The 66,113-nt window shown below is 43.6% G+C and overlaps 3 protein-coding genes and 1 pseudogene across 10 annotated transcripts; 2 read left to right on the top strand and 2 right to left on the bottom strand.

Annotated features, from left to right (window-relative positions):
• The first annotated feature begins 7,176 nt into the window (after window positions 1-7,176).
• LOC114692306 (complex I intermediate-associated protein 30, mitochondrial-like) lies at window positions 7,177-17,778 on the top strand. 6 transcript variants are annotated; one of them, XM_037205115.1, is made up of 6 exons: window positions 7,221-7,426; window positions 9,368-9,625; window positions 10,517-11,166; window positions 14,749-14,934; window positions 16,864-16,938; window positions 17,548-17,757. In XM_037205115.1, exons 3-6 carry the CDS (start codon window positions 10,591-10,593, stop codon window positions 17,695-17,697), a joined length of 987 nt encoding a protein of 328 aa, XP_037061010.1. In that variant the 5' UTR covers window positions 7,221-7,426; window positions 9,368-9,625; window positions 10,517-10,590; the 3' UTR covers window positions 17,698-17,757. The 6 variants fall into 6 exon arrangements, with proteins under 6 accessions (XP_037061012.1, XP_028723812.1, XP_037061010.1 ...); XM_037205116.1 differs by having other exon boundaries at window positions 7,246-7,262; XM_028867980.2 differs by lacking the exon at window positions 7,221-7,426 and adding an exon at window positions 9,181-9,270 and having other exon boundaries at window positions 9,441-9,625.
• LOC114692307 (60S ribosomal protein L17-like) lies at window positions 8,633-9,195 on the bottom strand. The gene has a single exon (XM_037205118.1). It carries the CDS (start codon window positions 9,193-9,195, stop codon window positions 8,641-8,643), a length of 555 nt encoding a protein of 184 aa, XP_037061013.1. The 3' UTR covers window positions 8,633-8,640.
• A 3,403-nt stretch (window positions 17,779-21,181) lies between the features above and the next one.
• LOC114692304 lies at window positions 21,182-48,992 on the bottom strand (annotated as a pseudogene).
• A 198-nt stretch (window positions 48,993-49,190) lies between these two features.
• Window positions 49,191-58,877, top strand: LOC114692303 (protein Mis18-beta-like). Of its 3 annotated transcripts, XR_005091387.1 has the most exons (7): window positions 49,191-49,537; window positions 49,736-49,802; window positions 51,767-51,889; window positions 53,477-53,558; window positions 53,987-54,091; window positions 56,723-56,849; window positions 57,139-58,877. XR_005091387.1 is itself a non-coding variant. In XM_028867977.2 (6 exons), exons 1-5 carry the CDS (start codon window positions 49,234-49,236, stop codon window positions 54,080-54,082), a joined length of 672 nt encoding a protein of 223 aa, XP_028723810.1. In that variant the 5' UTR covers window positions 49,191-49,233; the 3' UTR covers window positions 54,083-54,091; window positions 57,139-58,877. The 3 variants fall into 3 exon arrangements, 2 of the variants coding, with proteins under 2 accessions (XP_028723810.1, XP_028723811.1); XM_028867977.2 differs by lacking the exon at window positions 56,723-56,849; XM_028867978.2 differs by lacking the exons at window positions 56,723-56,849; window positions 57,139-58,877 and having other exon boundaries at window positions 53,935-54,011.
• Window positions 58,878-66,113: the final 7,236 nt, after the last annotated feature.

Below are 66,113 nucleotides of genomic sequence, written 5' to 3'. Positions count from 1 at the left end.
ATGGTGCCCTCTTCTGGCGGGCAGGCTGAACACTCACTGTATACATGATAAATAAATAAAATCCTTTTAAAAAAAAAGGGACTGTAGTGATTGCTCAGTGGTTTAAGAGCACTTGCTGATCTTGCAGAAGACCCAAGTTGGCTCACAACCATCTATAATTCCAGTTCCAGGGGATCCAACGCTGTCTTCTGCCTTCTGAGGACACATGGTACATAGACATGCATGTAGGCAAAACATACATAAGCATAAAATAAAAAAACAAATATTTCAAAAGAATATATCTATGTGTTAAACATAGTGGTGTATGCTTATGTTCTCATTACTCTGGAGGCTAAGGCAGGAGGGTTACAGTAAATTTGAGGCCAATCTGGGCTATATAGTGAGTTTTAGGTTATCATGAAATAAACGGTTTTTAAAAAAACCAACACAGGCTGGGCGGTGGTGGTTCATGCCTTTAATCCCAGCACTCGGGAGGCAGAGCCAGGCGGATCTCTGTGATTTTGAGGCCAGCCTGGTCTACAGCGTAAGATCCAGTTCAGGCATTAAAACCACACAATGAAACCCTGTCTCGAAAGGTGGTGGCGCACGCCTTTAATCCCAACATTCAGGAGGCAAAGGCAGTCAGAGCTCTGTGAGCTCCAGGCTAGCCTGGTCTACAGAGCAAATTCCAGGATAACCAAGGCTATATAGAGAAATCTTGTCTTCAAAACAAAACAAAAAACACAGGCTGGGCATGGTGGCACACACCTTTAATCCTAGCACTCAGGCGGCAGAGGAGGGTGGAGTTCTGTAAATTCTAGGTGAGCCTAGTCTACAGAGTGAGTTCCAGGGCAGCCAGCCAGGGCTATGCAGAGAAACCCTGTCTCAAACTTTCTCTCTCTCTCACTATATATATATATATATATATATATATATATATATATATATATATATATATATATTCCATATACACACATATGTATATATGTATATGCTCTGTATACATACATATGTATATATATTAAAAACAGCACAACAAATACAGATAGAAGGAGAGATTGAGAGACAGAAAGAAAATGCGTCTGTGTCCTGATATTTTTTTCCTTCCTTTGTGTGCAGTACCAGAAACTGAACCTCTGGATCTTATGCATGTTAAGTAAGCACTGTACCACTAAGCCATATATACCCTGCCCTCTTTTTACTTTTCAGTTTGAAGGCTGAGCATGGTGATACATGCCTGTAATCCTAGAGGTGAGATGGTCGCTGCGAGTTCAAAACCAGGCTCATCTACCTAACAAGTGTTATGCCAGCTAGAGCCAGTGAGCCCTTGTCATAAGAGAACCAAAGAAAAATCTGCATTTTGTGACAGGGTCTCTCTAAGTTGTTCATGTGGTCTGAACCTTTCTCTTTAGCCCAGGGAAGCCTTGCTTTTAGATTCTCCTGCCTCCCAAGCCTCTGGAATTATAGGAATCTGCCATCATGCCCAGCAGTGTCCTGATATTTGTTTTTTTTTTTTAATTAAAAATTTACTTAAATTTATTTTATGTGCATGGGTGTGAGGGTGTCAGATCCTCTGAAACTGGAGCTACAAACAATTGTGAGCTGCCATGTGGGTGCTGGGATTAAACCTGGGGCCTTTCACAGGCTAGGCAAGTGCACTACCACTGAGTTACATGCCAGCACTCTTTTTTTTTTTTTTTTTTTTTTGGTTTTTCAAGACAGGGTTTCTCTGTGTAGCTTTGCGCCTTTCTTGGAACTCACTTGGTAGCCCAGGCTGGCCTCGAACTCACAGAGATCCACCTGGCTGACTGCTGGGATTAAAGGCGTGCGCCACCACCGCCCGGTCTCTTTTTTTTGTTTTTGTTTTTTGTTTTGTTTTTGTTTTTTTGGTTTTTCGAGACAGGGTTTCTCTGTGTAGCTTTGCGCCTTTTCCTGGAACTCACTTGGTAGCCCAGGCTGGCCTCGAACTCACAGAGATCCGCCTGCCTCTGCCTCCCAAGTACTGGGATTAAAGGCGTGCGCCACCACCGCCCGGCATCCGGTCTCTTTTTTTTAAGGTTTATTTATTATGCATACAGTGTTCCGCTTACATGTACACCTACGTGCCAGAAGAGGGCACCAGATCTCACTACAGATGGTTGTGAGCCACCATGTGGTTGCTGGGAATTGAACTCAGGACCTCTGGAAGATCAATCAGTGCTCTTAACCTCTGAGCCATCTCTCCAGCGCCCACCCCCAACCCCCAGCACTCTTTTTTTAGTTTGAGAGATTTTGCTAGGACTGCTCAGCTGAACTTCAGCTCACTTTGTAGGCAGACCTTTAACATGTGATCCTTCTGCTTTAGGCTTCCCAATGGCTGTTCCCAAGCAACTTCTTATTTTTGTTTGTTTGTTTTTAAAGATTTATTTATTTATTGTGTATATGGTGTTCTGCCTGCATGACAGAAGAGGGCACCAGATCTCATTACAGATGGTTGTGAGCCACCATGTGGTTGCTGGGAATTGAACTTGGGACCTCTGGAAGAGCGGCCAGTGCTTAACTGCTGAGCCGTTCCTCTAGTCCCCTATTTTTTTTTTTTAAGACAGGAAGGATCTTATGTAACCCAGAGTGGCTTCAAGCTCCATACATCGCTGAGACTGGTTTTGAGCCACTGACTTTCCCACTGCCATGTCCCAACTGGTACATTTACAGGTGTGCACGACAAGGTCAGATTTACACAGTGGAAAAGATTGAACTCATGATCTCATACATTCTAGGCAAATATTCACCAAATGAGTGGCATCTCAAACACTGATTCTAGTACCAAGCATGTTTTTGTTTGTTTGTTTGTTTTGGGGATTTTTTTTGGGGGGGGGTTGCTTTCTCAGTAGCTAGGGTTATAGGTCGATGCCACCAGGCCCAGTTCCTATAGCATTTATTGTTTTATTTTATATGACCTGGCCTGGAACTCACAGTGAATTCCACACTGGCCTTGAACTCAGTGGCCTCCCATCTCACCTTCCAAGTGTTGAGACAGCAAGAGTGCCCCATGAGAGGTAGGGAAGTCAAGCCATGGCTTCATGCATGCTAGGCGAGCAGCGGTCAGCGGAGCTACATGCCCAGCCCCAGAGTCTTTATCATTATTAACAGCACAAGCTGGCATTTTAGAGGGAGGGCAGCAGGTTCCTTGCTATGAGGAATCATTTTTTAGTATGAATTTTCAAGGGAAGGCTTGTGGGTTATGTTAGTGGTGACAGGAACAGAGACACAGCTCCACAGTGTCACACTGCTACACTCTGAGAAGTTCTCTTAATCGTTTAGGGACCTCAAACCAGGTTAAACCAGATCTTTGGCTTCAGAGTGGAAACGAGATTGCGACTCTATCCCAGTGGAGTTTTATTAAAAATATTTAAATATAGATTTTTTTTAAAGATTTATTTATTTTTTATTATGTATACAGTGTTCTGTCTGTGTGCCAAATCTCATTACAGATGGTTGTGAGCCACCATGTGGTTGCTGGGAATTGAACTCAGGACCTCTGGAAGAGCAGCCAGTGCTCTTAACCGCTGAGCCATCTCTCCAGCCCCTAAATATAGATTTTTAAGTTCAAGGGTTAAGAGAAGGAAAGGTACTCAGGAAAAAATAAGACATATCCAAAGTTCACTTAAGAGGCAGAGGCAGGTGGATCTCTGGGAGTTCAAGGTCAGTCAGGGCTGTATATTAAGACACTGTTAAAATAAAAGATATATCCCTGCTTGGGTACCAGTCTTCCATTGGAAAATCTCAATTAAATGTCTTAGGGTTGGACGTGTGTAGTGTTTTAATGGCTTTCAAGTTCTAACTCAAAGGACTACTATGAAATTCCCCTCCCCCCTTTTTTTGGTAGATGAAGTTAAAGGGTGGCTGTGGAGGTGCCTTGAATGGGCTTATAATTTGATGAGGTAAAACCAGAACACTGGAGTTACACAAGACATTTAGGACATTTGTTTTATTGTAAATGGGGTTTCTACTGAGATTCCTAGACAATGCTGGGAAAGGAGGTAGGCTTAAGCAATTTTGTTAATTATGTTAGAACTCCTGATTCTCAGCTGGGGAGAAACTTCAACCAGAATCAGGTGAAGAACTTCTTTCCCTTGCCATGTCTTCAAATTTCCCATCTCTATCCAGTCTTGAGGTAAAAAAAAACGTGTGCATGGTTATCTAATGTTTCAATAAACGGCTGTTTCTTGAGTGTGGGCTGTGTATACCTTATCTCATTCACTTATGTTTGTGAAGTTTACAGATGTGTGGATCTAAAGAAGACATACATGATCAATGTTTCTTTGTTGATCAAAGTGACTTATGTCTGGATTTTGTTGTGGTCAGCATTTCTGGCTCCAGGTATGACCTTTTCTTGGGACTGGGAAATCCTTAAGAAGTGCGTTTCTAGCTAACTTTAGGGTGTCATCTATAAAGACTTCAGTGGTCAGCTAACTCTCATGCAGCAGAGCAGGCAAGAGGAAGGAGAAACGTTTGAGAATTGGGTCTCAATGGGGATAAGCATACCTCAGTACCCAATGCTATCAAGACTGCCCAGGGAGTCAAGATACTTGACAGTTCCATCCTCAGAACCCACACCATGATACCCTAACCAATCAATGCTAAAAATTTAACATACAATATTGTTAGTGTTTTTGTATCAGACTTGTGGATCACAACCTGTGCCCCAAGACAGGTCTAGCCACCTGTCTTTAACAAGCCATGTTCCCTTCTAGAGCTGGGAGGACCCTTTCACACGGGTCACAGCAGAGAAAAAGCAAGCCCAAGACAGAACACTTATTACCTATGTCTCCTTGAGGCCTCCCACTGAAAGAATGGCAGAGCTGTGTCCTCCATCTCTGCAGTCCCTAACTGAGTTAAGGTCAGGTTCCCAGTGCCATCGAGAGCTGTCTCCTCCACTGCCATGGTCACTGTTTTTTTTTTTTTTTTTTTTTTTAAATTTATTTATTATGCATACAGTGTTCTGCCTGCATCCCTGCAGGCCAGAAGAGGGTACCAGACTTCATTACAGATGGTTGTAAACCATCATGTGGTCGCTGGGAATTGAACTCAGGACCTCTGGAAGAACAACCAGTGCTCTTAACCTCTGAGCCATCTCTCCAGCCCCGGTCACTGTTTTTCTATTGATCAATAATACCCCAATATTGTTGACCAAAACACCCCAAAACAAAGCCAGTCAACCATAACTGCACCAAGTAATTAAAAAGAACACCAAGTTGCTCAAAGGAGTCCAAAGGTGAACAGGAAGGCAAAGCCTGAGGTGCACGGATGAGAGAGAGAGATACTTACCAAACGTCCTGCTTTCTCAAAAATCCAAAAACAAAGTCCAAACTTGATTTTCTGCTTCCCAAGTAGAGGTAAAAAGCTGCTAAGGGACTGGAGGGATGGGTCAGTGGTTAAGAGCATTTTCAGGATTTGGTTCTCGGCTACTCTTGTGGTGGTCTACAATCTTAAGTAACTACAGTTCCATTGGATCTGATACCTTCAGGCTTATGAGGGTACCAAACACATATGTTGCACTTACATTTGTGCAAGAACCAGCCTAGCAAAAATAAAAATACTCTAAAGAGACATTTTGTGTCTCTCAGTCTATCACAGTATTTACACAATGTATCTCAAAGAAATGGGAGTTTCTCCAGGAGCCTCATGTAGGAAGAAAAAAAAAAAACAGCAAAATGGGGAACTTGTCTCTGGGAAACAGATTTAACCGTTTTTATAGGAAAAATGAGGCGAAGAGACAGATTTGATTTAAACAGGCTACGATTGTTTTATTGGGACAGCGAGAGGCCTCAGTCTTTCCGTGGAATGAAGGTTGAGCGTACTTACAGGGACTGTGGCACACATACACACATACCTGGGTAGCTACCAGGAAGTTACTGTATTTTTTGAGGTTTGACCAGGAGCAGACTGGTTGCTTTCCATATCTAGACATATTGTTTCAGCAGGTGCAGCTGAACGGTTAGGCTGGAGCTAAGCCATTCTCTATGGCTAGGAGCTATTATCAGGCATATAGCCTGACTAAATTCCTCATGCTGAGGATATTACCTCTAGAATTTGTCAGACCACCTTACAGGATGAGACCTGAGCCCATACAATGATGAGTGAGCAGGACCACACTTGCACTGGGCTGCTTAGATATGCATTTCCTTCATCCTCTATTCAAACATTGATTCCACTTCAGGACCCCGAGGACTGACTTGGGTGGTTTGCTGCATCTCTGTTCCTTTCCCCAATGTGCTTGGATTGAATAAATCTCACCTTCCGCTTGCCACTTTCATTTAGTTAGCTTTTTTTGTTTTTGTTTGTTTTTGAGACAGGGTCTCTGTATAACCCTGTCTGTCCTGGAACTCGCTCTGTAAACCGAACTGGCTTCGAATCCGGACATCTGCCTGCCTCTACCACTGAATGCTGGGATTAAAGGCGTGAGCCACTAACGGCCGGCTTCCTTTTCTTTTCTTTTCTTTTTCTTTTTTTCTTTTTTTTTTTTTTTTTGGTTTTTCGAGACAGGGTTTCTCTGTGTAGCTTTGTGTCTCTCCTGGAACTCACTTGGTAGCCCAGGCTGGCCTCGAACTCACAGAGATCCACCTGGCTCTGCCTCCCGAGTGCTGGGATTAAAGGCGTGCGCCACCACCGCCCGGCTTTCCTTTTCATTTTTAATTTGGCTCTTTTAATTGCCTTATTGAGGACGGGTAGCTGGAGCTGACTTGGGACACAGGTTGTGACCCCAAACTGGACAACACTTTAAGAGAAGTGTACACAAGGTATCCAGCAACTCGGCTGTGTGGACTACACGGAGCGATTGAAGAAAGCCGGGATGGATTGCTATCTAGCTCGGTGGATCTCCAAAGGCAGTTCCAGCAGAAGAGGCTTTCTGGATTCACACAGGACAGTTCTCAAGGGACTGCAGGGAAGAGGAGGCACGAGGGGCCCAGACATCTAGAAGTGAAGAGGCGTTAGCAGTGCCTATACCCTATCTGAAAGGCAGAGGATTGGTGTTTGCACGTGAGGGCGGGATGCAAGGAGAGCGGAAAAACTCGCTCACAAATGACAGGAAATTTCAGAAACCGAACACTCCGGGGACTTTGTGGACCAAAAGCCTCAGGTCGTCCACCTTTAGGATCCTCCCCGGGGCTATCTGAAACCCTTGTGTTTAAACACCTACTTTGGCGCGGGACCGGAAAAGTACACGGACCTCCACCGGAAGCGTGGAGAACCCGGTGGGGAAAATCGACGGACTGAGCGGAAGCCCGTGTGGGTCTGAGAAGGTGAGCTGCCCCTTCTCACAGCTGGGAACGCCGGGCACTGGGAAGCCCTAAGGAAGCTGGCAGGAGAGGGTGAGGGGCTTCCTCTCTCCCAGAGCACCCCGCTCCCGGAGGCTGGGGCGTGGTCGACTCCGCGCAGGCCGAGAGCTCAACGCCCGGTCTTCAGAGTGAGTTTTGTCTCTAGCGTGTGACCTCGAAACATCACCTTTCCTTTTGTCTTTGTGATTGGAATAATACTAGTGGTACCTGTCGGAGGATTTCTGTGAGAACTCAATGAAAACACACGCGGAATAGTTTCTGGCACACTGTAAGCCCTAGATTTGCTATACGTAGGTGTGGATACCGTAGTCAAAACTCATCGTTAGCTTCGGGCTGCTGTCGTCCGATTGCTGGGTTTGACTGTATTTATTGCAAGAAATTATTAAACAAAACACGAAGTTGTAGTGTTATTAGAAAAGTAGTAAGACATCTGAATGTTTGGAAAACAGTTCAATAATGGTTACTCATAATCCCACCATTTTACCTGTTTACTGCCCTTTTCTCTCTCAAACCTTTTTGTCTTAAAATAGTTTTTCTTTCTTTCAAAGAGGGTCACATAATGTCCAGCGTGTCCTTGAAGCTTCTGTGTATCAAGATGTCCTTAAATTCTTGATCCTCGTGTCTCTATTTCCCAAGTGCTGGGTTTTGTAGTCTGCACCCAAATCTGACCAGAACTTTAATATTTAAAAGGTGTTCTTGAGTTAACAAGGCTTTACCTGGGAGACAGAGGCAGAAGGATCAGGAGTTCGAGACCAGCCTGGGTCACATGCGACTCTTACCAAAAAGAAAAGGAAATACAGAATCTCTTTGGCTGGGCATGGTAACAAATGCCCGTAGTCCTAACACTTGGGAGGTTGGGGAAGGAGGATTAGAAATCCAACGCCTTTATTTACTTTATTATAAGCTAATATTTTGCCAGGTTGTGATGTTGCACGCCTTTAATCCCAGCACTCAGGAGGCAGAGGCAGGCAGATCTCTGTGAGTTCGAGGCCAGCCTGGTCTACAGAGTGAGTTCCAGGACAACCAGGGCTACACAGGAAAACTCTGTCTCAGAAAATCCAGTAAATAAAATAAGTATTATGTATGGTGTGTGTGTGTGTGCACGCGCGCGCGTGCGTGCATAATGGATGTATATGGGCACGCATATGTGTGGAGGACAGAAGAGTTTTGTGGTGTTAGTTCTCTCCTCCCCCTTTTATATTGGTTCTGGGAATTGAACTCAGGTTGCCAGGTTTGTTCAGCAACATCTTTATCCACAGAGCCATCTTACTAGCCCTTGTCTCAGATGATTTTTTTTTTTTTTTTTTTTTTTACTTTTATCAGCATTTATTTTATGTGGAATTTATTCCCGTGCCATAAGTTTTTGTTTCTTCAGTTTCTTCTGGGATATCTTTTTCTTTTGTGCAACCTCCTGTTCTGACTTTGGAACAATTTGTTCCTTTTCAGTGAGGATCATCTCGATGTGGCAGGGGAAGCTCATGTATGGGTTAATCCAGCCATGAGCTCTGTAAGTCCATAGGCGCATCTTAGGTGCTTTGTTCACCTGGATGTGTTCAATGACTAGAGAATCCACATCTAAACCCTTCAGCTCAGCATTACTCTCTGCATTCTTAAGCATGTGCAGCAAAAATTCAGCGCTCTTTTTAGGCCACCGGCCCTGTGTCCAGCCCCACTGTTTGGCCTGGGTGCACCTACCGACTCCACCATTATACCGCCGGAAAGGCACACATTGCTTCTTTAAAGTGACATCTTTCAGGTATTTGGTGGCTTTTCGGATATGCATACCCTTGATGGCCTGGGCAGTTTCTTGGGTGTTCTTAAAGTGAACCTGAAGATTTGAACCTCTCGATTTGCATGATTTCGTAGGGTTTTCTGGGTCCATCGAGTAGCAAACCATCTTCACGGGTCACCTGAGGCCACGTACAGGAAGAGTCAGATGATTCTTATGTGGATTAAATATGTCAGAGAATCTGTAAGTATTAACAGTGAGGTTTAACTGTGATGGTGTTACTTAGGTCTGTCATCTTTCCTTTCCTTTTCTTTCTTGCTCTTGTGATTCTTCAAAACAGGGTCTTATATAGCCTAGACTGGACTTGAACTTGTTATGAGCCAAAGATGACTTCCCGATCCTATTGCCTCTAGCTGCCAAATGCTAGGATCACAACCCGTCACCATCCTGCTTAGGTCTACCTTTGAAGTGCTCAAATAGTAATACCAGTGTGGGCCTTGGCCTACAAATTTGTCAGACAGAAGATCTTGGGAATCTCATGTACTGAATCAGAGAGCCTCTGTGACTGCCATTCCATCTCTCAGAAGAAGCTCTCAGGGTAGGTACGGACTTAATGCCTGAAGAAAGAGGAATTGGTTCAGTAGTGCAAAGCCTCTGCTCCAATAGTCACAGCTAATGAGTAAATAGAACCAGGTATCGCTGCTGCCTCTCTGGCTCTCTGCAATGCTCACCTTAGGCCCTCTTTTTATTGATAAAGTACTAATGTCCACATCATTTGGGCCAGGCTCTGGACTGAATTACTTGAGTTTACTTTTTTGAACCTATTGTGTCTTTAAAACTCCAGAACAAAGAAAATTTAATAAAAAAAATAAATAAATAAAATAAAACCCTGCCAGTGGCGGTAACACACACCTTTACTCCCAGCACTGAGGAGGCAGAGGCAGGAGGATCTCTGTGAGTTTGAGGCCAGCTTGGTCCAGGACAGGCACCAAAAACTACATGGAGAAACCCTGACTCGAAAAACCAAAAAATAAAAAATAAAACCCCAAGAAAAAGCTGCTTTGAAGTTGACACCTCTTGAGGCAGCTTGTGGCACGTACTTGAATTATTTGGGGGTTGATGGCCAGCTCTGTGAAGCTGAGGTTTTGCTTTAGTCATGTTGGTAGTTTGGTTTATTTAGTGATAGGGTCTCATGTAGCCCAGCTGTCCTTGAACTCACTAGGTAGCTGAGGATGACTTTAAACTCCTGATCATCCTGCCTTCGTCTCCCAAGTGCTAGGGTTACAAGTATGGTGTCACCATTCTTGGCCATATTGGCACTTTTATTTTTATGATGCATAAGATAGTACTCTGCTTCTAAAAGCCACTGCTGAGTAATTGGGGGGCGGGGGAGGCCTATGAATTATACAGTACATGGTCTCTGTTGAGTTTGAACTTCTGATTCATTCATTTGTTGCTCTCCTGATAACCAATGTTTTTTCTGCTATAGGTGGAATTGGGCTGATTACTGAAGCTTATTTTTTCAATCCACGGAAATTTTTACATTTTGACTTTTTTCTTACAATGGCTTCCTTTCACAAATTACTGACTGGCACTTACATTCATAGAAACTTCCTGAAGCCAAGGGTTGCCTTGCATCCGTTTATAGGTGTTCACTTTGTACACTGTTCTTCCAGTCCTCTTCAGAAACAAGTGGCTCCTGCTGACAGAGTCTCCCAGAAAAAGAAAACTGAAGAGGGTTTACAAGAGGGTCACGACAAAGAGGTTGCCTTGGATATAACTTCTCCTGACAAGAAACCCGAAGTTAGTTTTGATAAAGCAATTAGAGATGAAGTAATAGAACATTTAAAGCTTTTGAAGGATGAAATTAAGGCTCATTGGATAGGTCCAGGAGGCCGCCCAATACAAGAGGTCATAATGGAGCAAGCCAGGGTTGTCTGGCAGTTTCGTGGAAAAGAAGATTTGGAGAAGTGGATAGTGACTTCTGATAAGACAATTGGAGGCAAAAGTGAAATATTCTTGAAAATGGCCAAGAACAACCAAAGTGCCCTGCTCTATGGGACGCTGAGCTCTGAGGCACCTCAAGATGGAAAAAGTACCCAAAGTGGGTACTGTGCAATAGTATCCAGGATTCCAAGGGTAGGTGAGGCCTGGAACCAGTTTTCTAGTGACTTTGGTTGTAGCATGAACTATAACAGACAGCTTGCTTTTCTGTAAATGAACACATCAGTTTTGTTATATATAGGCATCTTGCCTCTAGGGATAAATAACTACTTGGCCTGAGTGTAAAATGGGGCAGCCTTGTTTCTGGGCATTGTTTTGGGTCTGAGAAGAATGGGGTGTGTCTGAGGAATCCTGAGATAATAGACTTTGAAAGGTATCTAGGGAGATCTCTAGCTTGGATTAAGTAGGATCACCCTGTGGCCTTTTTGGGTTTTGAGACAGGGTCTCATGCAGTTTAGGCTGGCCTTGCACTAATTATGTAGCTGAGGATGACCTAGAACTCCTAACACTCCTGCCTTGACCTAAATGCTGATACTTAAGTGATGTGCCACCATGTCTGGTACTTGTATTAATATTTGACATTGCTGTGCTGGGGGCTGGGGAGATGGCTCAGTCAGTACAGTGCCTGCCAGGCAAGCTTGAGGACCTGGGTTTGATCCCCAGTGCACACATAAGAAGCTGGGTGGGGCATCATGCTCCTCCAGGTCACAACGGACTACATGTGTTTGTTTAATGGCCGTGTATACATATCTGTTGTTATTTCACTGTGTCTGTGTTATACTAAATGTGGATACATTCTGTTGTCCCTGACTCTAGTACCATGTGGTTCACTATAGCCTTTCATCTCTTGTCTGTAACTTGCCTCTCTAACAGAAATCTTCATCCTCTCGACATCCACTTACTTATTAATCCAACCCCAGTAAATATATAATGCAGTGTAGAATTTCCGGAGTTGTGTTGCCCAAATTAGTCTTGAATTCCTGGGCTTAAGTGATCCTCCAGCTTCCAGCTCCTAAGCAGATGGGATTACGGGTGTGCACACAACGCTTCGTGTCTGTTCTGCAGTGGGGATCGGACCTAGGGCTTCGGTATTCTATGCAAGTGTCAGAACTTTAGCTACGCCCCAGCCCCAGTTTCAGAATTCTTAACCAAAAGCCATTTCAGAAATCGCATGTTAGATTGAAGTGTTTAAGCTGGGCCTGATAATTTAGGCCTGCAATCCCAGCAGTGTGGGAGGTAAAGGCAGGAGTTTTGCCAATTCAGGGCTAGCCTAGGCTACTGAGTAAGTTCAGAACCAGCCTAGGCAAATTAGTGAGACCCTATCTCAAAATAAAAACCTTGGGTGTAGTAGTGCGTTCTTGTGATCACTGCATTTGGGAGGAGCCTGGAGGATTGGAGTTCATGGTAATTCTGAGTTATAGTGAGTTCTGGGCTATATGAGGCCCCATCTCAGAAACTACCAAGTCCAAGGAGGCCTAGAGTAGTAGAGTGCTTGCCTAGCATGTGCAAGGCCCTATAACCAATAGCTACTCCATATTACAAGACAACAAAAAAGAACGTTGTTCATTTTTAAATTTTCTTTTCTTTCTTTCTTTTTTTTTTTTTTTAAAGGACAGGGTTTCTCTGCGTGTAACAGTTCTGACTGTCCTGGAACTCACTTGGTAGTCCAGGCTGGCCTCGAACTCACAGAGATCCGCCTGCCTCTGCCTCCCGAGTGCTGGGATTAAAGGCGTGCGCCCCCCCCCACCACCACCACCACTGCCTGGCTCAGTTTCTTAAAGTTTCTGTCTCAAGTTCTGCCCTGAGTCCCTGTCAGCCTCTGGCTGTCTCCGTGTGAATTCACCGGCTGTCTCAGGGCTGTCTCCGTGTGAATTCACCGGCTGTCTCAGGGCTGCCTAAAGGGGCTGCACTTCAACTTCAGCTGCAGTCTGGTGGTTCGCGTGGACATTATGCATTAGGGGGAAAAGCAGATGTAGGAGCGGCATTAGACTCTCTGTGAAGTAGTGGAAAAAGGAAGCTCCTTGTTCTTTCAGATGTAACCAGGGATGCACAAAGTCGTTTGTTTTTCCAGTCTTCCCTCAAAAAAATGCATGGAATAGTTATGGTCAGTCAGAGCAGAAAGTAATTCTGTAGCCAAACACCCCGCACTGTGAAGTAATGAAACTAGTAGATAACTTTTTGTTTGTTTTTAAGGTAGAATCCCCTAAGTAGCTCAGGCTTCCGGTAAACTCACATCATATTTCCTGCCTCTGCACCCTAAGCACTGGGGTCACTGATGTGAGCCACCACGCCTCGTCTAACGTGTCAGTATGTTTTTCCCGTGCTGGTGCTAAGTACTTTATGTACGTCCTCCACTCATCCCTCAAAACGGTCCTGAGACAGGAGATCATCCCAGTGTTACTGTGAGGAACTGAGGCTTTGGGAGCTGGTGATTCTGCAGGGATGCAGCTAGTCAGAGGGCGTGAGCATTAGTTCATGGCTGAGCATTGACATCTTGAATGCCAGTTGTCCTTGAGAGTGCTATAAATAAATAAATGCCTAGGGAAATGCACCCTAAGTTCCTTTCCTTTTCTCTCTTTTTATTATTTATTTGTTTAGAGACGGAGTCTTACTCTGGAGCGCCAGCAGGTCTGATGGCTGTAGCCTAGGCTGACTTCAGTCTGCCAGGAATCTTTGTGCCTCAGCATCCTTGGTGTAGGGATGACAGGCCTGTGCCTCCACACCTAGACCTTAACTTCCATTTTTGAAGAAAGTGACAGCCTAGGCAGTTAAACACAGATTTGGGGCTTAAGCAGTGCTTGTACTGATTAGCTGAGTTCTCTGTTATCTCTGACATCTTGATATCTGTATTTTAGGACTGTGGGGAGGATTAAAGGAAATTATGCATGTAAATTGCTTGAATGGATGCTAGCGATTATTTAATGTGTGTGTGTGTGTGAGAGAGAGGGGGGAGGGGAGGGGATGAGAGGAGTGTGTAAGCATGTAGAGGCCAGAGGGTAATGTTGGAATGTCTTGCTGTATCACTGGCTGCCTAGTTTTTGGAGACAAGGTCTCCCTCTGAACCTGGAGCTCACCGTTTTGACTAGACTGGCTGGCCAGTGAGCCCCTGGGGTCTGCCCCTCTCTGTGAGTGCTGCAGCTACAGGTGGATGCTACCACTTAGTTTTGTATTGTGGGTGCTGGAGATCCGAACTCAGGTCCTTATGCTTTTACAGCAAGCACTGAGCCATCTTCCCAGCCTCTTGATTTTTAAAACTTGATGGAGTAAGACAGTTGTTATAAAATGGGCTTCTCAGAAGCCGTTGTTTCTTAGAACCAGGGAAGAAAGGTACATTAATTTCCATTTGGCAAACACAAATGAATGTCTGTCATATGGAAACATTGTCCTAGGTTAATCATGCCTTGAACATTACCTTAGAAACATACGTCAGTGTTTTGTACTAAAATTCTGGTTTATTTGCCTTCTTGTGGTAGAAAATGTACATAGACCGCCCTGTTGGGTTGGCAAGGTGGCTCAGTGGGTAAGACACTTGCTGCTAAGCCTGAAGACCCAAGTTCAGTCCCTGAACCCACATGGAGAAGGAAAGACTGACGGACAGAAGTTGTCCTCTGACGTCCATATGCGTCCCCCCTCCACCCGCCACCGTCCGGTAATAAACAACACACTGCTGACTTGCTGAGGGTTCCTACTATACTAACTGAACTTTCTGTACCTTAGGGGGCTTTTGTGAGGAAGCTGTCTTATGATTGGTCCCAGTTCAACACTCTGTATCTCCGAGTCCGTGGGGATGGCCGGCCTTGGATGGTGAATATCAGGCAAGACACAGAATTTATCCAGAGAAAAAATCAGATGTACAGTTACTTCATGTTCACCCGTGGGGGGCCCTACTGGCAGGAAGTCAAGGTAAAATTTCAGTTCTTCACTGTTGAAAGTATGGTTACATTGTAGTTTCCTTTTTCATACTAATCATTCTTTTCTCATTTATTTTTATTTTATGAGCATTGGTGTTTTGTCTGCATGTATATTTGTGTGAGGGTGTTGGATCCTCTGGAACTGGAGTTACAGACAGGTTTGAGCTGCCATGTGGGTGCTGGGAATTGAACCCGGGTCCTCTGGAAGAACAGCCAGTGCTCTTTAACCACTGAGCCATCTCTCCAGCCCCTACTAATCATTCTTATATAAAATAGAGGCAGAATGAGTAGAAGTGAGAGGACCTTGGGAAAGATTTAAAGGACACATGTTTTGTTTTTTTCATTAATAAGATTGAGCCAGGCTGGGTGGTGGTGCACGCCTTTAATCCCAGCACTCAGAAGGCAGAGGCAGGCGGATCTACAGAGTGAGTTCCAGGACAGTCAGAACAGTTATAGAGAAACCCTGTCTCAACCCCACTCCCACCAGAAAAGAGTCAGGCAAGGTGGCACATGCCTTTAATCCTAGCATTTTGAAGGCAGAGGCAGATGATTTCTGTGAGTTTGAGGCCAGCCTTGGCCTACATAGTGAGTTCCAGGACAGCCAGGACTGCATAGAGACTCTAACTAAAACAAACAAACAAACAAACAAACAAACAAACAATAAATAAGTAAATAAATAAAATAAGTTTATGGATGTATGTGTCTTAGTTTGGGTTACTATTGTTGTGATGCAATACCATGACCAAAAGCAAGTCGGGGAGGAAAGTTTAATTCACTCACACTTCCATACAAGAGTTTATCATCAAAAGCAGTGAGGGCAGGAACTCAAGCAGGGCTGGTACCTACCTGGAGGCAGGAGCTGACATGGAGGCCATGGAGGAGTGCTGCTTACTGCCTTGCTCCTCATGGCCTGCTCAGCCAGCTTTCTTACAGACCCCAGGACCACCAGCCCAGGGATGTCCCCATCCACAGTGGGCTGGGTCCTCCCCCATCAATCACTAATGAAGAAAATGCTCCACAGGCTTACCTACAGCCCAGTCTTGTGGAGGCATCTTCTCAATTGAGGTTCCCTCCTCTCGGATGACTATAGGTTGTATCAAGTTGGCATAAAACCAGGCGGCACAGTTTGTTAGCTTCCTAGCCAGTCTACTTGTGTGTGGATGAGGAGTGTTTTGGAGGTGCTCTATCTACCGCTGACTTACATCCCTGTCTCAGACAAAAAAATAAGTCTTCAGATTTGGCTTTTTCCTGTGATGCAGATAACTAGCATCCTCCACCCTCACCCCATACAAGGATTGCAGCAAGCGCTTCTCACTCGCTGGGAGAACACTTCACAGCGTAGCTAACACTTGGGTTTTCTGTTTTGAAGTAAGCGCTAAGTTACCTGTGCTGGCCTTGAATTCACAGGCCTGCTGTGTGTGTGTGTGTGTGTGTTCACGTGCGTGCGTGCAAGCGCACGCGCGCGCCTGTGCGCCCACACTTATTGCCTCTTTAGTCTAAGGTAAAGTAGTGAAATGCTTCCTAAGACCCCAGGCTCAATCCACATCACTGCAAAAACAAAACCCTCAGAAAACTGCAGCGTTAATACAAGGAGCTAACCATTTCATATACATGTCTTTGTTGTTTTCGAGACAGGGTCTCTCTGTATAACAGCCCTGGCTGTCCTGGATCTCACAGAGATCCACCTGTCTCTGCCTTTCGAGTGCTGGGATTAAAGGCGTGCACCTCATATACCTGTCTTTTTATAAACTTACTAATTTACCTACTTATTGAAATAGGGTCTTGTGATGTTGCTCATGCTAGTCTGAATTGAGGTGATCCTTCTGCCTTAGTCTCCTGAGTAGCTAGGACTATAGATTCTAGCGTATATGCCTCAAATGGTCTTGTTCCAGCTCTGACATAACTTGTCTCATTTTTTCAGATTCCTTTCTCCAAATTTTTCTTCTCAAATCAAGGAAGGATACGAGATGGCCAGAGCCCACTTGTAGTTGACAAGGTAATGCTTTCCACTCAGAAAGATACCTTCTTTAGTGAGATACAGTTGTTGTAGAACCGGCTCAGTTTGTTTTCCAAGGATGGCAGAGGAAAGATTAAAATTCTACCCAGGCTCCTCTGTTGGGACAGATGCTGACTTAGCCCTCCATCCTGGGGGACCACCTCTATCAGCATGCTTCATTTTATTTTAGCTGTGTAGTAAGATCTCAGAAGAACTTTAAGGAGACTCCATTAAGAGGCCATGCTGTACTGTCTTAAGTGGACTACTCAAAGGGGGAGAAGAAAGGAAGTAAAATGTGGGGTAGAGAGAAGCATTCGCTCAAGTGTGCTAGGACACTCCTGTAAATCCCAGCCCTTGAGAGTGAAGGCAGGAGGATCAGGAGTTCAAGGCCAGCCTGGGCTACATGCAACCCTATGTAGAAAAAAATGAAAGCAGTCTTGAATTTGTACTTCTTAAATTTAGTCCAGCAAGTGAAGAGTATAATATGCTGAGGCTGATGAGGTGAAGACTCCATTACAGTGATTCCCATGAGTCTTTTGAAGACTTCAGAAAGAACATCGCTGTATCAGTGTAGGAGAGTCTAATCCCTTTCTCTTATTTTACATTTAGATCTCTTCTATAGGACTCACTCTGGCAGATAAGGTGGATGGACCATTCTTCCTGGAAATAGATTTTATTGGTGTGTTTACTGATCCAGCCCATACAGAAGAACTTGCTTATGAGAGTTCTCCAGCTGTTAACCCAGATCTTTTCAGATAGAGAACTGGGGCAGATTTGAGTAACACTGAGTACTAGTCACAAATACAAAATAAAGCCTTTCTGTCTACCACTTCCCCCCAACCTTTTTCTGCTGTACTATGTGTAGGGTAAAAAGGGCCAGTGAAAGAACACCCTGGCCCTGAGACCAGAGTCAAGGAAACAAACCCTGCCCCTAACCCACTCAGGAATTGAAATCCAACCAATCCCAGAACATGAAAACCAACCAACCAACCAACCCCTGAGCATGAAACCAATCCCAGAGGACAAAAACCAACCAACCAACCCCTGAGCATGAAACCAATCCCAGAGGACAAAAACCAACCAACCAACCAACCAACCAACCAATCCCTGAGCATGAAACCAATCCCAGAGGACAAAAACCAACCAACCAACCAACCAACCAACCAACCAACCAAGCACCCACCCCTGAGCATGAAACCAATCCCAGAGCACAAAAACCAACCAATCTCTGTGTTTGTCCCAAACTCATGAATTGAAATCCTACCAATCCATACCCTGAAAATCTCTACCTTGGAAAGCTCTGCCCCTAAGAAATCCTATATAAGCCCTGTACCTGGTCAGTTTGGGGCTGCCCTTTCTCTACCCTGGCAGAGGCAGCCACTCTTCTGGATCCCTCCCTCCCAATAAACCTCCAGTGAGGTTTGTAGTAATGACTTTCTTTCCCTGGAGCAGAGCAGAGCTGTAACAAACCTCACCAGGGAAACCCTCCCCTGCTGGAGCAGAACTGTTAGGCTTGCCTTAGAGAAACCTTTCCTGGAGCAAGGACTGTTAACACTGCTGGGGATCCAATCCCATGCTGGAATAGAGCTGTAGGTATTCCTGGGCTCCTGACTGCCAGGATACCTTTCCCTTAGAAGCTGTAACACTTACACTGGGAACTGAAATTGAACCCAGGGCCTCATGTATTCTAGGCAAACATGAGCTACGTTCCCATCCCCACATGAGCACTTTTTTCTCTTGTTTTTCGAGACAGGGTTTCTCCGTTGCTCTGGCTATCTTGGAACTCACTCTGTAGACCAGGCTGGCCTCAAACTCACAGGGATCCACCTGCCTCTGCCTCCCGAGTGCTGGGATTAAAGGCATGCACCACCACCCGACAGGCTGATGGCAATGCATGTTGGTACATGTTTTGGGGGATGGGATGAGGTGAGGTTAAATGCTGTCTCTAAGAGAGAGCAGGTAAGGGGGAACCCAGCATGAAACCAGGGCTGGGGTGTAGCTAACAAAGGCACAGTGTAAGGAATGCATTTGCCAGGAAAGTTCCTGTAGGAGCATGTCCTACTTAAGGAAGCAGTTTCAAATAAGGCACCTCTAGGGTAACTGTGGTTGATCTTATCCACTCTGCCCTTGTTTCTAAACTGAGCTTTGAGGAAAGGAGTCTGCTGAATAAATATGCCATGGACATCTCTGGAAAATGGGATAGCCGTGTAGAGAGCTTGCCTTCCAAAGACATGAACTTAGTTTTTACTTTCGGGGCTTCTTATATAACTGTTGCTCATAGGCGATAGACGGGTTGCTCATGGGTCCCATTCATTTAAAATGTCACAGTGTGGGCTACAGCGATGGCTCAGTCGGTGAGACCCCTGGCTGCTCTGACAGAACCCAGGTCCTGTTCCCAGCGCCCACACGCACTGGAACTGGCGTTCTAGGAGCGCTGAAGCTCTCTTCTGGCCTCCACAGGCACCAGTCAGTTCAGCTCAAATCAAGCACTTTCTAAGGAGCCCTGGTCACCGGGTTTTGTCACAGCAATCAACAAGTAAAATAAGACACCAGTTTATTTTTTTGTAAGATTTAATTTTTAGGCCAGGTGATGGTGGCACATGCTTTTAATCCCAGCACTCGGGAGGCAGAGGCAGGTGGATCTCTGTGAGTTTGAAGCCAGCCTGGTCTACAGAGCGAGTTTCAGGATAGCTAGGGCTGTTAATACAGAGAAACTGTCTTGAAAGACCAAAAAGATTGAATTTTTAAAATTATGTGTATGTGTGTGGGTATATGCACATGAGTCCTGGTGTTCATGAAGGCTAGAAAAGGGTATGAGATCCCCTTTAGGTAGAGTTATAGGCAGTTATAAGCTGGCTGACTTGGGTGCTAAACACTGAACTTGAGTCCTTTGCAAGAGTTGTTAGTACATGCCCTTAACAACTAGGCCATCCCTCCAACCTTAAGGGTCGTGTCTTCCCCACCCCACCCCCTCCCCTGCACACTTCTGGTACTGGAAATCAAACCCAGGACCCTATGCATACTAGGCAAGAGCCCTGCCACCAAGCCATCCCACCTAGTACTATAGTTTATTTTTGAAACGGGCTCCTGTAGCTAAGGCAGGCAGTGAGCTTCTGCTCCTTCTGCCTCTACTTCCTGAGTACTAGATTATAGGTTTATGCCACCACACTCAGCTCAGCTTTATGAATTTCTAGTACATATAAATAGAACTGTTGAGCCGGGCGTTGGTGGCGCACGCCTTTAATCCCAGCACTCGGGAGGCAGAGCCAGGTGGATCTCTGTGAGTTCGAGGCCAGCCTGGGCTACCAAGTGAGCTCCAGGAAAGGCGCAAAGCTACACAGAGAAACCCTGTCTCGAAAAACCAAAAAAAATAAATAAATAAATAGAACTGTTGGCTATTTACCTTGTTATCTTACTATTTCTAGTAACAAGTGCAAGGCCTTAGATTTAAAACCCAATAAGAAAGGGAAAGAGAAAAACACTTCTTTACAGCCAGGGATGGTGGTATACACCTAACTCAGCATATACTTGGGAGGTAGAGACAAGAGGATCAGGAGTTCAAGGTCATCCTCAGATACAAAATGAGTCTGAGCTACTCGAGACCCTGTTTCAAGAAAAAAGGTTGTTGTGGAAGAGAAGTGGGTGGGGAGGATGTGTAAGTACTTACTGACCTTCAGTGGCCACCTCAGTCCTGGGCAACTTACATTTAAAAAGAACGAACCTATCCCAGTGAAAACATTTTTATTTATGAAAACCATAAGCATCACACACAACTCAGCATCTCTGTGTGGCAGAGCAAAGAACTACAGCCATGTCTAGCTGCTTCCTCTCCCTTACAGCTGGTAAGGGTTAAGTCTGACAGCCATGGCAACTCGTACAGCAGAGACTCTGTTTGTCTTCGATGGTAACAGGTCAAATCCAGGGTCCAGTGTGTGGTAGACAAGTGCTGTACAACGGAGGCACACCCTCTGCCCTGTGGCTTTTATTTAACAAGTAGAGACAAAGAATTCTGTTTTAAAAATATGAGTGACAGTTGGCAATTACATGAAATGATCTGAACAAGGCTCCTATAAGCTAAAACATGTTTTTACCTTGATAAAATATTGATTCATAGCCAAATCAATAAGATTATTAGATTTTCCAGACTAGTGAACAAAAAGGTGGCCTCTCCAGCCTCCCTTTTCCTGTGAACTTGATCTCACTCAGAGTCTCATGCTAAGCTTCTGCTATGGCTTGCTGCCATGTGGAAGTGCTCTTGTCCAGGAAAGGATGCAGGTCGTCCCTGTTAGAACTAGCAGGACCTTGACATGGAAAACCTGTCAAGAGCCCCAAGGACAGGACTTTAAAAAGCAGAGTTTTACAGGACATTAGGTGAAAACCACTTTAGTTGTGAACTTTAGGATGAGAATGTATTTTCAGAGGTATAGCACATGAAGAGCAGACACTCCACAAATTAGGACTGACAGTTATGGTAGAAAAAGCTTTGGACTAACGTAGAGGAGAGTACAAAAACACCAAGAGAAGGAAAACAAATCAGAAGGAAAGGACTGGACAGCATCACTGGGCTTTGGTCGTAACCAGGTTTCTTCGAGCTTCCAAGACCTTCGCCTTCCTCTCCTTTCGTTCTTGCTCATGTTTCTTCCGTTGTTCTTCCCTAAGAGGACAGACAGACTCCATGTTAGCCTTACAGACACTGAAGAACGTGCTGCTGACCTAGCATCTAGTTAAATGGCACCTGGCACACTCGTGGAACAGACGTCTGCCAGGACCTGGGCTCTACCCACCAGCTGCAACGTTTGTCAGCACCGTGTGCAAAGGCTGCAGGTTGCTAGGTAACAGCATTCTAAAGTCACACATGGAGCAAGAACCAGAGGACACCTCGGTGAATGAATTCATTGCCTGTACTTCAAAAGTTAGTTGTAAATGAGAAGTCTTATTCCTAGAAGTCAAACATAAGAGTTTGGCCACAGTACTAGAACTAGGGTCCACTGACTAGAGACAAGAAAAAACCTCCAGGCTCATGAAGTTATTTTACACGTAGTAAAAGGTCTTGGTGGAAAAGGATGTAGGCAAGAGGTGGATGATAGGCAACCTGTATGGAGACAGTCCAGGTGGTAATCTGATCCAGCCAAGACCAAGTGCAGCCCAGCCACAGAAGGGAGCCTCGCAGGCCCATGCTTGGCTTGGATCTGTGTGGGACTTCACTCCTTACATGCCTAGTTTGCTTGGGAGTGGAGAATTGATACCTGGCCATACTTGAGCACTGGTGTCTGCAGAGATAGTTACATGTGCTGTTGGGAAGACAGGTCCCACAGAAACATGAAGCAGTATTCAGGGTGCTTTGCAAACCCAGTTTGGAATCCATTTTGTAGAGCTGAAAATACTTGACAAAATTTACATTTTTAAATAGGCTATCATTGGCGCATGCTTTTAGTCCAGCACTTGGGAGGCAGAGGCAGATAGATCTCTTGAGTTTGAGGCCAGCCTAGTCTACATAGTTTCAGGACAGCCAGAGCTATACAGAGAACCCTGTCTCAAAAAAAAAAAAAAAAAAAAAAAAAAAAAAAATGTTATCATGTATTCCAGGGCCCTAGCTTACTTTTTTTTTTGTTTGTTTGTTTGTTTTTTGAGACAGGGTTTCTCTGTGTAGTTTTGGTGCCTGTCCTGGATCTTGCTCTGTAGACTGGCCTCGAACTTACAGAGACCCGCCTGACTCTGCCTCCTGAGTGCTGGGATTAAAGGCGTGTACCACCACCACCCAGCAGCCCCCTGCTCACTTTTAGGTTATGGGTACCACCCTTGAAAGTGATTAATGCCAAGCCTGAGGAATGAGCTAGCTCTTTAGGAGGAAGCTGTTAACAAGACAGCAGAACACCCTCCCTCTGCCTAGTCCACACATTCTCCTGACTCTCAAGTGTACTTATACCATTTGCCATCTTGTGACATAGCATGATTCCACCAGCACTCTGGACTTCCAGAACTGTAGATCAAAATAAACTGTTGTCTGTAGAAAGTCTAATTGCAAGCATTTGGTTAAATCAACATAGAATAGAATGGAATATTCCACTTCTGTCACTACTATGATTCTGTCCCTGACATGCTTTGGTACACTGTCTTCTGAAATTAGAAATTTGGAATATGAGATAATGATGTACTCACCTGGTGTGGAGATGAGGCTGTTTGTAGGTTTTCCTGTGCAGGCTAACTCTGCTGACACACTCATTCAGAGAACTATTCTCTTTAGATTGACCCCAAGGTTTCAGCTTTCCTAGGTTAGGAAAAGGACAGTGCTAAGATTCTTTTATTCACAACTCTATTGTCTCTGTCTTTTTGGTTAACTGCCTATCAACATTTTAATGTATCTTGATTTTACATTCCAGACGTGAATCATATTATTCCTCAAAAAATAAAAGTGTGTTTTAATAAAAACCTTTTATTATTACTGTGTTTGTATGAGTGTGAGTACAAAGGTCAGAGGGCAACTTTGGAGAGCTGGTTCTCTCCTTCTCCACCAAGAGTTCTGCAGACAGAACCTAAGATGGTCAGGTCTATGCAGCACGCACTCTGCCCACGCAGCGGCTCAGCGGCCTGGGTCATATAGCCGCCATTTACATGTATTCCTGTGTACATGCCCTGGCGTGTGGGGGTCAACAGACAACGGCTGCCTCTCTCCTTCCGCCGTGTGGTCCTAGGAACTGCAAACTCAGGCCGTCAGTTTGGTGGCTTCACCTGCTGAGCCGCCATGCTGGCCCTGCTGTCTTCTGTTTTAACTCTGACGCAGTCATGAGGGAAAAGCCCTAATACGGGGGACTACAGCGATGCTCAGTGGTTAAGAGTGCTTACTGCTCTTACACAGGACCCAAGTTCCGTTCTCAGCCCCCATGTCACATGGCATACAGTCCCTGTAACTCCAGTTCCAGGGTATTGGATACCTTCTGCCTCCCTAGACAACTACACTCACATGCACACAGACAGACAGTACAATAATACTTAAAAAATCTAAACAAATACTAATAATTAAATCTGTTGTTAATCTAATTACACATCACACTGAATAAAACAATTACAACCAAATAATTTATCTTAAAATTGTATAAGTATTATGTTTAATAGAATTTTTTAAAAATCATTTCATATTTTTAAGGTTTTAAAGATGTTTCTAATTATTTGTATATGTGTGTGTGAGTGTATGCCACCTGTGTGGTTACTGTGCACTTTATAGCTAGGCATGGCGGCTCACACTAGTTATTCCACACCTTAGGAGGCTGAAAGAAAAGAAAGGCCGTGAGTCCAAGGGCACAAAGGGATAAAGAGAGAGTTCCAGATTGGCTTGTGCTACACAGTGAGACTCAGAATAAAATACTCTCTCTGCTTCCAGCCAGCGCAGTGTGACAGGCTGGCCTGCTCCTGCTGGTGGCTTCCTGCCATGGACTGTCCGCCGGGAACTGCTGTGACACACATGTGATGGATGGTCAGCCTCATGCTCTGCCACATGGCCTTTGCCACCAGATGAACTGGACCCACCCCCAAATGTAAGGCACAACTAACCCTGTCTTTTAGAACAAAACACCACAACAAAGATCAAACAACAACAACCGCATATCCAAAATAAAGTCGATCTGATATACACTTTAAAATTGCTAAGAAGCCGGGCGGTGGGAGCAGCACTCGGGAGGCAGAGGCAGGCGGATCTCTGTGAGTTCGAGGCCAGCCTGGTCTACAGAGCAAGTTCCAGGAAAGACGCCAAAGCTACACAGAGAAACCCTGTCTTGAAAAACCAAAAAAAGAAAGAAAAAAAAAATTGAAGCCCTGTCTCAAAACAAAGGAGCAGAAACTCAAGCGGCTATTTATATACCTGTCTGTAACAGGCAGAGATAAAAAGCTACACAGGCTATCTTCAGGCTGACACCAATCTGTTACAAGTCATACTCCTGGTTAACAAATGTGTAAGCAGGTCAGTTGGTTTTTGCTCAATGGAAAATCTTTTAAGTCAGGGATTCATGTGGAAGGAGGGCCAGAAATTTCTAGGACTTCTTCCAAGTCACAGAGCATTTTTTTCTCTTGTTTTGTAGTGTTCAGGGATCAAATTCAGTCTCATGCCTGCCAGGAAGCACTTTATTGCTATATATATATTATAATATCTCGCACACGCACACACACACACACACACACACACACACACACACACACACACACACACAACCTCCAGCCTTTTGATATCTTTTGATGCAGAACTGTTGAAAGTCTTCTACCAGCCTTGTCCTTCCAGACAGTTCCACATACCTTTGTGTGGCTTGTAGGTGAGGGGACGAGACAAGCTTGCCTGGAGATCAAACACCGGCTTCTTACTGGAGCCTGGAGTCTGTGCTGCTTCAGCTGACCACTGGAACGGGGGAAGAACTGAAAAAGCACAACACCAAAGAACTTCATTTCTTCTTTTGTTTTTGTTTTTGGTCTTTTTGGGACAGAGTTTTTCTGTGGAACAGTCTTGGCTGTCCTGGAACTCGCTCTGTAGACCAGGCTGTCCTCAACCACCTGCCTCTGCATGTCCCCTCCCTCCAGGGCTGGGATTAAAGGTGTGCACCACCATGCCCAGCTAGAACTTAATTATTTAAACAAAAAAAATTACACAGCTTAAAACTTTATTTCTTAGACTCGTTTTATGTGTAGGAGTATTCTGCCTGCATGTCTGTGTACCACACATGCCTGTGCCCAGGGACTTTTAAGAGGGATATTGGATCACTTGGAACTGGAGTCACAGTGTGAGCTGTCACATGGGTGCTGGGAATTGAATACAGGTCCTCTGAAGAGCAGCAAGTACTCCTAACTGCTGAGCCATCTCTCCAGCTCCCCAGATAACAGGTTCTTATCAAAGTATCATTTTACCATTTAAAAATATCTACATTAGGGATGAAATGTTTTTGTTCCCATCTTTCATTCCCATGATGAAATGGAATCTTGAGAAGAATCATTCCCCATGAATGGGATTAGTGCATTATAAAGAATCCCTACAGTGTATCCTAGTTCAGGGTGGTGATTGAATAAGGATTCGATATAGACTCCTGTATTTGAAAGCTTCACCGGGGGTGGAACTCCTTGATAGGCCGAGAAGGGTTAGGAAGTGGGGCTTTATTGGAGGAAGTGCGTCACTGAGAGTGGCCTTTGATATCAAAAGCCCGGGCCAGGCCCTGCCTCTGCCTCTGCCTGCTGCTCAGACTGTCGAGTTCTCTGCTCTTTCCCAATCACCATGCCCGGGTGCGGCCATGCTCCCTGCCGAGATGAAACTGTAAGCAAGTCCCCAGTTAAATGCTTTCTTTATAAGTTGCCTTGGTCATGGCGTCTCTTCCCAGCAACAGAACAGGGACTAAGACACTTAGTTTGCCATTTCAGGGTGTGACTGGACACCAGCAGCGTGGTAGTTGAAGGGCCTTTACTAGGTCCCAATCCCGAGCTAGCCTCCAGAGCGAAGACATTTCTTTTGTTATGAGCCACTCAGCCCTTGGTAGTTTATTATAACATGCTGAATTAATCCGTACGGGTCATGTGATGTAGAGGTTGGGCTCAAAGGCAGGAAAGAAGGGGTGTGAACATAACTACTAAGGTCTGTTCCCCAGTTAGCAGCCCCTAAATATTCTGAATGGTTCAACATCTTCTAGGATCATCTGGGAGTAGTGGGGGCTGGGAAATGGCTCACCAGATGAGGTGCTTCTGATGAAGCCTAACCGCCTGAATTTGATCCTGGAAACCCACATGGTGGTAAGGGAAACTGAGGCCCACAAGTTGACCTCTGACCTCCAGATGTGTGCTCTGGCACACATGCATGTGCATACACATACATACTTGATCTTTTTTTTTTTTTTTTTTTTTTTTTAATAAAAAAGAGAAAAGCTGATAGCCATCATGGGGAGTGACAGGGCGTGACTCTAACTGTAGCACTTGAAAGGTGAAGGCAGGAAGGCGGGAGTTCAAGCCAGCCTCAGCTACACAAGACCCTGTCTCAGAAAGCAAATGAAAAAATGAATAGAGGGTTAGAGTGGTTTGGAGCATGCACTGTTTTTCCAGGACCTGAGTTCAATTCCCAGCACCCACATCAGGTGGTTCACAACTACCTGTAACTCCAGCTCCAGGGAAAGCTGATAACTTTTAGTCTCTATGGGCACCTGTACTCATGTGCTCATACCTACCCACAGTTATATACACATAATCAAAAGAAGTTAATCTTAAAAAAAATTAATTAATTAAGCCAGCTCATTTAGAACCCCAGCACTCAGAAAGCTGAGGCAGGAGGACTGTTGTGAGGTGCTGTACACTAGTCTCAATCCTGTGTTGAGAACAAATTTGTATACTTCCACAGCTTATGATGTGTTCTGGAGGAACCTATATGTCTTTGGGGGATAAACTGAAATATATCCATATTATTGAATACCATAAAAATAACTAAACATGTTTGAATCTTGAAATATTCTGTTGAGTGAAAAAGTCACAGGAAAAAAAGTCAGAGTTAAATTTTATTCATGTAAAATCAAATCTGGTAATGGGGGTAGGGCACAAAATAGCATCTCATTTTACTGAGCCCCTGAGTTCCTTAGCAGAGAGCACTCAGGACGAGTCGGGCCTCATGTCTTTATCTCTGAGCAATGGTAAACCCTCTTGTTATTGTGAGGTAGGTGCTGTTCAGGCCTGAGCTCTTTGTAAAATGACACAGACGTAGCTACTAACCAAGTTTTTCTGATCACCCCTGCCCAGGCTAGTTCTTCCTGTTTAGAGCGCCAAGCAGAATGTCTATTGGGCCAGATGAGAGGTCATTTAAGGGGAGAATTCTGTGAACTTACTCTTCTCATCTCTGCACTCTGTGAGTGTGTGTGTGTGTGTGTGTGTGTGTGTGTGAGAGAGAGAGAGAGAGAGAGAGAGAGAGAGAGAGAGAGAGAGAGATTGACAGGCAGACAGACAGACAGACAGAGACAGACAGACACAAAGAGAGCAAGCACACATTTTGAGGTCAGGTACCACCCATTGTCTCTCACAATGGCCTGGTTCTCACCAATTGGTGAACTTCAGAGAGCCATTATCTAAGTCTCCCTGGCACTGGATTATAATAGGCAAGTCAACACATGCAGCTTTCTGTTGTTAGACAAAGGGTCTAGGAACTGAACTCAGGTCCCTTGTTTAGAAGACAAGTGCTTTTATTCACTAAGCCTCTCGCTAGCCCTGGGCCCTTGAATTTGATTTTCCTTCTCCCTATTCAGTTAGGTCATGACCCGTGAGAGGCCCTGAGTCTCACACCAATGACCTCTCCTCCAGTCTGAAACAATGGATGGCTCTGGCCCAGGAGCCCGCTACCAGCCTGACGTTTTCAAGGGATTCGAAGGAGAGTCTTGGTGTGTGCAGCAGGCATGTGAGTTTATAGCTTACATCTCTGGTGTTTCCTTCACCAGTGTAAATGGAAAACGTGCTATGACTTTTTGTACTTGATTATATACATGTGAAGAGACTTTAGAGAAAGAGACGCGCTTAGTTCAGAAGTTCAGGTTTAAAGTTAAAACCTCTTTTTTTTTTTTTACCTGCAGTAGTAGAAGTCCTCTCAGTGGTCTTTAACTTGGGTGTCCTGAACACAGCCTGGTCTTTTTGAAGCACTCCCAGGTAGGGTCACACGTGGAGACTTTCTGGCCGGAGTCTTGGTCAGTGAGTACTTATGTTCATTATCTTTAGTAGCAGCTGAAAACCTAAAGCAACAATGGAAAGATGTGGGTACCTGTACCAAGGGTCACCAAGGTTAAGATGTAAGTGAAACCACTGGACCATCACCAGGTGGCACAGGAGCCTCAGCAAATACTTGCTACGTGAATCAACCTCTCTCACACAAAAGACATGTTTTTGACAACCTCCATTATTTGTAAAATAAGTTTTGAGGGCTGGAAAGATAGCTTACGAGTTCAGAGCATTCGATGCACATATGGAGGACCCAGGTTCAGTTCCCAGCTCCCACAACCATTTGTGATTCCAGTTTCAGGGGATCTGACACCTCCTGGCTGGCCTCTGAGAGCACAAGGCACCCAAGTGCTATACATACATGCAGTCAAATGCTCACACATATCAAACAATAAATCTTTAACGATAATAAATAAAATATGTTTGTGTTTTTCTGATATTCTTGTGTTGGCCAATGACTGGAGGTTGTCCACTAGCCAACAAACCTACACACACACACACACAAACACACACACACACACACACACACACACACACACACACACACACACACGCATATCTGAACATTGGTAGAGCCCTGGTCTAGCATACCCAAGGCCCTGGATTTAAACCCCAGTGTGCATGTGTGTATACACACCTACACACTCTCTTAAAAAATCTCTTTACCTGACATTCATTTTAGTTGCTGAAAGCACAGAGTGTCTGTCTGACCCCTTCAGACTTTCAGGACCACGGGCCCGGTCTTGTGAGAACTGCTGCCTGGCAGGAGTATAGGGTGCAGAGAATCTTCCTCTTGCTGGGACTGGGGTCACAATCCCTTTTTTCTCAAGCTGCTTTTGAAAGGAAGAAAAAGCACCATCTTAAGTCTTGGTTGCAGGCCAGCGAGTTATCTCAGCAGTAAAGGCAGAAGTCTGATGACATGCATTCCATCCCACAGCCCACAGGAGAGAGGAAAGAATCAACTCTCACAAATGGTCCTCTGACCTCGGCGTGCACACACATACACACACACACAATAGAATTTCCAAAGTAAGAGCTTGTTCTTAAATCAGGTGGGGAGGTACATCCCTGGAATCCCATCACTTGGAAGGTGGAGGCAAGAAGGTCAGAAGTTCATCCAGAGACATTTCAAGGCTAGTGTAGACTACATAAAATCCTATTTTTGGCCTCCATGGGCACCTGAACTCGTGTGTGTGTGTGTGTGTGTGTGTGTGTGTGTGTGTGTGTGTGTGTTATTTGTGTGTATACACACACATAATATTTTTTATTTTCTTTTTTCTTTTTTTGGTTTTTCAAGACAAGGTTTCTCTATGTAGTTTTGGAGCCTGTCCTGGAACTCACTTTGTAGATCAGGCTGGCCTCGAACTCACAGAGATCCACCTGGCTCTGCCTCCCAGAGTGCTGGGATGAAAGGTGTGCGCCACCACCGCCTGGCTTCATGATGGCCTCACTCACCTGCCTGTCTCCACCTTCTAAATACTGGGTTAAAGGCATGAGCCACGAGATGGCAGGATACAGTTTTACTTGGAAGGTTTTTAAATTTCTGAGGGCAGGAGGAAGCAATTTTAAGAAAGATGTGTCAAACCCAGATAAGTCCATTCACAAATACAGTCATATGATTACAGCTATATTCTCCATAGTGTTAAATTGAAACTTTGCTAGGTGTAGTGGCTCATGCCTAAAATCCTACTACTTAAGATGCTGAGACAGGAGGGCCACTGACAATTTAAAGACAGCCTGATAGCAGGTTTTTTGGATCACCAGCTGCCAAATCATGGCATGGAGACTATTAGTTATTAAGTCATTAATAATTAAGTCATTAAATTATTAGTTATTAAGCTCAGTCTTATCTTACGCTTGTCCCACCAGCTCTTATAACTTATTTTAACCTGTTTCTCTTCATCTACGTTTTGCCTTAGGCTTTTTACCTTTCTTTTATTCTGTATGTTCTACTTTCCTGCTTCCTCCATGTCTGCCTGGCTGGCAGCTGCCTGGATGGCCCCCTCCTCTCCCTTTCTTTCTTCCTTTCCCTCTTCTCTCTCAAGCCTAGATTCCTCCTTGTACTTATTCTGCCTGCCTGATAGCCCTGCCTATCCCTCCTCTGCCTACCCATTGGCCATTCAGCTTTTCATTAGTACAATTAAGTGCCTAATGCAGGCAAGGTGAAACAAATGTAACACACCTTGACATCATCAAACAACTGCAGCAGAAACAAATGTAACACATCTTTACATAGTTAAAGTAATATTCCGCAACATAGTCTTGACTACACAACAAAAAGGCAGACAACAAGTAGTTTGGTCTCAGAACATGAATTTTAACAATTAACAAGAAACCGGGAACAGTGGCGCACACCTGTAATCCCAGCACTGGGAAGGTAGAGGCAGGTGGGTCTCTGTGAGTCTGAGGCCAACCTGGCTTACATAGTGAGCTCTAAGACAGCAAGAGCTACATAGTGAGAGTCTGTCTTGAAATAAGAAAAGACAAAAAAAAAAAGAAGAAGATAGGACTGGAGAGATGACTCAGTGGTTAAGAGCACTAGATGCTCTTCCAGAGGACTTGGGTTCAATTCCCAGCACCCACATGGCAGCTCACAACCGCCTGTAACTCCTATTCTAGAGGATCCAACCCCGACTGGGCACCTCCATGGGCACCAGGCAGGTATATGGTATACATATTTACATGTAGGCAAAACACTCATACACACAAAATAAAGTAAAATAAATAAAAAAAAAAACATTCATTTTGTCTGCATACCTTTAGTTCATTAAGTGAATTGTGTTCTTTAAAGTGTTTCTTTTTTCTCACAATATATTCATCAATGGATTCCATTTTCTTAAAACGAGCCTCATGAAGCCTCTTAAAGTCTAGAATGTATCACAATATGAAAAGTAGTAAGATAAAAATCCATTTTTAACCTTCTCTGTGTTTTTATCAACATTTGTTCTCTTTACTTTCCTGACATTCAACTTAATGTCATCTTGACTAAAACACAATTCTAGAACACACAACTTTTGGAAACTCTGGGGAAAGCATGTTTATCTTAGAAATCATCAAGCATTCACATCTCCACTGGCTAGTTCCCTGACATGTTGGTTTGGAGAACAAGAGATTTGTCTTCCTCCACCTCAGTTAGTTAAAGGGCTTTATTTAATCATTACAAAATGGACCGTGCTTGTGTGTGTGCGTATGCGTGTGCGTGTGTGCAAGTGTGTGATGGGGACTGAAATACAGGGCCTCCTGCATGGAAAGCACACGGTCTACTATTTGAGATACAACTTCTCTCGTCTCTGAAAACTGACAATTTATACACTGAGAAAGAATTAGGCTAAAGACTTCTGTGAAGGTTCAAACAATAAATATGTTAGGCTAGTATGGTTTCTGTCTCATTTTATTTTAATCCCTTTAAAAATTTGAAAGCTGGGCTGGACAGATGGTTCAGTGGTTAAAGAGCACTGACTGCTCTTCCAGAGGACCCAGGTTCAATTCCCAGCACCCACATGGCAGATCACAACTATCTAACTCCAAGATCTGACACCCTTACACAAACATACATGTATGCTGTGGGATATCGTTCTGTAGGCTGTGAATATGTGTTGCTCTGATTGGTTGATAAATAAAGCTGTTTGGCCAATGGTGAGGCAGAATAAGGGGAGGCAGTACATTCCAACTGGAGAGACAGGAGGAGAAAGGAGAGTGGGGCAGATGCCAGTCTGCCTCTGAAGGGGCAACAAGGTGCCAGCAGACTGGTAATGTAGATTATTAGGAATGGGTTGAGTTAAGTTATAAGAGCTAGCTAGCAAGAAGCTGACCCACAGGCCATATAATTTGCAATTAATATTAAGCCTCTGAGTGATTATTTTATAAGTGGCTTCGGGACAGTGGGGCCAGGCAAGACTGGAAAAACTCAGGACCACAGGGTTGGGTGGGACCAGAGAAACTTATGGCCACACATGTAGGCAAAACACCAGTGTACATAATATAAAAATAAATTATTTTTTAAAAAATTGAAAGTCAAGCTGAGTGTGGTGGCACATGCCTAAAAACAAAGCACAGGGCAGGAAGAGACAAGCTAAAAAATTCCAAGTCAGCTTTGGATACACAGCAAGTTTGTGGCCTCCTGGGCTACATTAAGACCCGTTCTCAAAAAAATGCAAAAGGCAAAAACTTTAGCTTAGAGGATTTAAAACTAATAAAGGTCAGCAGGGAGTAGTTTGCCAAATCTACCCTAGGCTATTCCATTACTGAACTTTTTCTTTTTTAAAATTTGCTTTATTTTATAGGTATGAAGGCTTGCCTGCACATATGTATGTGTGTTATGTGTATACCTGGTGCTCAGGGTCAGAAAAGGAAGTCGGATCCCCTGGAACTGGAGTTATGGATGGCTGTAGCCACTATGTAGGTGCTGGGAACTGAACTTAGGTTCTCTAAAAGAGCAGCAAGTGCTCTGAACCTCTAAACCATCTCTCCATCCCTCATTATTGAATTTCTAACATATGACAAACCGTATTCTGTTATAAATATATAATAATCTATGTGTCAAGAACCATAAGGCAGATGAAAAAACTGTTTGTTTGGTTTTTTTTTGTTTTGTTTTGTTTTATGCTATTGAGACAGAAAGTCACACTATACAAAAGGCTGGTCCAAAACCATGTAACCAAGCCTCTAACTCCCAAGTTCTGAGTATATAGCATGTATGTAGTATTTCACAGATACTATTTCATCAGATAATTACTGGAGCCTTGCTATGTGCTATTGGATGTGCTGGGTACTAAACAGTGGAAAGAGTATTCTCAAGTTAAATACTAACCCATGAAGCCTAAGTACAGCCATTGCCACTTTCCACCGAGAAAGACAGTCTGAGGGTCAGGTGCCCACTATCCTAAAGCCAGGAACCCAGAACAGTGGAACATGAGCCCCGGTCCCCATACCGGAGATTTTAGCTGCTGCCAACCACTGCCTACTCAACAGGAATCTGAAGAAGGGCAACCCACTGTCTTCTTTGTGTACAAAACTTACTTGGTGTGGTGGCTGCAGTCTTTTTATTGTTCCCAAGTTTGGAAAACCCATCCGTGCATAGAGATTTTTTTTCCAAAGGCATCTTTGAATCTTTATCGTCTAAATACACACATATAAAACAAAAAAACATTTTCTGTTAAACTCTATTAACTTAAATAATCACAGATATAAAAAGCTTCTAAAAAACATCTGTATTTGAGCACTTGCCTAGCAAATGCAAGGCCCTGGGTTCCATCTTTAGTACCACAAAAACTAGACAAAGAAACAAAAAAAGAGTAAATTATTTTATCTGCTTCTATGTGCTATGTTATTTGGTCTTTCAGAGAGGCACAGTTGAGCAGGAAGTGTTTGAATAGCCTTTAGTAATGGCAGGCATTATTCAACTAAACACACCAAGGGGAACCTGCTGCTCCTTTTAAGACAAGGTCTCTTTATATAGCCTTGGCTGGCCTGAAACTCTCTATGTAGACCAGGAAGGCCTTGAGATCATAGAGACCTGTCTGTTTCTGCCTTCTGAGTGCTGGGATTCAAGTGTGCATCACCATACCCAACAGACAAGTCATAGTTTCTTAAATGTTAGTTGCATGATAGAATATGAACCTATGTTCTTTGTACATTGTGTAACAACTATCTTATTTAAGAAACACAGAGATGCCCGGTGGTAGTAGTGCATGCCTTTAATCCCAGCACTCATGAGGCAGAGGTAAGTGGATCTCTGTGAGTTCAAGGCCAGCCTGGTCTACAGATCGAGATCCAGAACAGGCACCAAAACTACACAGAGAAACCCTGTCTCAAAAAAAAAAAAACCAAAAAAAAAGGGTAAATTTTAAAAATGTATATAAAAAAATTTAAAACAAACAAAAACCTGTTATTGAAAAAGTTTAAGAAAAACCTGTTTTATTTATTGACTTTTTGGACAGTCACTCACTAAGTAGCCCTGGCTGGCCTGGAACTTATTCTGTAGACCAGACTAGCCTTGAACTAGCCACCTCCTCAGTCACCCAAATGTTGGAATTAAGGGATGGGATGTGCATGATTGAGAAAGACAGGGATTCACTATGTGAAAAGTGGGTGTCACCGCCTCATGTAAGCATCCCAGCCTAAGAAGTAGGCAGTGGTTGCATCGTTCTTGAGCTAAGCAGAAAGGTTAGAGAAGAAAATGGCTCTCCTGTCACCAGGAGAGATTGACCTTCCCAAGCTCTCCAGAAACCTCTTACTCTGCTCTGGATAAGAGTCATGGCTAAGGATGTAGCTCAGTCACCGTGCACTTGAGCAGCAGCTCAAGCTCCTGAGTTTGGTCCCAGTACCAGATAACAAATGCTAAATATGACTCATTGGTCTTCTGTATTTATTTCTAAGTTTTGCTTTGATTGTAAAACACGTGAAAGTTCCAAGTGTGGCTATGGTGAACTGTGGTCCTCCAAAGATAAGTTAGTTCCCAAACTCTACCAGCTGTGATGTCAACCACTTAGGAACTGGGTCTCTAGATATTTAATCGGACAGAGGTTGTTTGGTAGGTAGTAATCCAATAGGAGCAGTGTCTTTAGAAGAACAGATTCAGATCATCAATCCCAGAACCCTTAAGACTGAGGCAGGAAGACTGCAGTGAGTGTGAGGATCTACCACAAGCCAAATAAATAAGACAGATGTCATATGGAAACAGAGGCAGAGAGCAGAGCATGTGGATCAGGCCACGGAACCACAGACAGGCACAGCCATTACAAGGTACAAGAAGCAAAGAAGGTACCCCGTGCCTCAGAAAAGCATGGCTCATTGACACTTCGGCTTTAGATTTACAGCTCCCAAATGTAGACGACAATCTATTTCTGCTCCTTTTCTTGTTTTGTGGTTTTTGTGACAGGGTCTTCTCTCTGATATGCAGCTCTGTTGCCCTAAAACTCACTCCGTAGATCACAATGGCCTCAAACTCAGAGATTGACCTGCCTCTGCCTCCTGAATGTTGGGATTAAAGGCGTGTGCCACCATGCATGGCTCAGTTTCTAGATTTTCAAACTGCCTGGTTTGCATTCCTCACAAACTAATACCCATGATCCCCCTGACCATTTCAGTTTGAAAACACTGGCTGGCATACCGTTGACTCCACTTTTTCCTGAGGAAGCTGCACTCCCGTCTTCTTGGCTCTGGTCTGGCAGAGAAGGAACTTTTGTAGTAGTTTTGAGGTCCTGATTTTCCTGCTTTTCTTGATTCTGTAATGTAGTACGATCACTTCTTTTTATCTCAGAATGATCCTGCAACAAATTGTGAAAGGAAAAAAACCCAAAAGAACAATTGCTACATTCCGAAAAAGGGGTATGAAATCAAGGTGTGTGTAGGGGGCAGGGGTCAGTCAGAAGAACAATAGAGGAATAAGACTCCTGAGTAGTTTTGTGTGACCCAGTGTTCTGAGACTGTAATTTCAAAAATGGAGATACTAGAGGCCACTAGAAAGAACAGAAGATTTGTTCCTTTATGGATAACAAACTAAAACATAGCTTCTTAATCCATGGGGTCACATGACTAAACATGGCAGCAATAGGAAAAGCTGAACGTGAAGTAACCCAAATTAATCCAAAATCAAATACGAAATGAACCCAAGTTTGATTCCTGAGGCCCCACATGGTAGAAGAAGAAAACAATCCTGAAAGTTGTCTTCTGACTTCCACATCCAAGCCATGGCATGCACCCCAGCCCCCACATCCAAGCCATGGCATGCACCCCAGCCCCCACATCCAAGCCATGGCATGCACCCCAGCCCCCACATCCAAGCCATGGCATGCACCCCAGGCCCCACATCCAAGCCATGGCATGCACCCCAGCCCCCACATCCAAGCCATGGCATGCACCCCAGCCCCCACATCCAAGCCATGGCATGCACCCCAGCCCCCACATCCCCTCCACATGTAAGCCATGGCATGCACCCCAGCCCCCACATCCCCTCCACATGTAAGCCATGGCATGCACCCCAGCCCCAACCCACTCCCTCCCAACACAACAAATACATTTTAAAAATGTTATTAAGGGGCTGAAGAGATGGCACAGTGGTTAAGGGCACTGGCTGCTCTTCCAGAGAACCTGGATTTGATTACCAGTACCACATGGCAGGTCACCATCACCTGTAACTCCAGTTCTGGGGAACTGAATGTCCTCTCTGGCCTCCAAGGGTACAAGGAATGCACATGGCTTATGATATACAGCAAGTAAGACAGTCATACACATAAAATAAAAAGGTAAATTTAAAAACAATTATTAAGGCTGGGCATAGTGGCACGCATCGCGATGGTCTGAAAGAAAATGGCCCCCATAGGGGGTGGCACTATTAAGAAGTGTGGCTTTGTTGGAGGAAGTGTGTGTGTCACTGTGGGAGTGGGCTTTGAGGTCTTATATGCTCAGACTAGATCCAGTGTCACAGACTCCTTCTGCTGCCTGTGAATCAAGATGTAGAACTCTCAGCTTCTTCTCCTGCACACGCTACATCCCACCATGATAATAGACTAAACCTCTTAAACTGTAAGCTACCCCAATTGTGAGGTCATGGTGTCTCTTCACAGCAATAGAAACTCTAACTAAGACATACATTTTTAATTCCAGCACTTGGGAGGCAGAAGCAGGTGGATCTCTGTGAGTTCAAGGTCAGCCTGGTCTACAGAGTAAGTTCTAGAACAGCCAGAGTTGCATAGTGAGACTCTGTTCCCTACCACCCAAAAGGTAATTAAGAAAAACTAAAAGAAAAAGCACTACAAAACAAAATTAAGACATTAGCATAGGCATGTTGGTTCATACCTGAAATCCCAACACTTAGGCTGAGGCAGGAGAATTACTGTTGTGGGATATTTGTACACTGTGTAAAGATATATTGCTATGATTGGTTTAATAAAGAGCTAAACAGTCAATAGCTAGGCAAGAGGTATAGGTGGAACCTCCAGGCAGAGAGAGAGGAATTAGGAGATGAATTGAGACATGCAGGATACCATGAGGTGCCAAATGAGTCAGGCATCCAGAATGGGAGAGGTAAAAGCCATATGCTGAAACGTAGATTAATAAAAATGGGTTAATTTAAATTATAAGAGTGAGTGGGACAAGCTTAAGCTAAAGCTGAGCTTTCATAATTAATAAAACTTCTCCATGTCATTATTTGGGAGCTGGCTGGTGGGACAGAGAAAGACTTGTTACAAAATTACCATGATTTTAAGGCCAGCTGGGGTTAGAGAGTTGGACTTTTGTTCAAAAACTACCACCACCACCAAGAGACCAAGCAAGGTGGTGCATGCCTTTAAGCTGAGCCTAGTTTACATAATGAGTACTGGGCGAGTACTGGGTGAGTACTGGGCCAGCCCGGGCCGTTAGTGAGATGCTGTGTCAGAGAGAGGAGGGAGAGGGAGAGGGAGAGGGGGAGAGAGAGGGAGGGAGGGAGAGAGGGGGGGAGGGGATGGAGGGAAGGAAGGAGGGAGGGAGAGAGGGATGGATTATGATTTCATGTGGTGAGAATCATTTTTGATTTCTGTTGCTGTTGAGACAGGGTCTCACTAGTAGCACCAGTTGTCCTTGAACTCATGATCTTCTTGCCTCTGCCTCCCAGAATTGAAATTAGAGTTGTATACCTTCATGCTTGGAAAAAAAGTTTCATTTGTATAAGGTACAAGAATAAAATCAGGGGACTGGAGAGATTGCTCAGTGGTTAAGAGCACTGGCTGCTCTTCCAGAGGTCCTGAGCTCAGGTCCCAGCCTCCACATGGTGGTTCACAGCCATCTGTAATAGGATCCAATGCCCTCCTCTGGTGGGCAGAGGAACATGCAGACAGTACTCATATAAACAAATAAATTTTAAAAAATGTTTGAAAAAAAAAGAATGAAATCAGTGTAATCAAAGCAAGTGAGGGAAGCCCCCAGTTATTCAGCCTGACCACACACTACTGAAAGACTAAGCACGGGATGATGACCAGGCCAGCAGCAGACTGAGAAAGAGAACTTAAAACTATACTTCAGGTTGGTGGCTCTTTCGTATTTACTGCAGACCACCTATGTGAACAATACATGAGCACTCACATTTATCCTATCAATTTTTGTATGAATTATACTTTTGTATGAATTGCACGTGGAAGTATGTATGTGCGGGTATGCACACTATGAATGCAGGAATCCCAGAGGAGGGCATTGTGTGTGTCTATGTATGTGTGGGGGCCTCTCTATTATTCTTTGTTTCTTTGAGGCAGGATCGCTCACTGAACTTGGAGATCTTGTTTTTGGGTTAGACTGGCAGCCAACAAGCCCCAGAGATGCTGTTTCCACTCCCCTCAGAGCTAAAGTTACAGGTGTGCATGAGACCACACCTGGCCTTCACATGGGTACTAGGATCTGAACTCCATAGCAGCAAGCTTTCCTAACCCCTGAACTCATCTCTCTGCAGCCCCTTTAATGGGTATTTAATTTAATTTGTACTTAATACTAGTGATTTCTTCCCAAGTGCTCGGGACAGGGGTATGGTGGGGAGTACTGCAGACACAAGTCTGTACTTGTGAGGAGCGTGCAGCACATAGCATGTGTCCAGCCATCTGGCTCATAAGGGAAGGTAAAATGGAAGCTAGTTATGGTGGCTTCTCTTCAGTTTGCATCGTTCCATTCACCTGGAAGTTAGGGATTCCATGGACTGTCTTGCGCTTCCTTCTTGTTGTGGTGACATGACCAACTGGTTTCCTCTCAGCTTGCTCCTCACAGTTAATTTGCATCTCAGTCTCATCACAGGAGAATGCAGAAGACTGATTCTCATCCTGGAAAAAGGAGGATACAGTATGAGCCAGATCTTGTATGCATGTACACTAGCAATTGCATCCTAAGTCAAAGTAACTTGTCACAGATGAGAATAAGGAAATAGCATAAACTAAAAAAGTAAAAAGTTACTGTATGATACAGTATAGTCAGAAAGCAGAGAATCCTAAACAGACCTGCTTATGTAAGAAATCATTGTTAGCTGGGCCATAGTGGTGCACGCAATGCCAGCACTCTGGAGGCAGAAGCAGGTGGATCTCTGTGAGTTCAAGGCCAGCCTGGTCTACAGAGCTAGTTCCAGGACAGCCAGGGCTACACAGAGAAAATCTGTCTCAAGAAACAAACAAAACAAACAAAAGAAATCATTGTTAATGGCTTATATATATCAGTGGGGAAGGTTCTTTTCATTACTGAATAACTAATACTATTAGCTATTATTTCTTATATTTGTTTTTTGTTTTTGTTTGTTTGTTTGTTTGGTTTTTTGGTTTTTTCAAAACAGGGTTTCTCTGTGTAGCTTTGGTGCCTGTCCTGGATCTCGCTCTGTAGCCCAGGCTGGCCTCGAACTCATAGAGATCCTCCTGGCTCTGCCACCTGAATGCTGGGATTAAGGCGTGCACCACCACCGCCCAGCTATTTCTTTTATTTGTGTTAGAGGAAAAAAAACTTTTTTTTTTTTCTTTTTTCTTTTCCATACCACAAAGAATCTGGATGGGTGGGGGGTGGGGGGGTGGGGGGGGGGTGTTGGCTGCAGCGCTGGCGGTGGCACGCCTTTAATCCCAACACTCGGGAGGCAGAGCCAGGAGGATCTCTGTGAGTTCAAGGCCAGCCTGGGCTACCAAGTGAGCTCCAGGAAAGGCGCAAAGCTATGCAGAGAAACCCTGTCTCAAAAAACCAAAAAAAAAAAGAATCTGGATGGGTCATAGTTGTTTCTCAGTAGTAGGGATCAAATCTAGGTACCTCACATGCTAGGCAAGCACACCAGGGGTGAACTTAGCCAGTCCTTTTTTAAACTTCTTGTTGTTACTAAGTTACCCTGGCTGACTTTGACTTCTGATCCTCCTGTCTCAGCCTCCTGAGTACTGGGTTAGAGGGATGGTCACACCACATGGGGCTGATATTGTTTTTTTTTGGGGGGGGGGCGATATTTATATATGCTCTAACAAATAAAGCTTGTCTGAAGATCAGAGAGCAGAGTGAGCCACAGAATTAGCCATAGAGCCAGGCCGTGGTGGCACATACCTTTAATCCTAGCACTTGGGAGGCAGAGGCAGATGGATCTCTGTGAGTTCAAGACTACCCTGGACCACAGGAGATTAATCCAGTCTAAAAGAGAAACAGTCAGGCAGTGATGGCTCACACCTTTAATCCCAGTACTTGGAAGTCACAGGCTTTTAATCCCAGCGCTAGGGAGGTTGAGACAGAAAGTGATATGACTGGGCAAAGAAAGGAATTCCGCCCCCTTTTGGCTGAGGACTCAGAGGATCAGTCTGAGGATTCCTGTAGACAAGATCAACTCTTTCAGGCTGAGGAGTTGGTGAGGTAAGAGGTGGTGGCTGTGGCTTGCTCTGCTTCTCTGATCTTTCAGCTTTCACTCTGATATCTGGCTTTGGGTTTTTATTATAAGACCAATTAGGATTCATGCTACACACACACACATATAAAACCACTGCCTAGTAAATATGGCTTAAAATATTAACTACAAGATTTGGAAAGTATGTAGTTCAGTGGTAAAACACTTGTCTACTGTGTACAAGGCCCAGAGTTTGGCCCTCAGCACTTTGGAGATGGGGTAGTTGTCATGTACAAAAACAATATGAAAAGCAGTTTTTTCTTCACCCTTGCTTACTGTTAAGGCTTTAGTTCAGTAGGTTCCTCATTTGTCTCTAGGAAATTCTGGTATACTCATTCAGATGTTCAGGGCTTTTATGTCAAAATGTGGCTTATTTGTACTCTTCTCTTGCCACTTTCTTCTTAGTAGAATTATACTTTTGTCAGAGTACCACCCTTACAGCCTTAAATCCACCTTCAAACGTTGCTGTAAGCTGGAGGTGTGAGCATCTTTAATTACACCTCTACTTCCTATCCTGTTTAGCCTTTTTTAAAACCCAGTACTGAGAGGCTGAGCACAGGGCATCATGCATGATGAGCCAGTGAGTGCTCCGCCACTGAGCTAAGGCCCATAGCCCTACTTTCCAATTTCTGTCCTCTGTTGTTTTCTGAGACAGTGTCTTCATAAGCAGCCCAGGCTGTCTTGAACTGTAAAGCTCTATGCCTCAGCATAGCGCCTCTATGCATCTGCTGCCACAACCAGCTCTTTCTGCTCTCTTGTCTCTGCGTCGGTCAAGTTTGTGTTCTGCTCTATAGCCTTAACTGAATCATCTCTGTTTTGCCCACCTACTTGATCCTGTGGATGGTTTACTCAATAAATTATTGCAAAGTATGTTTTTGGTTGTTTTCTACATGAGCTCTATTCTTCAGGGCTTTTTCTTTCTTTCTTTTTTTTTTTTTTTTTTTTTTTCAGAGACAGGGTTTCTCTGTGTAGCTTTGCACCTTTCCTGGAGCTCACTTGGTAGCCCAGGCTGGCCTCGAACTCACAGAGATCTGCCTGGCTCTGCCTCCCGAGTGCTGGGATTAAAGGCGTGTACCACCACCGCCCGGCCAGGGCTTTTTCTTCTTCTTACCTTAGTGTTGTTCAGGTCGCAGCTTTTCCACAAATGTTTGGTGACTGAGTTGTTTGGTCATTAGGAGCTTGAATGTGGGAGGGAAGGTTTTTGTTTATGAAGGTGTACAATCCTCTGGAACTGGAGTTCCAGGCAGTTGCGAGCTGCCATGTGGGTGCTGGGAGTTGAACCTAGGTCCTCTAAAAGAGCAGCCAGTACTCAACCACTGAGTCATTGCTCCAGCCCAAAGAAGGGAGCTTTTCACATGGCAGCATTCTAATACTGGATAGGTGGGTGGAAGGAGTGCATTATGCCCTAGGTTCCTTGAATGCCCAAAGGCTTCACAAGCACTTACCCTTCCTTACAGGGAGATCTGTACTCCACACTCCACACATGGAGGAAGGAGTAGATTGCTTTGTATCTCGACTGTCAGAGCAAAGTAGTTGAGCATGGATGCACACACCTGTAATCCTAGGTACTGGGTGAGACAGGAGGGTCTCAAATTTGAGGCCAGTCTGGGCTACATAGGAAGACCTTGCCCATAAATAAGCAAGCAAGCAAGCAAACAAATAAGTAAATGAGGATGGAGAAATGGGTTGTTGCTCTTCCAGAAGACCTGGGTTCAATTTTCAACACCTACATGGCAGCTCATAACTATCTATGACTCCAGCTACCAGAGATCCAACGTCCTCTTCTGACCCCAGTGGGCACCTGGCACACACATAAAATAAAAATAAAGAAATCCACTTTAGACAGGGGCGAAGTATTGGAGAAGTAGAGTGACTTCAAATGATGCAAGGTCCATGGAATCTTAAAGAACTGAACAGATGCTGAAGAACAAAAGCAGAGGGCACTCATTAAAGAGCAGACACAGGGCAGTGGAGAGACATCCCGACCGACCTGTCCACCTATGGACTAAGAAGGCAGTGAAGACAAGGGATCATCAGAATGCAGCAAACGGGCGAGGCTGACCTTAAAGCCCAGCAATAGGAGGCAGAGGCAGGTAGAGCTCTGCTTCAGGCCACGGTAGTCTGCACAGAGCCTTCCAAGCCAGCTAGAGTCACACACACACACAACTGGGAGATCAGCAGGAATAAGAAGAAGAGTAAACATTTCAAACCTGGGCATGGTGGTACATACCTGTAATCCCAACATTTTAGAGATAAAAGCAGGAGGATTATAAAGTCAAGGTCAAATTTGAAGACAGTTTGCACTGTGGGAGACCTTGTCTCAAAACAAAAGCAAAATTTTCAAAGATGGAGCTGGAGAGATGGTTTAGCAGTTAAGTTAAGAGCACTTGCTACTTTTGCAGAGGACTGAAGTTTGGTTCCCAGTACCCATGCCAGGCAACTCACAACCTCCTGGAACTCCAATTTCTGGATTCCAAAGGCATCCACAAGCATGTTCTCCCCCTCCTATGCCCCAATCACACACACACAAACACGTTTTGTTTTTAAGACAACGTTTCTCTGTGTAACAGTTCTGGTTGTCCTGGAATTCACTTCATAGACCAGGCTGGCCTTGAACTCACAGAGATCCACCTGCCTCTGCCTCCTGAGTGCAGGGATTAAAGGAGTGAACCACCACTGCCCGTACCACAAACACATTTTATAAAGAAACAAAATGGGGTTGGAGAGATGTTTCAGTGGTTAAGAGCACTTGTTGCTCTTACACAGATCCTATTCCCATACAGTCAAAATAAAGAAGACTAAAAACAATAACTACAAAAAGAAAAATGATGCTGGGCGGTGGTGGCGCATACCTTTAATTAAGCACTCAGGAGGTAGAGGCAGGCAGATTTCTGTGAGTTCAAAGCCAGCCTGGTCTACAGAGTGAGCTCCAGGACAGGCTCCAAAACTACACAAAGAAACCCTGTCTCAAAAAAACCAACAAAAAAGAAAATGAAATCAGATCCGCTACTTCACCTGGGTATTCACGTCTTCAAGTCTAGCCTCTATCCTGCTTCTCTCCTGCTGTATCTTACCTCTCACAACCTACACTTAACTTTTGCTTTCTTTGTTTTTTGTTTTGTTTTTCAAGACAGGGTTTCTCTGTGCAGCCCTGGCTGTCCTGGAACTCACTCTGTAGACCAGGCCGGCCTCGAACTCAAGAGTTCCGCCTGCCTTTGCCTCCCTAGTGCTGGGATTAAAGGCATTCACCACCACCACCTGGCTTTTGTTTTCTTTTTAAGACAGGGTCTTACATGAGTTTAGGCTGATATTGAACTCAAGAACTTCCTATCAGGCTGGAGAGATTGCTCAGAGGTTAAGAGCACTGGCTGCTCTTCCAGAGGTCCTGAGTTCAATTCCCAGCAACCACATGGTGGCTAATAACCATCTATAATGAGATCTGGTGCCCTCTTCTGGCCTGCAGGCAGAACACTGTATACATAATAAATAAATAAATAAATCTTTAAAAAAAAAAAGTGCTAGGATTACCAACTTGCACTACCTTTTTTTTTTTAAAAGAACTTAGCAGATTTATTTATTTACTTATAATTTCACATGCATATGCATAAGCATACATACATATCATTATATATATATATATATATTCTCACATATATCTAACAAAAATAACCAAAACAAACAAAAAAGCTACCAACTTGGAAATGAGAGTTTGCATAGGAGGGAGAAGTGGTGCAATTCTATTTGAATTAAAACATATGTTAATAATGAATAAACAATTTTTTTGTAAAAAATTGAAAAAAAAAAGAACTTCCTCTCTCAGCCACTGGAAGGCTGGAGTGTAAGAGTATAAGCATGCACCATGACATACAAGTACTTCTGCATTTGTTTAAAGATACCTTATTTGCACCAAAACTACACAGAGAAATCCTGTCTCGAGAAACCGAAAAACAACAACAAAAAAAAGATATCTTATTTGTTAGATAACATGGCATTTAAAAAATTTATAACAAACAATGATGAGATAATTCAGTCCCTGGTCCTATTACTAATGATAATAACATCATATAATAATAAACATCATATCTTTTTATCTATTTGTTTGTTTGTTTTTGAGCTAGGGTCAGGGTCTGACTTAGAACTCTAATAGACTGTGCTGGCTCCATCCCCCAATGTTGGGCTTATAAGCATGAGCCTTTACATCATCTATTACATCTTAAATCATCACCAATAAGTATTAATTGCTCATTAACTAAATACAATATTTTACTATCTAATAAGTGATAAGGAACATTACTCACCTGATTTTTATTTTCTTTCCTTGCTTCTGGATTCAGGTGGGCTTTCAAGGCTCTTAACAACTTGTCTGCCTGTAGGAAAGAATAGCTCATCATTACAGTCAAAGTCAAAAAAGCAAGAAATCTATGCCAAACACCTTTTTCTTCTGTTTAGTGACTGTACTCTGGTCAGGCTGGCAGACAATAACAATGGCCTGGATAGAACTGGATTTCACACCCCAGGGGCAGTATCAGGTAAAGAAAAAAGACATACAGTGCAATACAATGGGGTAAGTGTGTGAGGAAGCTTTGGATATTGTGGGCTTGATAGATCCAGTGTCAGCAGGTGATGGGATGCCCCAGCTTTAAGACAGATGTCCTGGCTGGGGCTGCTGAGATCGTGAGAATGGAGAAGAGAGGGTCAAACAGAGAGAACAAGATGGGGGAAAAGCAAGGCAAAGAAAACAGGGCCGACGATGACTAAGTTCAGCATGACTGGAACACCGAGCTAACGGAGAGGAGGGTGAGAAAGAAGTTGGAAAAGTAGTCAGGAGCACGATTTTGCTAGCTTGGCCTGCCTCGTAAGGCTTCTTGAGTATAAACTCTGTCCTCCAGCAAAGGGGCAGCCTCTGAAGAGTTGGCTTCAGAGGGCAGCGGGTGACCAACTGGATGCTTAGGAAATCTGAACTGTGTCCTGAACTGGAGAGATGGATGAAAACCTCGAAGGAAGTAAGCCAGAAGGATACCAAGCTGAGGAGGGAAACTTTTAGGGTCCAGTTTCTCTGGTGGGCAGGTGGCATCCTGTAGTGGGGGGGGTCTTACAAGTCCTGGGAAGAGGGAACTCCTGGACTCACTTTCCATTCTAGGAAAGCTTCCCTGTTCCTTTCTGGAAGATAAATACTGATCTGAGTGGCTTTCCTTTTTTAAAAGTTCAAATGGAATCAGGCATAGCAATTCCCTGAGATTTCTAGGCTAACCTGGGCTACAGAATGAGACCCTATTTCAAAACAATCAAAGATCGAGTATATTTGTTAGGTTCTTTTTCCCTACTACAACCAGGTATGCAGTTGAGGGCCAAGCATTTTTTAAAAAAATAATAATTATGTTTGTATTTTAAAAAAAATTCTTAGCTGGCATGATGGTACATGCTTTTAATCCCAAGCACTCAGGAGACAGAGGTAGGCATATCTCTATGAGTTTGAGGCTAGCCTGGTCTACATAGTGAATTCCAAGACAGCCAGAGCTATATAGTAAGACCCTACCTCAAAATAAAAAAGTAAAATAACTTAAATTTTTTTTTTCAAGACGGTTTCTGTGTAGTACTGGCTGTCCTAGAACTCGCTCTATCAACAAGACTAGTCTTGAATTCACAGAAATCTGCTTGCCTCTGCCTCCTGAGTGTTTGGGATTAAAGACATGTGCCACCATTGACTTGCTTAAATTTTTTTTTAAATAAAATATAATCACATAACTTCCTCTGCCCATTCCTTTTCTCCCTTCAACCTCTATCCATGTACCTGGCCTTGCTCTCTCTCAAATTCATGACTGTTTTTTAATTGTTGTTACACACACACACACCTCCAAGTATATAAATACAACCTGCTCAGTTCATGTTTCTTGTGTGTATATCACTCTATACACTTAAGATGGGCTCAATCTCTGAGCTTGGCTTTCCTTCTCACACAATTTACCATTAATCAGTAGTAAATGGCAAAGCTTGAAATTTGCCTGCCCTTTAAGTACAGAAGTTTTGATGGGGTGTGAGCCTAAGCCACATGCTTCAACTGTACTAGACATCTCTGCATGAAGCCATCTAGCTATTAATAAAATGATTCGTATTTCCTACTCAATAAATCTCACCTGAGGTTTCCTCTCAGAAGAGGTAATCCAGGTCTTTTTGTTGTTGGTTTTTTTTTTTGTTGTTTGTTTGTTTTTGTTTTTTCAAGACAGGGTTTCTCTGTGTAGCCCTGGTTGTCAAGGAACTCACTCTGTAGACCAGCCTGGCTTTGAACTCAGAGTTCTGCCTGATTCTGCCTCCTGAGTACTGAGATTAAAGACATGTGCCACCACGCCCAGCTAGGTGCGTGCGTGTGTGTGTGTGGTGTGTGTGTGTGTGTGTGTGTGTGTGTGTGTGTGTGTATTTGGCAGGTGTGCCGCAGTGCATGTGTGGAGTTCGGAGGACAATTTTGCAGAGTCGATTCTCTCCTTCAACCGTGTGGGTCGCAACACCAGGTCTGTGTGCTAAGCAGTGTTCTAGGAGCTGGAGAGACTGGTGAACAGAACAGGCAAGCCTTCTGCTGCTTCCCGTTGGACTAAGGGGGAAACAGCTTATTAACCACGTAAGCTAGAAATGCCCCATCGGGCTGGGAAGCAACCTAAACTACGAGATAGAGGTGGGACAGGTGCTCAGCTGGGCTGGTGGTGGCCAGCTGGGACGGAAAGGAGGGTAGGACCAGCAGATGTAATCTCATAAACAATTACAGTCAGGCCAGAGGTGGCGGTACAAGCCTATAGACCCAGGGAAGGTTGAGGCATGAGGACCCTAAATTCCAGGCTAGTCTAAGCTGTATACTGTTTCCTTTAATATCCCTTTAAAATTGGGATTACTTCAGCACTTGGGAGGCAGAGGCTGGCTGAGCTCTGTGAGTTTGAGGCCAGCCTGGTCTACAGAGCGAGATCCAGGGCAGGAAGGAATGTTACACAGAAAAACCCTGTTTTGAACTGCCCCCGACACACACCAAAAAAATCCAACCAGATAGCAAAAACCTGAGGGCCTAAACTTTATTTATTAAGCTGTGTAACTCTGAAACATTTCCAAGTACTCTTCATTGCCATTCAGACAGATCTGAGGGGCATCTATGGTCTCATTATTCTGTTTAAAGCATTTGAAAACATTTGTGGTGATTAAAGAGACATTTAGTGCAAATATCAGTTGATGTACAAATTTCTGGGGTACACGTATGGGAAATCTCAATTACAATATAACAAGCCCCAATTTCACAATGAATCACATTTTCTCTGAACACCTTGCAAAAGTCCTTACCGGTTTTTAAAAAAAAGAACACCATCACAATAGAGATCAGTGTACGGGCAATCATACTATATCCTGATGGCTAGGCATCCCAATAAAGGCCTGTGAGAGTGCAGGTACTATCATAGTTTACTAAACAGTAGTAGTTTGGGAGTTTTACAGAAAGCAATTCAACTTTTTCTTCAACTGCCTAATAACCGGCATTAGACATTACATTGACTACGTCTTATGGGTCTGCATTTCCCATCTAGTACCAGGGAAATTATCATTAGAGTTTCCAGAAAGAGGCCTTTGGAAAAAGTCAGCCTCCAAATAAAGTAACAGCCATGGCTTCTCTTTCGTTTAACAAATTCCAGCCACCGTGAACCAAACCGACTCACCCAAAAACAGCGTCCCCAGGGGGTTTCCTCTCAGTCTCTGCGCCCGGTATCCCCTGCACTCCAGGTATCTCCTACCCCGCCCACCCAACTGCCCGCACCACCAGCCAGCACCGTACCCTCAGGTTAGCCGGAGGCCCAGCCTTTTGGCTAAATTTTGCAGGTCACTGTACTTGAAGGAGTCCAGCTCCTCTGCAGAGGGGACGGTCATCGCGTTCTGCAATCCCGGCGACACCCAGAAAAACAGCCAGTGCTCAAACAGCACCGTTCAAATCTGGCGCCACCCGAGGCGTTGACAAGCCGACCTTTATAGTCAGTTTAAATGAAGCCTGCTGCACATCCATTGGTTGAACGCCTCGAGGGTGGTTTTTCAATGCTGGCCAATAGAACGGCGGAAGCGCGCTATACCGCACGCCTAACAGATTAATACGCAGGCGCTCGACAGCTTGTGGGCGTGTCTTAGGGCATGTTGTCCAATGAGAACGCAGGAAAACTTCATTTGGGTGGGACCTGGCGCGTGCGTAAAACGGAGGCGCGAGCTTCAAAAAGATGGCGGCACGCTCGCGGCGCCGTCTCTCGCTACTGCAGACGCGGTCTTGCAGTGATTCCAGCGACACGCCGTTTTCTTTCACTACCTCCATGGAGTGGGACACTCAGGTGGTGGATGGGTCCTCCCCTCTGGGCCCTTCCGAGACTAAGGTGGAGGCGTCACTGGTCGACCTGCAGCCTCCTGCGTGGTTGGAGCCAGAGAGGTGTGCCGTGTTCCACTGTGCGCATTGCCACGCGGTGCTCGCCGACACCGTGCATCTCGCCTGGGATCTGTCCAAGTCTCTCGGGGCCGTGGCTTTCTCCCGTGAGTGAGGCGAGGGTTGGCGTCTGAGAAAGGCGGGCCGGGGCAGGAGGAGAGGTGAGGGAACCGTGGTTTTGTTTTCCGGAACTGGACCTCGCGTGAGCTAAGCATGCGTCTTTGGATGAGCGCCCCCCCCCCCCCCGCGTTTTGTTGACTTTTAACGTGGGAGGTTTTCTTGTTCAAAACCCGTTTGTCTTCCAGGAGTCACGAACAACGTCGTTTTGTTAGAGCCCTTTCTGGTTGGCATTGAAGGTTCTCTCAGATGCAGGTACGTGTGGAGAATTCCTGAGGTGGATCTGTAGTTCCTGATTTAATGACACTGAGGAGTGCCTAATTGTCGTGAACAAGACGAAAACTTTATATTTGTTGTGACCTAAGTTTATTCTTTCCATATAGTATGTTTCAATGATATACATTTTATAAGTTTGAATCTTAACAAGGCATTAATGAAATGAAATTTAGGGTTGGGTGTAGGTTTTAATATCTGAGGAGATAACTTGGACTATTTAAATCATCCTGTGAGATAACTAGGACCATTTAAATTTATTTATTTATTTATTTATTTATTTATTTATTTATTTATTTATTTATTTTGGTTTTTTGAGACAGGGTTTCTCTGTAGTCCTGTCCTGGCTCTCACAGAGATCCGCCTGGCTCTGCCTCCTGAGTGCTGGGACTAAAGGCATGCGCCACCAACACCCAGTTAGTTACATAAAATATCTTAATTTAACAAAATCATTTTTGTTCTTAGTAATAACGATTTTGTCTTGACTTTACAATTCTGCCTCTGCCTCCGAATTGCTGGGTTCTCAAGTATGGGAGCCTACAACAAACCTCTTTTTTTTTTTTTTTGGTTTTTCGAGACAGGGTTTCTCTGTGTAGCTTTGCGCCTTTCCTGGGACTCACTTGGTAGCCCAGGCTGGCCTCGAACTCACAGAGATCCGCCTGGCTCTGCCTCCTGAGTGCTGGGATTAAAGGCGTGCGCCACCACCGCCCGGCAACAAACCTCTTAAAAGAAGCCCGATAAATAGTTTTAATTCTATATTTGGACATGTGCTATAGCTCAGAAGTACAGTGCTTGCCTAACTTGTGTGCTGTGCTAGAGTTGATCTATAGTACTTCAAGAAAAGTACATACAAGAATAGAGTTCGATTTCTGTTTCACATTATAATCTAGAAATAGTTTTATTCTGTTTATTCAGTGTGGGTGTGGGCATTCACATAGCAAGGTGCACATGTGAGCGAGAGAGGACAGCTTCCAGGAGTCAAGTCTCCTGTCTGCATCTCCTGAGGATCAACTCAGGTCATCAAGCTGGGTAGCTGTCACCCCAGCCCTGCATCCTCACCGTGCTCATCTGCTTGTGTGTATTCTCGTGAGGTAAATGGTCATTTTTACTAGTGCACTTGAGGGCTTGAGATACCTTTTTTAGAATCTTTGAACTCAGTAGTTGATTATTAGTTCATGTTGTATATGATATTAAGAAAGTTTTATTGGATTACAGTGTATTGATACTTAAAGCTTTGGCCAAGGATGGTGGTTCCTTTAATCCCAGCACTCAAGAAAATAGGCAAGAGCCGGGCGGTGGTGGCGCACGCCTTTAATCCCAGCACTCGGGAGGCAGAGCCAGGTGGATCTCTGTGAATTCGAGGCCAGCCTGGGCTACCAAGTGAGTCCCAGGAAAGGTGCAAAGCTACGCAGAGAATCCCTGTCTCGAAAAACCAAAAAAAAAAAAAAAAAAAATAGGCAAGAGTAGAGGAAATCTATTCCACTTCACTGCCTGTTGCTATTATGTCTTGTCTTCCAGATTGACAGAATATTATAATGACTAGAAATTAAAATCTAATTGACCTTGTTCTAGATAATGAAATGGAGATACAATTGTATTTGTTTATATATTAGAAGTCAAGGCCTTAAGTCCTCCAGTGGCCCAGCAAGCTATATGATGCTAACTCTTTAGCATGGAGCAGAAAAACTCCAAACATCTTAAGGACAGTAGTAATTTTTTTATAAGGTAGGGAGCCATGAACTATACAAGTGATCTGAGGAAGTGTAGAATAATTGTTTTTCATAAATTATGTTCTTTGTTTTTGTTTCTTTGAGACAAGAGTCTTCTGTAACCCTGCTGGCCTTGGAAGCTGGTGAACTTGAACTTCAGATCCTCCTGCCCGAGGTAGATTTATTTCTTCTCTGGGTTTTCCTTATTTTATATTCTGCTCTTTCCATTCCCACCAGCACATACAACCTTCTGGTCTGTAATTCCTGTGGGGTTCCTGTTGGCTTCCATCTGTACTCCACCCATGCTGCTCTGGCTGCCCTCAGAGGTCACTTCTGCCTTTCCTGTGACAAAATGGTGTGGTGAGTAGAGGGAGATATTATTCATCAAATACGATTTTTAAAATTTTCTAGAAAAGTCCAGGTGTTTATAACCAAAGAAGATGCAAAAGGCCAGGCACTATTTATTAAACACATATCTGAAGTAAAGACAAAATACAAACCTGTGATAAATGTCATGATTATTTTATTTAGATGCTTTATTGTACCATGTCTTAAGAGTCATATGGAGTAATTTAAGAGTATTCTTTCATTAAGGGAAATTCTGGAAGGTATGTTTTTTGGAAATAGTGTTGTATATAACTTCATTTACTGCTGTGCCTCATACCCTTCTCGTGGATAGGACTTGGCCTACATGGTACCCAGCCTGAAAGAAATATACATGTATATTTATTCCTGATCCAATGAAGCCAGTCAGCTTTTCTCCCTCAGGAATTTGAATGAGGCTGTATTGGTTACTTGTCTAGTGACAGGACAGCATAGCTGACAGAAGTGACCTACGCAAGGGAGGGCTTACTGTGGCTCATATCTGAGGGCGCAGCCCATCATGGTGGGAAGCCATGGAGGAGGTGGCTGGTCGTATTGTGTCAGGAAGCAGAGATTGGTGCTAATGCTCAGCTTTTTCTCTCTCATTCTTTTTTAAGTGATTTATTTTTATTTTTTATGTGCATTTGTGTTTTCTATGTATGTATATATATGTGAGGGTGTAACTGGAGTTACGCACAGTTGTGGGCTGCCATGTGGGTGCTGGGAATTGAACCCAGGCCCTCTGGAAGAGCAGCCAGTGTTCTTAACCACACTGGACCATCTCTCCAGCCCTTGCTTTCTCATTTTTATTTTTAGTCCAGTACTCTAGCCCATGGAATGGTGCTACTCACATGTAGAGGGGGCCTTTGCACCTCAATTAAGCTAATCTAGATAGTGCTTCTTAGAGGCTTGTCTCCTTTGCCATCCCAGATCTGCCAAGGTGATAATATTAACTGCGGGGACCTAGAGTCATTTTTAGATGATACTGGTGCTGAACTTGAAAAGTGAATACTCCACACTTGGAGTAACTATTTTCTGCACTTTTCTCCAGATACAGAGAAAATCTTACCTGATGAAAAAGATCAATGAAATGAAGAATAGAGTATAGTAATGCCTGTGGTCGCATTTACTTTTTCCCATAGATTTCACTGGATATTTCATCATCTTCCTAACTAATGGAACACTTGACTTAGGTGTTTTAAGAAACTGAAAGGGCTGGAGAAACGGCTCAGAGGTTAAAATTACTTATAGGTCTATCAGAGTACCAGAGTTCAGATCCCAGCACCCACCTTCCTGTCTCCCAAGTGATGGGATCACAGCGCACACTATCATACCACACACCATCATGCCCAGCCTTTAGTGAATTTTTCATCCATGGGAGTTAATCATTTGATTCTGGATTTGTTTTCAGTTTTCCTGAGAGATAGTTTTGTCTCTGAGAATGGGGAAGGATGAGGAGAGTTTGTGGTTTTAATTGAGAATTTGTTTTTCCAATGAAATACACCATGATCCTTGAAGCCATTGAGACAGGCTTTGATTCATTGGTAATGGTACTAATACTTTCTCTATATGTTTTCTCTTTAGTTATCTCTTAAAAACAAAGACCATAGTAAATGCATCTGAGATGGATATTCACAATGTGCCTCTACCAGAAAAGATTGCAGAGGTAAACTTGGTTGTGTAGTTACTTAATATATACAACTTTTTTGTTTTCTTTTTAGAGACAGGATTTTACTTTGTAACTGTGACTTGGCCCTCATTTTAACTACAGAGACCAGGTTGTCCTAGAACTCAGCTTTATCCTTTCCCTTGATATAGGCTTTTTTTTTTTTTTTTTTTTGGTTTTTCGAGACAGGGTTTCTCTGTTTATCTTTGTGCCTTTCCTGGATCTCGCTCTGTAGACCTAGGATTAAAGGCGTGCGACACCACCGCCCAGCTGATAGGCAATTTTTAAATGTATGTGTGTGTTGTGTTTTTTTTTTTTAAATAGTTTTTTTGTTTTTTTTTTTTTTTTTTAAATCTGGTAACATCATAACCAACAGATTGAGGGTTGAGTGAGGAGTGTAAGAATCCTCAATCTATGTCTCTTCCCAGCTGAAAGAGAAGATAATGGTAATGCATGATCGTTTAAATTCACTGATAGAGATTCTGAAGGAAGTGACTCCTGATCAATCTAATCAAGAAAAGTGAAGAAACAAGGTATGAGTATAGAACTTTCTCCCATCTTCAACAACAGGACCGTTTGTCATTTCTTTCTTTTTTAAAGATCTTTCTGTGGCCGGGAGGCGGTGGCGCACGCCTGTAATCCCAGCACTCGGGAGGCAGAGGCAGGTGGATTTCTATGAGTTCGAGGCCAGCCTGGTCTACAGAGCTAGTCTAGGACAGGCTCCAAAACTACACAGAGAAACCCTGTCTCGAAACTCCCCAAGCCCCCCCAAAAAATCTGTGTGTTTGTGTGTCCATGGCACATGTGTGCTGGTGCTCATGGAGGCCAGAAGAGAGAGTGGGATTCACTGGAGCTGGAGTTGTAGGCAGTTGTTAGCTGCCTAGCATGGGTGCTGAGGGCCAAACTCTGCATAAATGGGAAGTACTCTTAGCAGCTGACCCATCTTTCTAGGCCCCAGTGATCCGGTCTTTTCTCTTTGTTGTTGTTTGTTTCTGTTTTGAGACATGGTCACAATGTGCACCTCTAGCTGTCCTGGAACTCACAGAGATCCACCTGCCTCTGCCTCCAGAGTGCTGGGATTGAAGGGGTGCACCGCCACACCTGATTGGTCTTTTATTTTTTAAATACCACTAAGAATGAGAGGACTGCCAGATGTGGTGACACATGACTGTAATTCCTGCACTTGAAATACAGGCACGGAGATCAGAAGTTCAAGATTATCCTTGGCTCCAGTTTGAATTGAGGTCAACCTAAGCTTGATGAGAACTTGTTCCAAAATCCCTACATGCCCCAAATAATTGTTGTTGTTTTGTTTGTTTGTTTGTTTGTTTGTTTTTTCCAAAACAGGGTTTCTCTGTGTAGCTTTGGAGCCTGTCCTGAATCTCGATCTGTAGACCAGGCTGGCCTCAAACTCACAGAGGTCCACCTGCCTCTGCCTCCCAAGTGCTGAAACTAAAGGTGTGTACCACCACCACCACTGCTCAGCCTTGGTTTGTTTTGAGAGAGGGTCTCTGGATGTAGCTTTGGCTGTCTTGGAACTTGCCATGTTGATCAGGGTATTCTTGAATTTATAGAGATTCACCTCTCTCTGTTTCCCGAGCGATAGAATTAATGGCGTACCTTACCATGCCTGGCTCTTAGAAATCATTTTTTGCTTATATAAAATATATATGTATGCTGGGCAGTGATGGTGCATTCCTTTAATCCCAGCACTTGGGAGGCAGAAGCAGGCAGATCTCTGTGAGTTCGAGGCCAGCCTGGGCTACAAAGTGAGTTTCAGGAAAGGCACAAAAGCTACACAGAGAAACCCTGTCTTGGGGAAAAAAAAAAAAACAAAAAAACCACGAACAAAGATATGTAAGAAGTAACAATGAATAAATTGCATAACAAACAATTTGTGTTTTCTGTTGCTTTTAGACAGGGTCTCACTATGTAATACTGGCCACTTTGAAACATGTTATTTGGCCCAGGCTAGTCTTGAACACAGAGATCTACCTGCTTTTGTCTCCAAGATTCTGAGATTAAAGATGTGCACCACAAGCCTGTTGGGCCTGCAGAGGCTGTCAGATCCCCTGAAACTAGAGTTAAGTCAGTTATGGGTGTTGGAAACCAAACCCCAGTTCTCTGCAATAGCAGTAAATGCTGTTAACTCCTGAGCCATCTCTTCAGCCCCACAGAATGGAACCTAATAAATTAATAATACATTGAATCATTTTTGAGACAGGATCTTACTGTGTAGCCTATACTGGCTTCCACTGTAGCAATTCTCCTGCCTCAGCCTCCTGAGTGCCTAGTGAGATACACTGCTCAACTGTGGATTTTTAAAACACATGTAAGTATATTTACCTTAAAATTAACATACTTCCTTTATAAAAGCTTAAAAACTGTTATGTCATTGTGTGTAGGTTGCTGGGGCCTCAAACAGGGTAGGTGGAAGCCCTACCACTTACTAAATTTCTTTTTATTTTTTTATTTTATGTGCATTGGTGTTTTGCCTGAATGTATGTATGTCTATGTGAGGGTGTCAGATCTTGGAGTTATAGACAGTTGTGGGTGCTAGGAATTGAACCCTGATCCTCTGGAAGAACAGTCAGAGCTCCTAACTGCTGAGCCAACTCTCCAGCCCCAGTTATTTCTGATGTAATAACTATTTTTCTTCTACTACTTTTTGGTTTCTGTGTTCGCTTTAGAGCCTGTCCTGGAACTCGCTCTGTAGCCCAGGCTGGCCTCGAACTCACAGAGATCCGCCTAGCTCTGCCTCATGAGTGCTGGGACTAAAGGCATGTGTCACCACCGCCCAGCTAATAACTATTTTTCTTAATTTCTGGATTTGCCATTTTGGATCAGAGTTTGTATAGGAAATTAAGTGCTTGAGCCTGACTCAGATTAAACTAGGAAGCATATGTGTGTATTTATATGAATATTTATGTGTGTGTCCAAGAAATGTATTTTCCCCATGAAATATATGCTCACTTTTTTAAAAAAGGAGGTCAGAGCACAAGCAGCAGCAGTCAGCTCTGTCCTGCTTTATGAGTCCTGAAGATAAAACTCAGGCCCTCTGGCTGGTAGCTCAACTCCTTTACCTGATCAGCTAGCTTGCTGCCTCTCCCTTTTTATTTCTAAATTAAGTTGTTTTTTTTTTTTTTTTTCTTTTTTCATTACAGTTGTGTGGGGCACATGTTTATCAGAGCTCACATGTGGCCTCAGAGACTTAGTGGCGAATGCCTCTACCTGCTGAGCCATCTCCCTGGTGCCCACTTCCATTTTTGAGAGGCACAACATAATATGCTGGTAAGAAAACAGATTTTAGAAATACTTTTAGCCAGGCAGTGGTGGTGTACCCCTTGAATCCCAGCACTGGGAGGCAGAGGCAGGGGATCTCAGTGAGGTCAGCCTGGTCAACAAAGAGAATTCCACGACAGCCAAAACTGTTACACAAAGAAACCTGTCTCAAAAAACAACAACAAAAGAAAGAAAGAAAGAAAGAGAAACCTTTTTGATTTAAACTGATTTCTGCTTATTAATTATTATTAGTCATGACTTGAAGAATTAAAGTCTGTTTTGTTTCTGCGTACAATAGGGATAAAAATAGTAACCACACCTATGGTGAGGATCAAATGAATTAAAGAATACTGGAACAACTGGTTACCCCCCTGGATGAAGAAAAAAACTGAATGTTGTCCTATGAAATCAGTCCAGGCAGTGTAAAGATCTACATGTTAAACGTGAAAATAGAAAGCTTTTAAGCAGAACCCTGAAGAAAATCTTCATTATCTCACAGAAGAAAGTTTCTTAAGATAAGCATTAATTGTTTGATGAAGATGACAGTACTTTAAAATACAGAATTTCAACTAAGACAACATAGAGTGAAAAACTGAGCCACAGCAGAAAATGTCACACATAAGCAACGAACGGCCATAATACAGAAGCTATAGACCAACTGCTATATATCAGAAAAAACAACCACTTAAAAACTGGCAGAATACTTGTGCAAGCATTTTAGAGAAGGCACTGGGCCGAGGGATAAGACTCAGGTAGAGTACTTACTTTGCATCCTGCAGAGGCTCCCACATTACAGAAAAGTGTAAAGCTTGAAAAGTGGTACCCAACTTCACTACTGACAACCAGAAAATAACATCAAATTGGTGAAAATCAAAACATGATGTAAAGATGAGGAGAAAGAATTCCTGTAAGCTACTTGTACGAGTAACACCCTGGCACAGCTGAAGGCCGGTTTAGCATTGCTTGTGGGAACTAAAGACATAATGGCTACTACAGAGCAGCGACTTAATCCCTAGTCACCTGTACTAAGCATGTAGCAGATGTGTGCCAGTGTGTGCACAAAAGGCTCATAGTCAGTCACATCATCTGTAATACGGTTTGGGAATTTAGCTCAGTAGTAGAGCGCTTGCCTAGCAAGAGTAAGGCCCTGGGTTCAGTCCTCAGCTCTGGGTGAGGCGGTGAGGGAGACAAAATAGCAAAAAAGACCCCCCAAAAAGGGGGTGGGTTACTGGCACACATTATTTGTAATAAACGTGTTGTGAAAGTCACGTTGCTCAAGTGTAGAGTGACTGGAGGAACGCCGTGTTTGTAATGTGGACAGATACAGCAGAGCTCTCACCAGTGAAGACTTCTATTCCCCTTAAACAAATCAATGTTTTGTGTCTATTTTATATCTAACTTGGAAGAAAATACACATAAGCACCCAATAGAAGATCTAATGTAATAAAGAATGTTTGTAGCATATGGAAGTGCTCAGTGAAAACTGTTGCCATGCGTATAGTGGTGGGTGCACACCTGGAGTGCTATCATGTCTGAGGTGGAGGCAGAAGGCAAGCCTGGACTAGAGGAAAATCTGTCTCTTGTTAGCTAAAGGAGCATTATTAGCTCTTATATTTCAGTCTCTTAATTGTATCATGAGACATCAAGTGATTGAGCTGGTAACATCTGCATTTGTCCACATACACTTTAAAATGTTCCCACACTGTCACACAAGGGATAGAGCTCATGAAGGAGGGCCCTTCATTCCGAGGGTTTGTACAATTGATGGTTGATGAGGCAGAAAAAGATATTTATTCCGTTGTCGTATAGACACTGGTTAGGTGCCCATGCTCTTTTAAATAACCCTAATGAAGCTCATTGGGTCACCTCCGCCCCTCCAAAAATAAATAAAGACACGAAAGCAGAGGAGGAGCTATGGGAAAAAGGGAACTGTTTGGGAGGGGGAAGAGGATGTGAATGTGATCCAAATACAGTATGAAAATGTCAAAATCCATTGTATATAATTAATATATGCTAATAAAAGCTTTTAAAGACAAATAACTGTTGCAGGATGTTTGATCACACTGGATCCTGTGATTGTGTTATTTACTGGAAAAAAAACCTGTTTCTAGTTGCGGTGTGGCTTAACCCTCGCACACACCTTTAATCCAAGAGCTTTCTGCTTGAATATTGTAAACAGGACTATATAAAGTCAACCATAGGTCAAGAGCAAGCAGGGCTGGAGAGATGGCTCAGAGGTTAAGAGCACCGACTGCTCTTCCAGAGGTCCTGAGTTCAATTCCCAGCACCCACATGGTGGCTCACAACCATCTGTAATGAGATCTGGCACCCTCTTCTGTACACATAATAAATAAATCTTAAAAAAAAAAAAAGCAACCAGTTGACAGGAAAAGAACATAGGATTATTAGGAAAAACCGTAAAGGGAGTCAGGAGGACGGATAGAAAGATTCACAGGAAGTAGAAGGGAGGAGGGACATTCAGTTTGAGGAGAGGTGTTTGAGACAGCACAGAAAGTGGGAGGCTTCTGGAAGTAGGCTGAGGAGGAAGGTCAGCTGGGTGCTTTCTCTGCCTCTCTGAGCTAGCAGGCTTCTAATCCAGCATTTGTCTCCCTAGTCTTTATTGGTAAAATTAAATGAATGATTGAGATTTTGTTAAAAACAACAAATAACACTGGTTTCAAAGACAATGAACTGATAGAATATTCTAAATAAAAGAATGTTGTGGGGCTCTGAAAAAAAAAAAAAACTGGGTGGTGGTGGTGTACACCATTAATCAATCCTAGTACTTGGGAGGCAGAGGCAGGGGATCTCTTGAGTTCCAGGACAACCAGGACTGGTACACAAAGGAACCCTGTCTTAAAAAAACAACAACAACAAAAAAAAACCTTTTAAAGATACTTTTCTTTCAGAGTATGCTTTGCTTATAAAGGAGTACCTGGCACTTGGGAGGCAGAGGCAGGATCTCTGTGTGTTCAAAGCTAGCTTGATCTACAAAGCGAGTTCCAGGACTACACAGAGAAACCCTGTCCTCCCCCACCCCACCTCCCAAAGATTAAAAAACGAGTGTTTGGATACATTTTATAATTCCACTTGACTCTTTAAAGAAAGACCCACCCCTTCACACACACACCATTAATAGGCTGATGTTCTTAGAAGGTTTGATGGAGGCCCATGTCATACAAAGCTGTGAATACTCAATTATAGAAAATCAAAAATAGCCTTATCAAGGTTTGAGGAAGGTCCATGTCACGGGTGTGGATGCCAATATCTGTAACATAGATATTGTGTGGAATTTACCAGTAAATGCTGTTCATTACAATGCTAAAAATTCTCTTCCTTGAGCAGTCAGGTAATAAAAGCCAGTAGCTTGTTTGTTTCTCTTTATTTGACAACAGCCTATCTTGAAGTTTGTAACATCTTCCTTTACTGGATTTCAGGCTGGCTTCAGACCAGTTCCATAGTAAGAATCTGAACTGATTCTTCTGCCTTTACCTCCCAAGTACTAGCATTACAAAACACTACCTCCATTTTGGAATCTGTTTTTACATTTATTCTGTGTGCATGTCTGGAGGTCAGATGTTAACTTGTGGGAGACATTTCTTTCCTACAGCTAAGGTCCTGAATATCAAATGAAGGTCAGGCTTAGAAGCAAATGCCTCTCTATCTGCTGAGCTCTTAACAGCCCAATAATCTTTCTTTAAAAAAAGCTAGTGCCGGGCAGTGGTGGCACATGCCTTTAATCCCAGCACTTGGGAGGCAGAGCCCAGCAGATCTCTGTGAGTTAGAGGCCAGGATGGTCTACAGAGCAAGACCCAGAACAGGCAACAAAACTACACAGAAATACCCGGTCTTGAAAAACAAAACAAAAGCTAGTGTTTGCTGGGTGGAGGTGACACACACCTTTAATCCCAGCACTTGGGAGGCCTAGGTGGGCGGGATCTCAGTGAGTTCATGGCCAGGCTGGTTTACAGAGCAAGTTCCAGGACAGCTGGAACCACATAGAGAAACCCTGTCTTTTGTTGTTGTTGTTGTTTCGAGACAGGGTTTCTCTGTGTAGCTTTGCGCCTTTCCTGGAGCTCACTTAGTAGCCCAGGCTGGCCTCGAACTCACAGAGATCCGCCTGCCTCTGCCTCCCCAGTGCTGGGATTAAAGGCGTGCACCACCAATGCCCGGCTTAAAAATTTGGTGGGTTTTTTTTGTTTGTTTGTTTTAGTTTTTGTTTTTTTAATATTTTTCTTCCGGAGCTGAGGACTGAACCCAGGGCCTTGCACTTGCTAGGCAGGTGCTCTACCACTGAGCTAAATCCCCAACCCCTGAGAAACCCTGTCTTAAAAAAACCACACACACACCCCTTGTTAAATAACAAAATCAGTGCTTTTTTTTTTTTTTTTTTTGGTTTTTCGAGACAGGGTTTCTCTGTGTAGCTTTGCGCCTTTCCTGGAACTCTCTTTGGAGACCAGGCTGGCCTCGAACTCATAGAGATCCGCCTGACTCTGCCTCCCGAGTGCTGGGATTAAAGGCGTGCGCCACCACCGCCCGGCTAAAATCAGTGCATCTTATAAATGACTTTCATTCTGGGCCTCAGCATCATCCTCCCTGTACAAATTCGTGTAACAGGAACATGGAGTAAATGGAGCATCAGCAAATGCACAGCCTGAGCAGATGGAGGTGCAAGCAAAGGAGCACCCACTGGGCTGCAGGAACAGAAACAAGGATGCTGGAGCACAGTGGACAGTGAGTGCTGGGTACACTGCTGTCACTAACTTATCTCAGGATCTGGAACTTTACCAGCTGACAGCAAAGATCAACCCCAAGAAACAGTCTTACTTCAAACCACAGTCCCTGGTAGCCCTCTGCCCTACAGCTGTGGGATCTTGGCCCGGCACTGTTCTTACAGCCAAGTTTAACATGTGTAAGTTGCCTCTTTTGCTGTCTTAGCTGAAGAATAAAATCAACTTCGACATTTCTTATGGGAAGAACTTAGTGGAATGAATAGTTTTATCATTCTGTTTAGAATCTTAACAGAAACTAAGAATTATATCAGGTCTTTCTTTGGACCTCCAGTTCCTAAATAATGACTTATTACTAAGTATGAAAACTTGGCCTTACCTTAGGCTTGTTCCCAACTAACTCTTGTAACTTAAGTCTTTTAATCTATTTTCTGGCACATGCCTCATCACCTCTCCTCAGTTATGTCTGACTTCTTCTAATTCTGGCTGTCGAATCTCCGCCTGATTCTTCCCTGGAATTCCGCCCCCTCCCCACCCGGAAATCCTGCCTAGCTATTGGCCATTCAGATCTTTATTAAACCAATCAGAAGGTGCCTTAGCAGAGATACATCGTCACAGTGTACAAAAAGATTATCCCACAACAAAGGATTTATTGAGATGAAACATAAGGTGGTCCCTAAAAGGGAAATAAATTAAAATGTGATGGTCCTTCTCTTCAGATGGTTACCACTGGGCAACACAGACCAAAAACCACCACAACTAAGGTATTAAGAAACCCAGGCCGGGCGTTGGTGGCGCACGCCTTTAATCCCAGCACTTGGGAGGCAGAGCCAGGCGGATCTCTGTGAGTTCGAGGCCAGCCTGGGCTACCAAGTGAGCTCCAGGAAAGGCGCAAAGCTACACAGAGAAACCCTGTCTCGAAAAACCAAAAAAAAAAAAAAAAAAAAAGAAACCCAGAAAAAAATAAAAATAAAAACTGAGGTGGTGATACACACCTTTAATCCTGCACTCAAAAGGCAGAGGCAAGGATCTCTGAGTTCAAGGCCAGCCAAGGTGATCTTGTCTCAACTCTATCCCTTAAATAACAGAAAGACACCTAAAGCCCACTTCAACAAGGGTCTGTGGAAAGGCCTCTTTTCCCATTGTAACTTACATTATCTGAAATTACCCATTTCAAAGTAACAGCACACAATGAAATTTCAGTGCATTCTCAGCTCATGCTTTATTGCTAAAAACATACACATACAGGTGCAGTTTCAAACTCTCAAAACAGTTCCTTTTCCAAGGAGTCAAATGTCTTCAAAACTCCCAAAGATGCATAGATTAAGAAGCTGCCTTTTGTAGTGCTTCAAACATTCAGTGAAGCTCTTTTACATCACCTTGTATACACCAATGGCGCAATGGAAGATAACACGGAAGAGCAAGCAAACAGCAACACCTGTGCTTGAAGGGCAGACGTCACTCCACTGTCAGGGAGAATCCTTGAATATTCGTAATCCTTTTCATTACAGGAATGGGTGGGTTAATGCGAAGGCCCAGACTAGTAATGGTTAAAGACTGATAACATGCTGGCAGAAAGAATATGTTTGACCCTTGGGATGGGGAGTCAGTACTGAGGACTGGCCACAGGGCCTAAGTGTTCTCCAAGAGCTATATCCCAAGCAAAAAAAAAAAAGCACATTTAAATTAAGGACACACCACACCATTACCAAAGGTGTCAGAATGTTTAGAAAATATCAGTAATTGTAAGTATATTCTGACTTTGAAGTCTGAGCTCTACCAAATATACATTTAACTTTCCTGTGTGATCTGTTTTAATTGACTTTAGTGGACTATTAGGAAGAGAGTGTTAGAAGAAAGAACTCTGTCTGACCTTACATCTTTCTTGGCTAGCAGACATATATATCAGTCAGAGGCAAAGAACATTTCTATTTGGGGTACATCACACACCTCCATTCCTGTATTTCAGTCAGAAGCAAACACCACACTGACAACTCTAATTCAGTTCTGAATGATGGAAGTTAGCATTCTAGGTGACGTCCACAGCAAAAGTTAAAATAAATTTCAAACTAGTTTTTCATCATGTAACAGGTAAATTGGATTAAACCCAGGAAACAGTTTTACTTGAATTCTATTTAGGTCTGTCCCACATTATAAATACTTCTCATTATTTGTCAAAACTATTTGTTGCTTGGATCATTTCCAAGTTAAGAGTCTAAGAGGTTCTTCGCTTCCACCACGGGTTTGGGTAGTGCTGGCAACTGGACCCTTTTCTCAGCTAAATGCTCTCTGCATTAGATTACACTTCTGCTCCTTTCACCATCTTTGTTCAACGAAATACACGTCTTTTTTGGAAGAAGAGAAACTTTTCCTGTCCATCAGGAATCAAAAGTTTTAGGCAAGATCCAAGATCCACACTTTGACCATCTCATCTAGAGTGAAACTGTAGCTCAACGGCCGTAAATGCAGCAACAAGTGCAATCAAAAGAGCAATGGCAGTACTTCCGTAACTCTGCAGAGACCCTCTTAATGCGGGTCCCTTACAGATGGTCCGTATCAGTACCTTCCAGATCAGATGCCTCATTCCTGCAAAACCAAAGTATGTGCACACTGATGCTATACACCTCCAAGATACTAATTTGTCTCCTGCAAAGGAGTCTAGCTATGGCACTAAGGCTGGCTTCTGCCTATTCAGGAACCGCAGAGCATGCATCTGGCTTAATCTATAGTTTTAAGAAACCCCAAACTTAGTCTACATAAACCTAATTGAACAAGTCCCATAGCTGGTTGTTTTGCAAACTGAACACTTATTTCTGAAGTTAAGATAACCCTTCTTAGTCTATTTCCTGACTCTTCTGGAACTCTGCACCATTCTGATTATAGCAGCTTATCCAACATGCTTAGTTTATCTTGTATTTGCAAACATGCTTGGAATAAATATAGCTAGGAAACAGAGCAAGCATTGCTTGCTGTATTCCTAACAGTTTGAATGTCTTGTGGTTGCCCTTATTTATCTTGTACTTCCATTTTTCAATGGAAGTAAGACAATCTTTAATTAGAAAACAAAAATAATTCAAACAATAAAACCAAGCTATTGGTTCAAGTATCTATTGCTTCATTATTGATAAATGCATATAGAAAATTACTAGTAACTACCTAATAATGAAAATTCAACCATGCATATTAAAATGTTAGCATTCTAGAATCAGTTATGGGCCTGCTACTATTGCTTACACTTTCAACCAGGCCTGGTTTTAATAAACATGCAAACCCTTTGATTCAGAACTGTGGGAAAAGCAATGATACATGCAAATTCAACTGAATATTGTCAGTCAAATTCCTTAGAGATGCAGTCAGGTACACTTATCTACTACAATGCTGCTTCAAAACAGAAACAAGTCATATACAAAAAGGCTAAACTGAAGACTTCTATTTAGTTCTAAAAGGCTTAGCTAGAAATCCTGGCCCTTTGAGGATAAAGAATAAGTTGAAAGCCCTGGGAAAAAGAAACTGAGGTGACTGTCTTCAGGGAGCAGTAAGTTTTCTGGGCCACTTACTGAGAGCTGTAGGGGTGGTAAGGATACTTAGGCAGAATGGTTTCTTTTCTGATTCACATTAATGAACAGCTCCCTGGGGAAAGATAAGGAGCTGAGCTACAACAATGTAAACTCAAGCAGTAATGCCCTGAAATTTAGCATAGCCCTCTGCATTTTAAAACTCTTGGCCAAGGGGTTCTTCCAAAATGGTATAATTAATAGCCAAGCAATGTTCTAAATAAACTAGAGACAGTTTGCTTGCATCTACAGCACCATGAGAATGTAAACTCCTGAAGGCTAGGGGGTCTCTTCATATTTTGCATATCACAGGTACATAAAGAGTGAACAAGAGACTACAGAAAGACCGAATACTAATTACCTACATACTTTTGAGACCACAGAATCTTGTAGCATAGTTTTACACTTAGAACCATAAACATGGCTGTTAAGGGTAATTTCTGATGTAACTGAATTAGCCATGTCTCCATGATCATGTAAGTGTCTGAATATTGCTTGGTTGTCCCAAAAACTAACATGGACAGGACAGGACATTTAAAGAGAAACTACACTCAGTATAGCCTTTCCCCTCCCCTTAGGCTTGTAATAAAATAATTCAAGAGAGAGTCTGAGATCTACAAAACTACTCTTTTAACTTTTTTCCCCTGGGAAAACAAAGGAACACAGACCCAGATCTTTTCACTGTTCAAGTAGCTACGATGGACATGAGGTAAAGGAAGTTAGGAATCACCCCAGTTCCACTCTTGTATCTTGATGTGAGCTGTGTGACTCCTCAGATCGAGAAAGGAATGAGTTTGCTGGGTTCTCCTTGTTAAAAACTATGCAGTCACACACAGGCCATAAGCTTCATTACATACATGTATCAGACATACAGACAACCCCCAGCCTGGGTACTGCCCAGTCATTTTATTTACCTTTAATTCCTAACTTTCTTCATCCTAAGTACAAGGAAAAGCCAGCAAGTTCTTGAGGCTCCCCCGCTTCCCCTG

This window comes from Peromyscus leucopus, chromosome 4 (assembly GCF_004664715.2).
Source record: "Peromyscus leucopus breed LL Stock chromosome 4, UCI_PerLeu_2.1, whole genome shotgun sequence".
Lineage (NCBI taxonomy): Eukaryota > Metazoa > Chordata > Mammalia > Rodentia > Cricetidae > Peromyscus > Peromyscus leucopus.
The sequence above is the reverse complement of the archived record's forward strand: the minus strand, read 5'-3'. Positions and strand labels throughout refer to the sequence as shown.

Excerpts from the sequence above, each read along its gene's own strand:
- LOC114692307 (XM_037205118.1), bottom strand. The coding sequence starts at position 9,195 with ATGGTTTGCTACTCGATGGACCCAGAAAACCCTACGAAATCATGCAAA.
- LOC114692306 (XM_037205114.1), top strand. The coding sequence starts at position 10,591 with ATGGCTTCCTTTCACAAATTACTGACTGGCACTTACATTCATAGAAAC. Across the intron at positions 11,167-14,748 it reads TAGTATCCAGGATTCCAAGG|GGGGCTTTTGTGAGGAAGCT; the intron begins GTAGGTGAGGCC and ends TCTGTACCTTAG. Across the intron at positions 16,939-17,547 it reads GCCCACTTGTAGTTGACAAG|ATCTCTTCTATAGGACTCAC; the intron begins GTAATGCTTTCC and ends TTTTACATTTAG.
- LOC114692303 (XM_028867977.2), top strand. The coding sequence starts at position 49,234 with ATGGCGGCACGCTCGCGGCGCCGTCTCTCGCTACTGCAGACGCGGTCT. Across the intron at positions 49,803-51,766 it reads GAAGGTTCTCTCAGATGCAG|CACATACAACCTTCTGGTCT; the intron begins GTACGTGTGGAG and ends CATTCCCACCAG. Across the intron at positions 53,559-53,986 it reads TACCAGAAAAGATTGCAGAG|CTGAAAGAGAAGATAATGGT; the intron begins GTAAACTTGGTT and ends GTCTCTTCCCAG.